Here is a 71,855-nt window from a genome sequence, read left to right on the forward strand (position 1 = left end):
AATCTCATCAAGATTGACTTCAATTCCTCGGTGCGTGATCATATAGCCTAGGAACTTTCTTGAGCCAACTCCGAAAGAACACTTAGATGCATTTGAGCACAATTTATGTTCTCGTAACATTGAAAACACTTCCCCTAGATCTACCAAGTATTCCTCAACTTGCTTACTTTTTACCACCATGTCATCAATATACGCTTCCACATTCCTCCCAATTTGTGACTCAAACATGCGTGTGACCATTCTTTGATATGTGGATTTTGCATTCTTAAGGCCAAAGGGCATCACCTGATAGTGATAGTTGCCAGTGGGAGCTCAGAAAGTAGTCTTCTCTTGGTCGGGTAGTGCTAAGGGGATCTAATGGTACCCCTAGAAAGCGTCTAAGAAACTCATCCGAGGATGTCCAATAGTTGCATCCACCAGCTGATCAATCCTAGGGATAGGGAAAGGATGCTTTGGATGGACTTTATTCAGATCTGTGAAGTCTACACACACTCGCCATTTCCCGTTCTTCTTCATTATTACTATAGTATTGGCCAGTCACTCAGGGTAAAAGATTTCCTTGATTGCTCCAGCTTATTTGAGCTTGTTTATCTTTACCTTTACTACCTCTACATGCTCTTTAGACGAACGCCGAGGTGGCTGTCTCCGTGGCACCGCTCACATTCAACTAGTGACAAATAAACTCGGGATTAATCCTAGGGACATCATAAGTACTCCAAGCAAAAACGTCAATATTATCCTCCAAAAACTTCACCAATGCTGCTTTCTCCAAGGGTGGCAACTGTGACCCCACTTGAAAATACTTCTCTTCATCCTAACCGATCAAAATCCTTTCCAACTCTTTGGATAATGTCCCCTGTGACTCGGTATCCAGTCTAACTTCAAAACCTATTAATTGATATAGGACTTGTTCCTTTTCCACCACAGTTCGATCCATGAGAGGCTGGGTAATGGCTGCCACCAGACATTGCCTAGCCATGGCTTGACTTCCCATTAACTCTCCTACTCTCTCCTGGGTGGGATACTTGACCTTGAGATGCAAAGTTGATGACACTGCCCCCATAGCATATAACCACGATCTGGCTAGAATGGTCGTGTAAGGGGAGTAGGCTTTAACTACAATGAAGTTGACTTGCACTTCTTTATCCCTAGCCCGCACTGGTAGCCTAATGATCCCTCGCGGGGTTACCAACCTCCCATCAAAACCAACCAATGGTGAATCATATTTCTCCAAATCCTCGGGCTTAAGTTTCAATCCCTTAAACAAATCTAGGTAAATAATCTCTGCTCCACTTCCTTGGTCTACCAGGACCCTTTTCACATCATATCCCCCTTATCTGAATGGTTACCACCAAGTCATCATCATGTGGTTGGAATGTCCCCTCCTTATCTTCTTCTGAAAAACCTAAAGTGGGCACGGCCACCATTCTGGCCTTTTTGCGATCCTGACTCCTGTCTTCTAAGTCAGGACCCGAAACCACAAACATAATCCTCGAGCAAGTTCCAGCGTCACCCCTGGGTTTAGCAAAAATGACGTTAATTGTGCCCAGGGCTGGCTGAGGAGCTTCGTCCCTCTGATACCTAGCTCCGGGTTGCTCAAAACGACCATCTGGTTGATGCAAGAATTGTCCCAACTTCCCTGCCTTCATCAGCTGACCTAGATGATCATGTAGGGTCTTACAATATTCAGTGGTATGCCCTTTGTCCTGATGATAGTGGCAATAAAGGCTCTAGTTTCTTTTGGATGGGTCCCCACCCATTCTATTGAGCCACTTGAAATTCGACTCATTTTTTATCTTTTCTAGTATCTGATAGATAGGCTCTCCGAGGATCCCTCTTCTCATGAAAAGCCTTTGCCTTGCCCTTTCCATGGGTTTGATCTTCCTTTACTCGTTTATACTTATCAATAAGATCCATAAGTTGGTGCATACTATGGGCAGGCTTCATTGTTAGTGACTTTCTCAATCCATGCTCCATTGGAAGCCCTACCTTAAAAGTTCTCATTGCCACGTCCTCGAAATCCCCATCTTTTCATTGTACATTTCCCAATATATGTCCGAATAAGTTTTGAGAGTCTTCCCTTCCCTCATTGCCAGAGACAAGAGAGAGTCTAAAGGCTTGGGGACCCTGCTGCACGTTACAAATCTATAACCAAATATCCTTGTCAATTCCCCAAAGGACTATATTGACCCCTCTCGCAAAGCATCAAACCATTTCATAGCTACGGGCCCGAGGCTAGAGGGGAATACCCTACACATAAGGGCTTCATCGCTAGAATGAACTGCCAGAATCTTTACTAAGTCGGTTATTATGATATCCTCCTCTCCGATTCTCCGAGGAAAAAGCCTTCGCCTTGCCCTTTTCTTGGGTCTGATATTCCTTTACTCGTTTATGCTTATCAATATGATCCATAAGCTGGTGCATACTATAGGCAAACTTCATTATTAGTGACTTTCTCAATCCATGCTTCGTTGGAAGCCCTACCTTAAAAGTTCTCATTGCCACGTCCTCAAAATCCCCATCTATTTCATTATACATTTTCCAATACATGTCCGAATAAGTTTTAAGAGCCTTCCCTTCCCTCATCGCCATAGACAGCAAAGAGTTTAAAGGCTTGGGGACCCTACTGCACATCACAAATCTAGAACCAAATATCCTTGTCAATTCCCCAAAGGACAGTATTGACCCCTCTCACAAAACATCAAACCATTGCATAGCCACGGGCATGAGGCTAGAGGGGAATACCCTACACATAAGGGCTTCATTGCCAGAATGAATTTCCATCTTTTGGCTAAAGTGGTTCACATGCTCCACGGGATCAGTCCTTCCATTGTAGAGGGTGAATGATGGTTATGAAAACTGGTGGGGAAGCCTAGCCTTGTTAATTCTCCTAACAAAGGGCAACTTTGAGATTTGTTGAAGTGCCTTACTCATTGCGCCATTCCCCATTCCATGATGAGATGGCCCTTCCCCACGCTTGAACTTGCCTTTTTCCAGTTTATCTTGGTGTGAATATGCTGAGAAGGACTCACTAGGTGGTGTTCTAGACCTATGGCGATATGAACGATCCCTACTCTCATCTAGTTCGTCACTCGGTGAGGATGATGGACTCCTTCTATCACACTCCTTTCGCTATAGTTTCTTGCACAAGTTATCTATATCAAGTTTCAAATTTTGCGTATCCTGCTCATGTGAAACATGGCTTCCGATCCCTGAATGACTCCTTTCAGTACGCTCCATATGGTATGACTCTACCACAACACTTGGTGTATGATGCCTGTCCCTCATTCGCTCTAGGTTAACAAACTGATCTTCCCTCTGTGAGCCAACATATTCCTCCCTATTCTATTCCAGATTGGCCGTGACTAACTAGAACAAAACACCTAAAACAAGACCTTGTTTCCCACAGATGGCGCCAATTGTAAAGGCACAAAAATCTGGCAACCCAGGCCCACTTAGAATGGTGAGATTGGTGGCACCAAACCCAACCCAAACCAATAGAAATTTATAAAGAGAGTGGGGTGTAACAAGTTGGGCTTCGCCCGAGGATACATATATAGAAGGAGTAGGCGTAAGCCAGAGAATAAATATATGGAAAGCTCTTTACAAACTTGCTCGAGGACAATGTTCTTTGGCAGATGTATACACTGTTCATTTTCTTTCTCTTCAATCACTATTCTACTCTTAATCAAAATTTCCTAGATTTTTCCGGATCCTCCCCATTTGGGAGTTACTTTCCTTTATATACTCCTAGGCTTCTTGCATCCTAGCCCTCCATCTACAATCCTCTCAACTCTCATTAGGCCACTTGTCCCATTAGATTTCTGGTGAAGGTGGTAGAAGGAGCTACTGAGCTGTGGCTCTACTGTTTAGGTCACTTTCTCATTAATGCAGCTAATAAAGCTATTGTCAGCCATTTAATGTAGAGGTGCAAGTGATACTTTACAAGAGACCTCCCAAAATATCTTGTTCCTCCCTTGAGGCACCCCTCTCACCTCTTAGACTTCCAGAAGACGTTTAGTCTTTTCCCATCCCCTTCTCGGGTCATCTCCCTCCTCAGGCTCTCAATGCCTCTACGTGAAGAATGACTGAAGGCTGTAATCGCGCTACCCTTCCTTGGTCCTCGGGTCCCCACACCTACCATTTGATTTTTTTTTAATATGTGAATTTTGATACAAGGTAAGGAAAACAGGATATTCAAATTATTAATCTGCTTAAAAAAATCATAATTTATGCTTCATTGAGGCGTGGTTAAAAATTGACACAGAATATTAAGTATTGTGTGAATCATTCAATCTAGATTAGCATAGATTAATACACTCTAAAAAGATGATTAATAGTTTAATACTAGTCATACCTCACTTCTTGGCCACTACCAAATAAATAATAATAATAATTCAAGACAGTGCAAAATAAGAATTTCATAATCCTAGGCTTAGAATTAGAATATCACAAAGAGCTTACAAGAATCTTAGAACAAGTAGTTTTTAGTTAGTACAACTAGTAAAGTATTTTGTTGTGAAATAAAAAACTTAACTAATAGCAAACAATATAAGTTAAAATTCTCTATAAAAAAAAATCTTAGCACAATAATGTCTAATTAAACTAAGAAAATGTATAATTATATAACTAATAATAATATCAAACATATTAAAATTTTAATTTTATTTTTTAAGAATCAAAATATGTAAACACTAGTATTAAGTCCACTAGTGAGTAAGTCTAATCTCACAAAGTAGTACAGTAATTAATATATACTTTTGGGGAGACCATCTTGGAAACTCACGAATTATGACTTTACAGAGCATTGCTCTGCAGAGCAAACGCGTAGAATTAGAGAAACACAATGCTAATGCCAAGTGGTTGCTGATTGACTTTTCCATGGCGCATGGGCACTTTTGTAATTTCAATTTGATTTCACATTTCTAATCCTCTCCTCTACTTTTCTTTTTTTTCTTTTTTTTTTCTAATAAAGAAGTGATATATATATATATATATATATATATATATATATATATATATATATATTAGACAGTTAGAAAAAGATTATATATATATATATATATATATATATATATATATATATAACAAGTGCTAACTACAAGACTCTTTTTTCATCAAAAAAAAAATCTTACAAGACTCTTAACAATAAAAGACTATTTAATAAACTATTTTTTGTTGTTGATGAAATCGAAACATTTTGAAAACTCTATATACATTTTTGTTGATGAAAATGGAAATCTCTATATTTAAGATACGACCTTAAAAGGAATTTAAGTCCACCACTCAAATGTCCTTAAATGGACCAGCTTTTTAAAAAATAAATTAACTAAATTAGTAAAAAAATTTATTATCTTTTCTTAAAAAGAAAAAGAAAAAGGTCAGTTGTTATGCATGGGCCCACTTATTACAAAAAATGAATTGATGGTATGATTCATATATACGAAAGAAAACGTTTTAGGAGTCCACACTAACAGCAAGCTGTAGTGGGGCCTTGGTTGGGGGCTGGCCTGTCCTTTTGGGCAGAGCAGGGGCAGATTCGGACATGGGTTGGTTGCGTATATAAAGAGCTCCCCGCTCTTCCTCATTCACAAAACCAACGATAAAATAATAGTAATAAAAAAAATCCACTGGTCTTTGAGAAACTACTACTTCAGAAGGTAAGCAAATCTCCACCCTCTGTTTCAAATTTCTGATTCCAATTCTAAAAAAAAACATTAGCTTAATTTTTGAAACCCCCCTCCCCAAAAAACACGTTTATGTAAGTTTTTTGTTTGTGATCTGAAATGGGTCTTATCTTTAATTTCTGTGCTCATCAGATCTATTGCCATTTTCGCTTTCCGTATTTGATTTTAAGATTTCTTAGGATTGTTTTCTGATTGACACTTAATATAAATCGAGCTAATTGGTTATGAATCTGGTGCAATTTTTGTAACTAATAATTCAATGTTGTTAAAGTTGTTATTATTGATGGTCTTGATCTGTCACTTGCATTTCTATTCTATATTTCTAAGCAGCAAATTGATGTTGATCCTGTATTTGGGTCAGATCTGATTTGGCTTACCTTTCATCCTTATTATATTCCTGCATTGTTCGTTAAGTTAGAAGACGTTATTTCACTGTCATGAGCTGTTTATTCTCTTTGCTCCAGTCAGCCCGAAAATCCAGTTTTCAGCTTTAAGATTCTGGCAAATTTTGTGTCTGCAAGGTTTTATTTATTTATTTTTAACCACTTTTAAGCACAGTGTCCCCTTTTAATCTTGTTATGAGATCATATAAAAACCACATGTTTGGAAAATCAAAATTCATAACAATAATAGGGTGGCTAAATTTTCCACTGGCTACCAACCTACCGCAACCCTCCATTGTTTTTTACCAGGCTTGGAACCAGTTTTGAACAAAAGATGTGGCATTTTCCTCCATTCCTTTCATATTTCACATGGGGGTGTGATCTTATTCTCTAGTGGTGGGTGAATTCTAAAAAATTATTTCTTAGTTGTACTTTTTTGTCCAGTAGGTTGATTGCAATTTGGTCATCTGGATATGAGTCTTCCTGTTTCTTATATTCATGAGCCTAATCTTGTTCAGGGGTTAAAGTTGAAAAGGAAAATGGTGAAGATCTGTTGCATTGGTGCTGGATATGTTGGGGGCCCAACAATGGCTATTATTGCACTCAAGTGCCCATCTATCGAAGTGGCTGTTGTGGATATCTCCGTATCTCGGATCACAGCCTGGAACAGCGACCAGCTCCCCATCTATGAGCCAGGACTTGACGGTGTTGTGAAGCAATGCCGAGGCAAGAACCTATTCTTCAGCACCGATGTGGAGAAACATGTCTCAGAGGCTGACATAGTTTTTGTCTCTGTCAACACCCCAACCAAAACTCGGGGCCTGGGGGCAGGCAAGGCTGCAGATCTGACATATTGGGAGAGTGCAGCTCGCATGATCGCTGACGTGTCAAAATCTAACAAAATTGTTGTTGAGAAATCTACAGTCCCTGTCAAAACTGCTGAGGCAATTGAGAAAATTCTGACCCACAACAGCAAGGGAATCCAATTTCAAATTCTCTCAAACCCAGAATTCCTTGCTGAGGGAACTGCAATTGAAGATCTTCTTAAACCAGACCGAGTCCTAATTGGAGGCCGGGAAACCCCAGAAGGCCAGAAGGCCATCCAAGCATTGAAGGATGTCTATGCTCAATGGGTCCCTGAAGAACGTATACTAACCACCAATCTCTGGTCTGCAGAACTCTCAAAGCTTGCTGCCAATGCCTTCTTGGCCCAGAGAATATCCTCTGTTAATGCAATGTCAGCCCTCTGCGAGGCTACTGGGGCAAATGTTACACAAGTATCATATGCTGTTGGTAAGGACTCAAGGATTGGACCTAAGTTCCTCAATGCTAGTGTTGGTTTTGGTGGATCCTGCTTCCAGAAGGATATTTTGAATCTTGTTTACATCTGTGAGTGCAATGGCCTTCCTGAGGTGGCCGAGTACTGGAAACAAGTCATCAAGATCAATGATTACCAAAAGAACCGCTTTGTGAATCGTGTTGTTGCCTCCATGTTTAACACAGTTTCAAATAAGAAGATTGCTGTTTTGGGATTTGCTTTCAAGAAAGATACTGGTGACACAAGAGAGACCCCAGCCATTGATGTGTGCAAGGGGCTATTGGGAGACAAGGCCCGGCTGAGCATATACGACCCACAGGTCACTGAAGACCAGATTCAGAGGGACCTTACAATGGACAAGTTTACTTGGGATCATCCTATTCACCTCCAGCCAATGAGCCCCTCCACTGTGAAGCAAGTGAGCGTGGTTTGGGAAGCTTATGAGGCAACAAAGGATGCCCATGGTATCTGCATTCTGACTGAGTGGGATGAGTTCAAGACGCTTGATTACAAGAGGATATATGATAACATGCAGAAGCCAGCTTTTGTATTTGATGGCAGGAACGTTGTTGATGTGGAAAAGCTGCGTGAGATTGGTTTTATTGTGTTCTCAATTGGTAAGCCCCTGGATCCATGGCTAAAAGACATGCCCGCTGTGGCATAGAAGAAATGCATTGGAGTGGCTTATGCCTGGAGCCAAGGAATTATAGTTGAAGACCACGAGTTTGATTCTTTACAATTTTTTGATGATTTCCATTGTTTCTTACTTTCACACGGCAGTAAGAGTATTTGTATAATTCTGGTGAAAGTAAGAGCCTCTATGTTCTGCTTTACATTGTATTCCAAGTTGAACTTCATTGATCATTTATTTGGTTTGATCTGCTATTATAATTAGAATGTTTTTGAAAGCATTTATCTCAAATGCATATCAGGGGTGAGTTTAAACTTATTACTTTCTTGGTTCATCTTTTCTCTTTGGAAACTGATGGATTTGACAGGCTTGTATCTCTTAAGTTTTCATGAGGAAGGGGAATGCATTTATGAGGAAGATGTTAGAGTTTGCCTTTGGTGACTTCAAATTCAGAATGTTGAACCAGATGAGCAGTTTATTTATTTAGCAAGACCAACCTACTTTAATTTTCTTTCAAGTTTCAACTCATCTGAGCCACCAGAACTTGGCTCGAAGTTACTAGGATATGGCGCTGGATCTCACTCTTCCAATATAATTATAATTGACTTTTTCCAATTTTTTGTTTCCTACTTCTCTCTGGCATAAAATTTCAATGTTTTGTGTGGTAAAAGAACCGTTTACGATACCAACAATAAATTACATAACACAAATACAGTACGCAAAGCCAACTTTTATTATATTCCATTACGATTTTTCATTCTAACATCAAACTTATATTATGATATAAGATAGAATCTGCAATTTATTTATTTTTTGTTAATTATTAATTTTGATTTTTAATTGTAATTTTCTGAATTTTAGTTTTATGATTTTTGAGAGAGAATTTCAATCTATGGCGTTGACTCCTGATAATAGTTTTTTATTTTCAGACCAATACACCAATCAGCTTTTGGTGTAGGCGGGGATTGAACACCAGATTTCTTATTCAAGCATCAGAGACTTTACTAGTTGAGCTAACTGGAACTCACAGTTTTACGATTTTTATTTGCCTGATTTTAGGTGTTTTTAGTGCATTTTAGGTCATTTAGATTCTTATAATAATTAGATATTAATTAGGATTTATTTTAGAATATATTTACGGAATGTTAGTTTTATGAAGTTTTCAAAGGAACAATTCATATTCAGTTTAATAAAAATATTTTGTCTCTATTTTCGGGTGGATTCTAGACTATCTCTTCTCATAAATTTAAGAAACTTTTGTGGATTCGAGGGTATTTCTTGAAATAGATGTGTTTTGCTTCTTGTTACTTTTCCACTCATCATATTAGATTTCATGAAACTAGTAAGTAGTACTTTTCTTACCATGTTTTCCTTCTTTCTCTTTTGAAATAGATTGATATTTCAAGTACAAGGAATACAAAAGTGTGTATTCCACTCATCATATTAGATTTCATGAAACTAGTAAGTAGTACTTTTCTTACCATGTTTTCCTTCTTTCTCTTTTGAAATAGATTGATATTTCAAGTACAAGGAATACAAAAGTGTGTATATACACCACGTCACATATAGCACATATATCATGTTTAGCAAATGTTGACCCTTGATTGAGACTTAAATTCAAGACCATTAATTGTCCTTAATTTTAAGTCCAATCAAGAGATTCTTTCTAGGTAAATGTTAATGGGTTTTTTTAGAGTGACAAATGTTAACAATTACTAGCATGTTACTCCGTGCAAACGTATGGATGCATTTAAAATTAAACAAAATTTTTATTATAAACATAGGAGGAAATCACATTTTCGTCTCTACATTTTCATACGATTCCTACTTTGGTCCCTAGATTTTATTTTTACTACTTTTAGTCCCTATCCTGAAAAACACTTCTCATTTTGGTCCTTATCGTTACATTAGAGACGGAAAATGCACATGTAGCAAATAACAGAATTAAAAAATATTAAAATAATGTCCACGTGTCACTGCAAGCTCCACGTGGCCCTCACATGACATTCTTTCTAAACCAAAAAACCCCAAATCAGCAAGCACAATCGCTAACCTCTTACCCAGATAGCTTTAGAGTGATTGTAGCTTTGGTTCCTATCTCGAAGCAGCTCCGTGTTTGTGAAAGGCAGATTGCGAAGGTTCTATTCTCTCTCTCTCTCTCTCTCTCTCGTTATGTCTCATTCTCTCTCTCTTATGAATGCTATTTTTAAGTGCTGGGTAATCGGTTTGCATCTCAATCTCAGATTTTTGGTTTTTAGAATTTGGGAATTTTGAGATGTTGTGTTTTGTTCTTGCTTTGGAATTTCAGTCTAAGGCACTAGGTTCTATCTTTATGTCTCTCTCTCTCTCTCGTTGTTCTCTAACTTACCCAGAAATTTGGACACCCATAGAACCTTCTTCCAAGGTTCTTAGATGTCCACGAAACAACCAAAATGGGTTTCTCAGAGCAGAAGCAATGGGTTGGGCCCATTTTCCTCAAGCTTTCACTCGATGACATCATGCTTGATTCCATGAGAGCAGTTGAGTTGAAGATGTTTTTAGGCTGTGTTGTGAGGGAGGAGCTGAGGTTGTGAGGGAGGAGGTGAGTTTGTGGCGAGGAGCTTAATTTGGGGGTTAGGGATTTCTGAATTTGGCGAGAAGCTAATTCAGGTATTTAAATGGGCAGATGATTATGAAATCACGTGAGGGCCACGTGACCTCCTACAGGCGGGAATGAGACTAACTAAGGGCAGAAAAGCTACGTGGAGCTTGTAGTGTCATGTGGACATTATTTTAATATTTTTTAATTCTACCGTTTGCCACGTGTGCATTTTCTGTCTCTGATGTAACGACATGGACCAAAACGGGAAGCGTTTTTCAGGATAGGGACTAAACGCCGTAAAAATAAAATTTAGGGACCAAAGTGGAAATTGTCTGAAAATGTAGGGATGAAAATGTAATTTCTGCATCATATTAGATTTCATGGAACTAGTAAGTAGTACTTTTCTTACCATGTTTTCCTTCTCTCTTTTGAAATAGAATGATATTTCTAAGTACAAGGAATACAAAAGTGTGTATATACACCACGTCACATATAACACATATATCATGTTTAGCAAATGTTGACCCTTGATTGAGACTTAAATTCAAGAACATTAATTGTCCTTAATTTTAAGTCCAATCAAGAGATTCTTTCTAGGTAAATGTTAACGGTTTTTTTAGAGTGACAAATGTTAACAGTTACTAGCATGTAACTCCATACAAATGTATGGATGCATTTAAAATTAAACAAAATTTTTTATTATAAATATATAAATAATTAGTCAATTTTTTTTTAAGCATGTAACGCATGTATTCATGCATACATATAAATACATTTAAAATTAAATACAATTTTTATCATAAAATATAGATAATTGGTCAAATTATTTTTTTAAAGTAAACGTAATTAGTTACGTATTAAAATTCTTACCTAAATTTAATACTACTTATGATCAATTTTTTTTCTAATTTTTAATAAAATAGAACGTGTGGTGATTTTTGTTATGTGGCAATTTTTATTTTATTATTTATTTTATTTTATAGTTCATTTATATAGATTCTTAGTATTTTGCACTCATTAACTCACTTGACACAAAGATTAAAAAACTTAAGTAGACACATGGCACAAGCTTAAATGGATAATTATGATGTAGTTCCCACATAAATTTAAATACATGACGCAAAATTAGATTATAATTTCAAAATTCAATTCAATTTTCTCTAAGGTTTACCTATTAATAATATATATATATATATATATAGATAGATAGATAGATGACTTATAAATTTGAATTTTTTTAGTTATATGATTATGTTTTTTATGGTTTATTATATTGGACTCCTCGTTTTCTACACTAAATTAACTAATTTGGCACAAAAATTTAAAAATTTAGATTAGATGGGACACGGTGGCGTAAAATTAAACTCTAATTGAAATTCAATTTTTACACTAAATTAACTCACTTGGCACAAAATTCTAAAATTTATATTAGATGAGACACATGAAGCAAAATTAGACTTTAATTGAATTTGAATTTGAAATTTAATTGGATTTTCTCTTTACTTTACCTATTATTATTAGGCTTGTTCAGGATCTGACCGGCACCGAACCGATCTGACCGTTTCCAAGCCTCTTCGTAGGTATTTGGTGTGGTGAGCGGTGGCTATATAGGCAAACCAAAGATGACCGGTGCGGTGAGCGGTGGCTATTTTGCACTCCGACGAGAAACCGCACCGCACTGGTATACACACACACACACACTATGATTTAAGATATATGTATCAATGTAAAGAGAAGAAAATTGAAAGTTGAAAGCTAAACATGAAAACTGAAAGCAAGGTAGAAGAAGAAGAAGAAGAAGAAGAAGAAGAAGAAGAAGAAGAAGAAGAAGAAGGAAACGATGCTGGGTAAGTTAAGAAAAAACAGTTAGGTTTTTTTTTTTTTTAATATATAATCTGCCACTAAAATGACGTCGTTTTAGTGCATGATATTAAATTTTAATACCAGCTCCAAAACGACGTTGTTTTATCATCAGATTAAAAAAACAAAAAACAAAAAACAAAAAACTATTGTAAGCTACTAACGACGATGTTTTAATTTTAAACCCTAGGATTATTTACCCGTCTCCTCTCTTTCTCTCCCTCAATCTCGTCAGTCTCCCTCTCTCTCCCAGACTCCCAGTCCCAGCAAAATCTTCAGTTCTTCACAGCTCCTTTCTCTCTCTCGCCTCAACTTCCGTAAGTTTCTAGTGATATTCTGACTTTAGAGTTCAGATCTGCTTCTCCTTACAAATGCAATGCTTTCTACTAGGTTTGTTTATGTAGTTTATTTTCAATGGTGTTTGTTCGATCTTTTATGGGTTTGGTTTAGTTTTTTGTGATTGGAAATGGGTTATGTTTGAGAAAATATTGTGAATTTGCTTGTAGTTTTTTTTTTTTTTTTTTGTTTTTTTTTTTGTTTATAGAATATTTGGGTTTTTTTTTTTAAATTTATTTTTTATTTTTAATGAGCATGATTTGGTTTGGGGTTATTAATTGCATTGTGTTTGGTACCTGAAAAAATTAGAAATTAAATGAACTAGCTGCACCGAACCGGTATCTTGCACCGCACCTTGTGTAGACCGGTTCCCAACCCTCCACAAATGAGGTGTGGTTAGGGATGAGGAAAAACCTCCCCTATAGGTGCAGTGCAAAAAAGCCTTATAAAACCGGCCGCACCGCACCGTGTACAACCTTGATTATTATATATATCGATTTGTATAGTTTTGTGTATTCAAAATTTATAATAAAAAATTAATTTATTGTGGGTTTCTTATTTTAATAATCAACACAAATATTGAAAGGAAAAAGTTTGGCTCCAAACTAATTTGGAACTATTTTGCTCTAACATATGACATGGCGATTGAAGAAACCATTCATGTATAATTTTACTCACATGACTTTTTAATAGGTCATGTGATTTTTTTAAATAATATACATGAATAGTCTTGTAAATTGTTAAGTGAGTATTAGGTGAGTAGTCAACAACTGGTTGCTAGCACTCTCCTACAATTAGGAATGGCAACGAATAGGGTTTGGGGTGGGTTTCTTTATGCCCGAACCCACCCTGCAGGGCCGCCTCCATTGCTCGAATCGGGCACGTTTAATAAACTGGTTTTTTTAACCCCCAACCCGCCTTGTTGGCCCTTTGCGGGTCCTGTCTAGCCATGTCAGATTTGGGCCCAATCCGCGACCCAAATCGTGGCCCAATAAGAAAAATTAGGACTAAATTGAAGCCTATACTATGGACCATACAATATATATATATATATATATATATATAGAGAGAGAGAGAGAGAGAGAGAGAGAGAGAGAGAGAGAGAGAGAGAGAGAGGTTCAAGTTACACCTGGTGTAACTTTTTTAAAGTTACATATTTTTTAAACCATTGGATTTAAGTAGATCCAACGGTTAAAAAAAACTATAATTATAACAAATATTTTGATTAGAATCCAATTAATTACCCTCACTTATTACCTTCTAAACCTATCTCTAAACCCAAAAAAGTTTGACTTTTAACTCTCTCTCTCTCTCATTTACGTTTATCTCTCTCTCCGTTTCTCTCTCTACGTTTCTTTTTCCGTTTTAACATCTCCAATTTTGGCAAGAATTGAGTAATCTTCCCCACATCAACCTGAATTTCTTGTTTCTTGGATTCAACCATGTCAATTTTAGGTACTCTTGCAACATTACTAGGCGCAGCAGGTTCACTTGGAGAATCATTGTCCTGATTTATGCCACCCATGTTCTCTGTAAACATCAAAACTAAATACATTACCGATTGATTGCAAATGCCACCATAGAAAGATAAATTTTCTTGAAATCCTTTTTTTTTTAAATTCTTTTTTTTTTCTATGTAGAATTTTGGATTTATTAAAACCGTATATAGGGGACCTTTTGAAACAAAATATATGATGACCAACTATTGCAGCTAAAGAAATTCAGTAGTACCAGCTAATTTGACTATATATTTTTTTTTTTGTAACTTGAACCTATATATGAGATAGGTTCAAGTTACACTTGGTGTAACTTTTTTAGAGATACACATTTTTTAAACCATTGGATTTAAGTAGATCCAATGGTTAAAAAAAGACAATAATTATTACAAATATTTTGATTAGAATCCAATTAATTACCCTCATTTAATTAGATTCTAATCAGAAATTGGTAGAGATGGAAGCATTGGCAGCCACACGGGCAGTAGAATTTGCTGCAGAAATTGGTCTTGATAGGATTATTTTTGAAGGTGATTCCAGTATTGTCATCAGAGGCTTAACGGATCAGGTGCCAAGCTTTGCTCCTTTCGGCTTTCTCATAAAAGAGGCACATGACTTAGCTAATCGGCTTAATCATGTAAAATTTCAGCATGTTGGTAGAGAAGGAAATAGTGTAGCTCATAACCTTGCTAGGCATGCACGACATGTCACAGGTTTTTCTGTTTGGATGGAGGATGTTCCGTCCTTTTGTTTTGAAATGTATCAGGCAGATTTGCCTTCAACTTAATAAAAAATCTCAGTCTTGTTTCTCAATAAATAAATAAATAAATAATGATTTAAAAAATGTGTAATTTGAACTTATCTCATATATATATATGTATATATATATATATATATGTGTGTGTGTGTGTGTATATATATATATATATATATATATATATATATATATGTATATATATATATATATATGTGTGTGTGTGTGTGTATATATATATATATATTTGCCCAGATTCAAGCCCTATACTGTGGCTCAAATGCCAAATCAGTCCAAATCATAGGACCATTACAAACCTATTAATAATAAATCAATAAATCACCTATTAATTATAAATCAATAAATCATAGTTAAGATCATAAATCAATAAATCACCTTGCTTTTTTTTAAGGGGAAATGAATCTCCTAGCTAAGATCACCATTTAATCATAAATCAATAAATCATAGCTAAGATCACCTGTTAAACATAAAAATAAAAGCTACAAAATAAATCCCAAGAGAGAAAAAAAAAATCTCACGAGTCCAAATCTAAGACTATTACAACAAGTTTAAAAAGCTACAAAATAAATCCCACAAGTTTAGGATAATTACAAACCAACAAGTTAATCTAACAAGTCCAACAAGTCCAAGAAATTAGAAAGCTACAAAACAAATCCCTCAAGTTTGGGATAATTACAAACCAACAAGTCAAAGAAATTAAAAAGCTACTAAATTAATCCAACAAGTCTAATCCTCCACAACTGTGATGCAACTTCCATCCTCTTCATTAGGCTCCACATCATCGAGAATTGTTTGAATTGTACAATTTCCTAGTATAGTTGAAGAACCAACAAGAACAATGAATTAAAAAATGGACTAAACTTCATCAAATTATAACTAGCAAGTATAAAAATATAATTTTAGTTTCATTTGATAAATTCTAATTATACAATTTCTAACCTCTCCATAACCCAAACCTAATAACACAAATTAGAAACCAAGAAATAAATAAATAAACACAATTTCTTCCACTGCATTCACAACAAACACAAACAAGATCATTCAAACCACAGAAACCCTGTTGCATAGTGATCACTTCCTCTGCAAATTTGTAAGACAAACTCAAAAAATCAGCCACAAACCAACTAGCTCTAACATTTCTCAAAGACTGACTTGAGAATGAGTGAGACATCAACAACCCTAAACATTACAATGAACTACAAACCAACTACAAACACAAATTAAAAAACATAAACAGCAAGATTACCCATTAAGACAGAATCTGTGTTTCTCAAAATTAAAAAGATTCAAGATCCAAATGCCGATATTGTCTTCAAAATCACCTATCAATATTACCCAACCCAAAATTACCCAGCAATAGAATCAAGATTACCAAAGCATCAAGTGCTAGCTTTTTATAAGCCCTCTCAATAACTTTTTCCTCAATAGTATACTATTCCATAAATCATATACAATCACAAAGATGATTAAAAATTATTACATCTAGCTTCTAATATGTTATTTAAAAAAACACAAATCCAAACCTCCATGCAGAATTGGAAAACTTGAACTTCTTTCTTTTGACCAATCCTATGAGCACGGTCCTGTGCTTGCAAATCAACTTGGGGATTCCTGAGAAAACCACAAACATCAACAAAACACAAATAGCAAGATTAAAAAAATATTCAAAATCAGAATTTGTGTTCTGAACTTCCGACTTATGAAATTAAAAGCAAAAATAAAATAAAATCCATAGCCTGATTGATTTAAACCTAACCCATCAGCAATCCAAATGCAATTTAAAACAATAAACATGTTCATCAAAAAAAAATATCCAAAGATTTCTTCAACAAGTAACGATTTCATAAAAAACAATAAACATGTTCAACAAGTAATGATTAACGAACTCAAAATTATTAAAGAAAAAAAAGTAACAGTGAGTGAGCCATGAGCAACAAACCTGTGATGAATCAGTGAGGTGGTGACACAGTGATGTGCATTGATAATAGCTTAATTTTGTATATTTATATCATTATTAGAAAACATTATCATCCTTATTTTGAGTTAATTCATGCATTTTATATTTGGTTTTGGAATAATGCTGAATAATTAATTTTGTGCTTAATTGAATTTTATTGCATGAATTTAACTTTTGTAGGAGAATTGAATTAAATAAGTGGATTTGTGTAAAAAGAAAGCTAATGGACTTTACTTTTACAAGGGCCATTATGAAGTTAAAGAAGACCAACCCAATTAAATTAAATCCAGTTGGAGCAAGGAATCAAATAAAATTTGCATCAAATCCAAGTCCAATTCGGATTAGGATTCCAGCCTGCACATCGGTTAGTATTTTTGACATAACTTTTGCCTCAGATGTCCAATTGAGATGATTCAAGTTGGGCTAGAAAGTTAACTTAAAGGGCTACAGTTTTGTGGTTTACCAAAATTCCGATTCTGACGTTAAATGGGCCAAAATCTTTGGTTAAGTGAAGCCTAAAAATCTGGAATTTTCTCCAAACAAGAATTCAGCTTGTAATAGGATTCCTTGACCTATTTAAAGGCTCTTTAGGGCAAAATTCAAGGAGGCTAGTGCTAGGGCTGGGATAAAAAATAGAAAATCGGAGCAAGAGGTAGTGCCGCATGTGGCTTTCTCTATAGCTTTTCTCCATGATAGCATTATGACTATTTCTTTCTCTATTTTATTTGTCTAGTTTAGTATTTTAATCTTGTGCTTTATTTCAATTACCATGAGTAGCTATATTTATAATTAGGGTTGAGGATGAAACCTTGTTAAGGATTATCAGTAATATTTATGTGATTTGATTTTTCTCACAATATTTTCCATTAACGATTTTAATTGTTCTTGTTTCATATCAATTACTAAGATAAGATTCTAGATATGAGTTCAATCATGTTTTTCTCATGATTTAGGATTTGTCTTAATTCATTGAAACATGTTCAACAAGTAAGGATTAATGAATCCAAAGTTATTTTTACAAAAAAGTAACAGTGAGTGAGCCATGAGCAACGAACTTGTGACGAATCGATGAGGTAGTGACAGAGCTTGAGGGCTAGTGGTGAGAGTGAGTGAGGGTGAGACTTGAGAGCGAGTGAGAGTGGGTGAGGAGAGTGAGGGGCGATGGGCGGCTGCTGTGCTGTGAAATGAGAGGAGAGTGAGGGGAGATGGGGGGCGGCTAAGTAAATTGAGGGTAAAGAAATTAGGGTTATATATATATGTTTTTTGGTAATTTTGTTTTAAATGGGTCGGGTCTGGGTCAAGGTTTGGGGCGAGTATCACTAAGACTCGCACCTAACCTGAACCCGCTTCAGGTTTTATTTTAAAAACCTAAACCCGACCCTACTGTTTTGTTGGTCAGGTAAAACCACACCCATTAGAGTTGGGTTGGGTCGGGTCGGGTACCCGCAGGTCGGGAAAAAATTGTCATTCCTACCTTCAATAACACATTTAGAACTGTGGAAGAGGCATCCTCTTTCGTCCACGACTAACTTTTGTGGGATGCATACAATTGTTAGCTGTTTTTCCCAAATTTTGCGACATTAATACAATTTCACCATATCTTATTAAACTTCCTTTCACATTTGTTTATCTAGCATCTCTCTCTCTCTCTCTCTCTCTCTCTAATATACAAAACCACCCTTAAGATTCATGCTAATGTCAAGTGCTACCAAGACTTTTGAAAATTATACAATTTGCACCCTAAGCAATAACGGCACTTGACACCTTTTGAAAGTTTCATGTTTTTCTAAATTCTTTGTTTCCTTCCAACTAGTGGTGGAGCTAGGAATTTTGAATTGAGGGGGCCAAACTATGGTATTCATAAATCGGTCTAGATAAATTCAAAACACATACATACACAATTAGACTAACAAGAACTTGTTGTTTTCCTAATTTCTATTTCTAATGAACATAATATTTCTAAACTCTAATGAGTATACACAAATTGTCTATTTTACTCTAAACATGTACGAAAAAGAATCCAAAAAGAAAAATAATTAAATTTTAAACATAATGAAGCCAAGAGCCTTGTAAATCAATTGGTTGGCATTTTTTGGTGTTTTTAATGGAAACATCTAGGATTTAAATTCCCTAGTTATACGCATGAGAGAGGATTTGAGTAATAATTGATAAATAAATAGTAGCCAAAGATGGAGAAGGCAACAAGAAGAGTGAGGGGATTATCAAACAATATTACGTGATGTTTGTGCTTAGGAAGCAAATTAAATGCTTTTGAAAATTTTTGATACTATCTGACTTAGCCTAAATTTTATGGGTAGTTTTTGTTGGAAAAATAGTATTGAGTGAATAAGAAATTGAAGTTTAATTTGTTCACTTGAAGATGTTATTTAAAGTGATAAAAATATTGAGTCCCACATAGAAAAGGAAAGAGATAATATATGATTTTATATGCTCATGGGCCGGACATTGGGTTGGGCTTTGGTATATGTGGACTGGGTCCTCTTTTCCAAATAATATTTTTTATTATTTTATTTTTTGAGTCACTCAGTCTGTGCACAACATTTTTTCTTTGAACAGTGTATCTGTTCACTAACGTATATAAATTCATAGTCCCTCATTCATGAAAACAAACTTTTAGAAAAACTCTCACAAAGAGAAAATTTTTTGTGCATTCATTTGAGTCAAAGAGAGAGAAAGAGACATAGAGTAGTTCGCAGAGCATGGACCTTGTGTGCTTCTTCTCATTGCTGTAGATCATTTTATCCTGGGAGGCAAACGTCCATGAATCTCAAAGCACCACAGATTGTGTGAGGGACGAAATCTACTTTAAGAAGATTGTGTCAAACACAAGACTTGATATGAATCATTCATCCTTCATGCATTTGGTCTGTAAATTCTTAATTATTTGCAGATTTCTTCTTATATATACAATATCTTTTTATTGCTTTTGCCTATTATATCTATTTGTGATATTGCTTATATTTAGATCTGTATATTGTTTCTTTTTGTTAATCACAAAAGTAAATTGTTGAAATATACTCAACAATTTTAAAGCAGATTTTGTTTTTCTTAATTTATTTTTGTGATGATTGGAAAAGTTTTTGCGTGTATCTGAATTAATTGTTGGTGCTTGCGTTTAATTCTGTAAGAGAATTTTTTGAATATGACTTGGATTTATGATTCTGATATGGTGTTTATAAATTTTCATTATTTGCCCAATATGATGTTTTGTGTTTTGGCGTAATACGGTTCAATCATCTTGTTACGTTTAACTTTGTTAACTGTATTGGATGTTACTGATTTTAAGAATCAGTGTAACTATTGATTTCAATGCAACTTAATCGTCTTGGGCATATCGACTTTATATTTTGGACTTTGGATCATAATAATTGTGAAAGTACTTTCGTTGACATTGTTTGATCACGAAAATTGTGCCCTTTGGTATATCAAGCATCCAAATAGTTTCATGGCTAATTTGGATTTGTTGGTTTGTAATATAAATCAAAGTTAGTAATTTACATATATTACTTTAACCTTTTATGGATGTGATGAACTGGATTGGCCATCATTTGTATTCACTCTTTTATATAATAGTTTATTAGCAATATTTATTTGCTGACTCACTTAATGTTATATTATGCTTTTAATGAACGTATGTGATTATGATCATTGATAACATTGAGTGGAATTGAAATAGTTTTGCAAAACGGTGATGTGTGGAGTGAATGGTGCAATCCATTTGGACAAAACAAAAGAGGAATGAAAGAAGTTAAGAGCATGTCAGTACTCCTATGCTAATATCAAGGTTATATGTAAATGGAAATTAAAATGTCTTCAATGCTAATAACAAAACTTTGGTCGTTTATGTGCAATAGTGTATGGGTTTGATGAATAAAGAAAATTCGGTCAATATAATAGAGTCAAATTTTTTTGAATATATTTTATTAAACTCAATTTTGGCGTGGCTGCCACTTTTGTTATTGGTTAGCCTTTTTATTAATTCATCAAGGGAATCATTAATTGATAATTAAAATAGCATTATAAGAGCTATTTGTGATAATTTCAAAAGTGAGGATATAAGCCCAATATTTGATAGTGTTAAACTTGAAAAAGAGAGACAAATTACACACTAATGGGACTGTAACTATGAGGTTTCGCTCTTTGTTAGATACTGTATCTTTCACCCCTAAGCTAGAGGTGTTATTTATTTATAAAGTTTAAGAGACAATTTTATGTATTGATATAGATGACACATGATTATTGTATTTGAGCACATATAATATTATTTAATTACATACACGTTCATATATTTTGAGCATGTGTGAACTTGATTGGATATTAATGTGTTTAATCCGAATGTATGTTTTGTAATATTTCTTTGAATCAAATATATGTTACATGCCTTAGTTGACATATTTGAGTTGTCTAAAATTTGGAATGCACAAGAGTCTGTTATGAGTGCTTATTAAGTAAGCAAGGATGAGGCATTAGAGATATTCATTCATTATAATAATGAAGTTGAGAAATAACTCAATGATTGTAATAAGTTCTTGATTATCGTAGAACTTGTGGGGAGAAGCTATTATTTTCACCAATTATTTGTTCATTGAGATGCTTTAAAAGAAACCACTAAGACACCTTGTGAATTATGGAAAGAGTGATTGCCTTTCTATAAATTCTTTGAATGTGGGGGTGTTTGGTGAAGGTGGTGGCTCCTATTCCTAAATGAGAAAGAACCATTGATTGTGTTCTCGTTGGTTATAGTCATAACAGTAGTGCATAGTGCTTTCTAATTTATAAATCTATTATTCTTATATGCATGAAAATCATTTAGAATATATTTCAAGTGTTAAACTCTCTTAAAAGAAGGTTTGAGTCTATGTTTAGTATCTCTCATAATCAAGAGTTGATGGAAGAGCAGTTGAGCCTAAGTGTAGTAAAAGGACAAACGTTATAGTCGTTTGGTCTAAATTTTCTAATTTAAATGTTAGAAGATGAACTTAAAGCCTCAAAGAAGTGATATCTTGAGAGATGCCTTCTTGAAAAAAAGATTGTCAATAATGCAATAAATCCATCTTGGAAATCTATGCATAATAATTGGTGGATCTAGCAGCTAAGAATTTGAGAGTTGGTGGAATTATTGACTATTACAAGGCAAGACTAGTTGTAGAAGGCTACAAACAAAAGGAAGATGTGAGTTTTCTTGATGTACAATAAACCAAAGGGGTTTATGATTATTGTACAAGGAAACAAAGTGCGTAGGCTTGTTAAATCTTTGTATAGATTGAAGCAAGTTTCATTGCAATGACATGAGAAATATGACAATGAGATGATGTCAAATGAGTTTAGGTTTAATGTGGCTAGTGTGTTATGTGAAATATATCACAAGAAGCTATGTCATTGTGAGATATGCTCATGTATATAGCAGTAATAAAAGCTACCGAGATGATGTTGACCATTAAGTTCAACTCGAAAGATATAGGTATTGTAGATGTGATACTAGAAATAAAATTTTCTAATACATTTGAAGGACTTGTCTTGTTTCAATCACATGAGAGATGTAACGACAGTCTAATGAGAACACCTTGTGTGAAGAGCATGTGTGTTTTTGGGAAGTCTTTATAAACCTAAACAAATATGCATTGTTGGATACTTGTGCCTCCTATTTGTATATATTAGTAGGGCACAGAGTTATGGTAGGTCTCGACATATTTGTTGGAGACATAATACGATGAGGCAGTCGCTCTCAAATGGAAGTGATTCCAGATTATAAAACGGATCCGTAATCAATTTTTTGAGTGGAGAGCAAGTAAACTACTTATTAAGGGGAATGAGGCTAAAGCCTATGACCTAAAGTTTCCGTGATAGTAACCCCACCTAGTTGACTAGAGATCCCAATATCTAGGTTTTCAAAGGGACAACAAAATTGTGGAAATTAGTTTTTATCACTATGGAGATAACATCTCCCACCCATTCCTATGATGAAACGTTTTGAGGAAGAGGAAGACACATTGGTGCACAACACTAAAAAGTTCAAGCATAACCATATCTCAGGAGGGGAGAATGAGAGTGCTCCAGCCATAAAATAGGGAAGCTACAAGGATAAATTGGTGGGGGCAATCCCTAGAGCTTTCAAGCAATCTTTTGGCATTGGTGACATGATGCATGAGGACTTAGAATTAGATGCAGAAGAAGATAAGCCCCAAGAGGGAAGTACCAGGGTGCTATTCTCGAAAGAGGAAAAAACACGTATGAGAGCGCCATGGCAACATGCTCTCATCATCAAGCCTTTTGGCAAAAAGGTGGACTTTTCCTTCCTTGACGCCAAAATCTGTAACATGTGGGCTTCCTCAGGTAGAATGGACTGCATTGACTTGGGATTAGATTATTTCCTTGTAAACTTTGAGCAACTAGCAGACATGGATAACATCCTGAAGAGGGACCCTTGGTTTATTGGGCAACAATTCTAAGTTATAAGGCAATGGGAGCCGGAGTTGAAAGCTTCATCTGCAACTTTCACTTCAGTGGCAGTGTGGATAAGATTGCCAAAACTACCTATCGAATTTTATGAACCTTCAGCTCTGTTGAAGATTGGAAAGGCGATTGGCCCTATTCTAAGAATTAATGCTAACACAATCAATGGGGTGAGAGGCCGCTTCGCTCGCCTGTGTGTGCAAGTGAACTTGGATAAACCCTTGATTAGAATGATTTATATCGGCAAGCTAGAGCAATGCGTACAATATGAGGGTATCAATGGTCCTTATTTCTCTTGCGGAAGGATTGGACATAAGAGGGAGTCTTGCCCCCTACTACATTAGAGAATCGACCCAAGAAATGGGAATGGAGTAGAGCCATGACTCTGAAAACACTGGTAACACTATTCCTATGGACAAAGGGGTGGAAGGGAAAAATGAAGTTTATGGGGAATGGATGGTGGTCTCTAGACGCAAATCTTTCAACAAGACCAAAACCAAGCTCTTGGGATCAGAGATGAGTGACTCGGCCGAGTCATCCCAAGTACCGAGTTCCAACTCGGATTCTAGAACGTTGGGCCATGATAAGAAAGAGGGCAAGAGAAAAGCTAGTCACCTATTGCCTAGAGAAACGCTTAGGGAGGCTCATTAGACCTCCAGGTTAAGTAGAGGAAAACTGGGGGCAACAAAGAGTGTTGGAGACGTTGAAGCTAGCGGGAATGCTAAGTAGAAAGTTAACAACTTGGTTCAATCCCAAAGAGTAGAGGTGGGTCCCAAGCAACTAAAGGAATCTTTTTCCTTTGGAGTGGGCTCGGGCTTCCTAAGTACAAGTGGGTTGAGTTCTACCCCCTTTCTTTTATTAAGCCTAACCAACCCTCACATAAAACCAAAAGGGAAAGACATAGAATCATCCAGTAGAAGCATAAACTCTAGTTGAGATGGAGAATGGGGAAAATTGGGCAATTTGCTACAAAGGGAAAATCATCCCAATAAGGGACGAGACAATCAAGTGGATAAGGCAGGATCCAACAGAGATTTGGGGATGGTTCAAGTTGGATTTGATGCTAGCTTGGAAAAACTTGTTTCCCCTCACGGAGACAAGTAGGAGACTGGGGTGGCTTCCGATGAAAGATGAAGCATAAGTGACCACACCGAATCCTTGGTGAAGGTTCTTGGCAGACAGACCAGCGGTGCCAGTCCCTCCAGTGATTAGCTCGGGATTGTCAGCAACAGAATCAAGGGTGCCAACTTCAGAAAGATCTCTGGCGGAGGCAGAAGTCGAATGGATGCAATCGACAATCACGAAGAGGAAGATACTCCAGACCAGGCCAATCAAATGCTTGATGATGGAGAATTTGCACAGGGTAAAGTTGATGCTATTTACAGAGCCATAGATCAATATGACCATGCTCATCAAAGCTTCGCAGAGCATCATGGGGGTAATCAAGCACTCGATCACCTTGCTTTGTGGGATTCTGGAGTCGAGGATGGAGCTTCATAAGGCATGGAGGTTGAGAGACACTAAAGAGGGCTCCTCTCTGTCCCATTTTGATTCTGCCATGTGCCCAAATAAAATCATGAATATTTTGGTCTGGAACTGTAGGGGGCAATGAAGCCCCAGTTTTGGCAAACAATCATGGATCTTGTAGCTTGGCACTCACCAATCCTTATGGTGATTACTGAGACTAGACTTTCTGGTGCAAAAGTAGACAAAATTATTGAGGGTATGCCTTTTAATGGTGCTGCAGTCGTGGACACTATTGGTTTTGCTAGAGGCATTTGGATGCTTTGGAGATCGGACCTGGTCCAGGTGGATGTTCTTGCAGCAATGGAGTAGGAAATTCACGTGCTCATTCGGGTAAGATCTCAAACCTTTAATTGGATCATTAGTGCTATCTATACTAGTCCTAGGTTTGCTAAAAGATGTGTGTTGTGGGACAACTTAAAAATGTTAGCTTCCCTCCATAACCTTCCATGGGACATTATGGGGGATTTTAACGAAGTTATTTTAGAAGAGGAAAAATCAGGTGGCAATCCCATTAGTCGACGAAGGGTTAGAGCCATTCTTGAGTGCATGGATTCTTGCTAGATGATGGACTTGGGGTTTTCTAGACCAAAGTTTGCATGGTCAAATAAAAGAGAATTAGGGAATCTGATTCAATGAAAACTGGATAGATGTTGGGTGAATTCGGATCGGAGGGCTTATTTCACAGAAGCTAATGTCACTCACTTGGCTAGAATTAATTCGGATCACTGCCCCCTACTGCTGAACCTTAACCCAGACACTGGGCCTACTTCTAATAGGCCTTTCAGGTTTCAGTCAATTTGGCTGAGTCACATGGACTTCCTTGCTATGGTCAGAGAAGCTTGGATGGGTTTGGAAGATAACTTGGAAGGTGCCATCTCTAGATTTATTATGAGAGCTCAGAAATGGAATAGAGAAATTTTTGGTAATGTGTTTGCAAGAAAAAAAGAAGCTTTTGAACTGACTCCTTGGTAAACAGAAAGCACTAGCTAATAGACCCAGCTCCTTCCTAATTAACTTACAAGATCAAATTTCTGAAGAGTACAACTAAGTCTTACAACTTAAGGAGGAAATTTGGGCCATGAAAGCCAGAACCAATTGGGTTGTTTTTAGGGAGAGGAACACTGCCTTCTTCCATTAGTCTACACTTGCTAGAAGAAATAGAAATAGAATCACCAACATTCAAGATGAGAATGGTAATTGGATTCACAATATGGAAGGAATTAAGGAATTATTTTTATCCAGCTTCAAAAAGCTCTATCAATCTGAGCAAAGCTTCTGGCCCCTTGAACACCATTGGAGTTCAGATTGGTGTGCAAGCTTGAATGAAGAAGAAGCTAACTCTTTAGCGCACATCCCCTCGGATGAGGAAATTTGGAGAGCCTTGAAGTCCATGAAACCCTATGAGGCCCCTGGTGTTGATGGGCTGCATGCAGGGTTTTTTTAGACATTTTGGCTCTTGGTTGGTGAGTCAGTAAAAAAAGAAATAAGAGACATTTTTGGAGGGCATGAGGTTCCTGCTTTCCTGAATCAGACTCTTATTGTTCTCATTCCTAAGCAACTGGGCCTTGAATCTGTGGGGCACTTTAGACCCATTAGTTTGTGTAACACGGTGTATAAAATAGTTTCAAAAATCCTTGTTTAAAGGCTTAGACCCCTCTTACCCTCCCTCATCTCGCCCATGCAAGCAACCTTCCTTGAAGGGAGAAGAAGCTCTAATAATGTGATTATAGCTCAAGAAATCATTTATTCCCTTAAGGTTAGGAAATGGAAAGATGGCTACATGATAGTTAAAATAGATCTTGAAAAAGTTTATGACCACCTTGAATGGAGCTTTATCAAGATGGTCCTTGAGCACTTTGTCCTCCCTACTAATATTGTCAAATTGATTATGAGTTGTGTTTCATCAACTTTAACATCAATTTTGATCAATGGTAGCAAAATGGACCCCTTCTAGCCCTCACGTGGTATAAGACAAGGCGACCCATTGTCCCCCTATCTATTCATACTCTGCATGGAGTTTTTAGGTGCTCAGATTTTGAATTTGTGTGAGCAGAAAAGATGGGATACAATTAAAGCCTCTAGAAATGACTGTAGCTTCTCTCAAGTCTTCTTCGCAAACGACCTGTTGTTATTTGCCAAGGAAAATTCCAAAAAATGTGAGGCAATTATTGAAGTGCTTGACAACTTCTGCAATCTAGCTAGGCAGAAGGTGAGCAAGAATAAATCCTGCATTCTATTCTCCTCAAATGTTGCTAGAAGAAGGAAGGGATTATGTAATAAGATGGGGATTAGTGAAAGTATGGATTTGGATAGGTACCTTGGTTTTCTTCTCCTTCATCAAGGCAAGAACGGCAATGCCTTCAATTTTGTAGCTGAAAAGATCCAAGCAAAACTTGCAGGATGGAAGTCTAAACTTTTATCTAGAGTGGGAAGGTTGGTGCTCATCAAGACAGCAGCAGCACCTATAGTGGATTACTACATGCAATGTCATCCTCTCCCCATCAAATTCTGTAATGCAATTGACAAGAAAGTGAGAGACATTCTTTGGGGGTCCACGGAAGAAAAGAGAAAGATGCACATGGTCAATTGGCAAATAGTCACACAACCAAAGGATTTGGGAGGGCTGGGTTTATTCCAAACAAGGCATAGAATCAAGCTATGTTGGCTAAACTCTACTGGAGGCTGGCTATAGAGCATGAGGCCCTCTGGGCTAAGATGCTCATTGCCAAATACCTTTCCACAAGACGATCAACGGAAGAAGGTAGAAAGCTGTCATGCTCAAGAATATGGGCTACCTACAAATTAGGAGGGCCAGTGTATGTCAAAGGGCTTAGGTGGACTGTTAACAATGGCAGATTAATAAACTTTTAGAAGGACTTTTGGTTGCCTTGTGGTCCTATCCGAAAGCTTATTGAAAAGCCTTTAACTCGGGTTGAAGAGCAGTTGACTGTGTAACAATGCGTGGATACAAGACTTAATGGGAATGAGCTCAACATCTCCTTTAAACTTTTGGATCAGGTAATAATCTTAATTAATGCCACACCTTTCTTGCTGAACCAAAACTCTAATGATTCTCTCACTTAGGACTTCTCTAAGGATGGCTTCTTTTCCCTCAAGTCGGCATATCTTCTAGCAAGAGGCTCAAACCCTTTGAACCTAGATACTCCTTCCATGGCGTGGATATGGAAAACTGAAATACACCCACGGGTTCAATTTTTCATTTGGCTGTGCTTACACAACAGCCTGCCCATTGGAGAAGTTCTAGGTTCAAGAGGTTTAAACCTTAATCCAATATGTACTGTGTGCCATTTGGATAATGAATCTATGGACCATTTGTTGCATGGGTGTAACATAGCTCAAAAGCTTTCGCGAAGACTCAAAATCCCTTAAGGACTCTTGTACTCTTTTGACCAACCAGTTGAGAATTGGATGGAGACTAACTGTAACTCTGAGGATTTTTTAGCCATCTGGGCATCCTGTGGAAGATTGTCTTTCCTATGGGACATTGGCATCTGTGGCTCGCTCGAAACAATTTCCTTTTCAGATTTGGAGTTGTTGATAGAACGATCCATACGAAGTGCATCAGAGATAGTGTTGAGTTTTTCTCCATCAGGGCTAAGATAAGGTGCAACAAAATGAAGAAAGTGATCCAAGTGGCTTGGGAAAAACCTCCTACGGGCTGGATGAAGCTCAACTCCGACGGGTCTGCCTTGGGAAACCCGGGGAAGGCAGGAGGATGGGGTTTAATTCGTGATCCCCAGAGAAATTGGGTCAAAGGATATGCAAGGTCTCTCGGCCACACAAGCAGTTCCATAGCTGAGCTATGGGCTTTCAAAGATGGTCTTGACATTGCCAAAGAGCTTGGAATTGACAACCTGATTGTGGAGATGGATGCCTTGAGCATTGTCATGCTAATGAATAATAATTCGACAAATTTATTAATGGAACCTTTGCTATCTGATTGTAGGAACTTGCTGGATGCCATCCCCAACAAGAGGATAGTCCACACTTTTCGTGAAGCAAACCAGCGCACTGATGCGCTGGCAAGATTTGGGAGGAGCTCCATTTCTAATTTTGTTGTTTTTTTACATCCACCGCCTGTGGTGGCTAGCCTTCTAGTTGCTGATAAGGAGGCTTTTTTATGTAATAGACTTGTTTCTTCTTAGTTAATGCTATGATCATGGTTTACCGAAAAAAAGAAAAAAAAAACAATTTTCAAATGACAAACCAACAAGTCAACAACGGCCGTTTGGCGTTTGCAAAGCTAAAAATAACATGCAGGCGCCAAAAAGACTATTAACTTTGTTCCACGTGGCAAACAAATTACAACTTTTCCTGCTCTATCCCTGAGCACTCGGTATCCCAAAGCGTCTAAATCCTGTAATTGTGAAAAGATTCGTGTTTGTTTTTGTAAATTCATGTTCTCATTTTCAGAACATCGTCGGATCACCGAACTCAACAATAAATTTGTCCCGACCATGAGCTCTTCAAACCTGTTTTTATTTTTTATTTTTTGGTTCCAAATTTTCGATCCAAAATCTCTGCTATTCCTTCGGGTCCCTCAATTGAATCTTAAAATCGGGTCTTTCTGTGTTCGGTTCGCTCTTTTATCTACGGATTGATCCCAGTTTTACACCTCGCCGTGCCCTAATTTTGACTCTAGGGTTTGGGATTTTTTCACAATTACGGGTAAATTTTTTGATTTCACCGTAAGGTTTTGTTCGATCTATAAATCTCAGTTGCTGAAGATCCAAAATTCATATTGTGAAAATTTGAGCATTTCTTTGGATTTCTCAAAAAAGTTTCATTTTTCATTTTTAATTATTTGTATGAACTCTGTATTTCTTATATTTCGATTGCTTGTAAATCAGTGTTAAACTAGGATCTAGTAGGGTTTTAGAAGATTTGAGGGTTCTATAAGATTGCTGCATTGTTCACGTTTCGTTCGGTTGTTTTTTCAACAATTTTGCAAGTTACACCAGCTCCTGTAGCTCAGGTATAAAATTATGCTTTCTTTAGTTGATGATACTATTTTCATCTGTGTTCTCTTATGAAGTTGAGCTTTTTAGTCTATAGGAAGGAGTTTATTTGAGGCTTAAATTTTGTGGGATACATAATCATTCTTGCAATTATCATTGGAATGCTATTTAAGCTAGAGCTCATTAGCCAAGTTACAAGGTATGGAAAAGGATATCTAGAGTCAAGAAAGGAATGAAACATTGTAAACCACAAAGTGGCATTTGTTCCCTTGCATGAATCTGAAAAATTATCCTGTTTTTAATTATTTATTTTAGCTTATGTTGGGCTAATTAATATTGTTAGTGGGGGTATTAGGATTAGCCGGTCGATAGAAACGATGATGCAAGTAGATGGTGAAATTTGATTTCGTAAAATATCTGTTACTCCAAATTGAATATCAGATCTTGCTGTCTTTTAAGTTTATTCTTTTGCCGATGGTTCTTGGAGTTGGACCAAAGTGCATTCACTTCCCCAATAGGTATGGGGGTGGAGAGTGAGGTCTCGTGTTCATACCCATTTAGGTATGGTAGTCATGATTTACCTATAAAATAATAAGAAAACGTTTCTTTGTTCCTCTTTCAAAGAAAATGCTTCACATTAAACTTAAGAATGTCTATGACCTCTACTTGTATTATGTATCCACTCTTTTAAAGTATAACCAACTCTGACGTGCAGGGCAAAATGATACACAAACGGCCCCTTGTTGGTGAGGATTCTTATGTAGTTGCTTCCAAGCAACCAAGACAACTGGAACATTCTAGTCAGTGTGCTTGTACTATTAACATTGTCCCTTCCAACAATGCTCCTGAGAAGCCCCAAACTTCAGGTAGGATAGTGTTGCTATTCTTATATAACATTGCTTGAGATTCTTGGTAAGAAAATTGATATATCTTGTGTCATCCTACTAGTTGGCTTGCTATAAATAATATTTTTATTTTATTTTTTTTGCATAGAATGACTTGGCCAAAACATTGACACAGAGATTGGCCATATTGGATGGAATTTCAAATTAGGTTTATAGACATCACTTGGGCTGTTCAGCATTTTCCTTCTCACCTTCCAGAAGATTTGATTTGACTTATTTAGAATGGAAGCACGCTGCAAGCTTTTCTTTTTCCCATGTACATCTTTTTCAGTCAAACAACAGGATGTGACTTTGAATGCTTTTTTCAGCTGATTGGTTTAAAAAATTCATTAAAAATCATTTAAACTGACCATTGACTTGCTCTGAGCCTGTTACAATGATTTTCTTGTCACTTGCATGTGTTTAAATTAGTCACATTAGGACTAGTGCTATCATATCTTTAGATTTCCAATTCAATTTTATACCTGACCTAATTCCCATATGACGATGGTGAAGGCGAGGACGATTTTATTAAATGTCAAGATGAAGGAGGGCTTGTAAATGACGCAATCACTGAAGTCTCAAATGAGACCACGGTATTAGAAAACGGTGCTTCTGGCAGCATTTCCCAATTTTTGTGGGTAAATGGAAGTATCATAGGAGCTGATGTTATGTCAGAGGCAGCAGCTCATTTATCATTTTTTCCAGAATTTTTTGAAGATGAACACCAACTAAAATCTTTATATCAGTCTGATGAGATCTATTCATCCCTCTTCAATTGTCCTACGCAAAAGCTCGTTTCTGTTGGACCAGAGCATCAGGCTTTCGTTCCAGAATGGGGCCTACAGGGTCTTAAGAACTCTTCAGACCATCTGGATAACTCGGATCCTCTGCTTGGTCTTGTACACAAATCAGGTGGAGGCCTCCTGATTGATAATGCTAGTGAGGAGATACTGATGGGTACTCGTGTCATTCCAATGCCTGACCTTGAAGCATCTGCAAATTCTTGCTACAGAAACAGGGGAACCAGAAGTGACTGTAGTTGCCTTGATGAGGGTTCCGTCAGATGTGTGAGACAACATGTAATGGAAGCAAGAGAGAAAATAAGGGAAAATCTTGGGCAGGAAATATTTGAAGAGCTGGGTTTCTGTGAGATGGGAGAAGAGGTTGCAAAGAAATGGACTGAAGAGGAAGAACAAGCCTTCCAAGAGGTTGTTCTTTCTAACCCTGCATCATTGGGGAAGAACTTTTGGGACTATCTCTTGGCAGTTTTCCCTTTTCGAACAAAGAACGACATTGTGAGTTATTATTTCAATGTCTTTATGCTTCGGAAACGCGCTGAGCAGAATAGACTTGATCCACTAAACGTTGATAGTGACAATGATGAGTGGCAAAAAAGTGAACTTGGACTGGCGGATGAAGATGAAGACTCTGTGGTAGAGTCTCCACTTGATCAAGATGCCACTGCAAATCATCAGGAAGATCATGTAGAGGATTGCCTTGATGATATTGAGGTTGAAGAGGAGATAGATGCTTGTAACAATGGTGCTAACATCATTATTCATAGGGTTGGAACAGATGAAGATGATGGGGGAGATATAGATGATATTTCAGGAACACATGTTAGTACTTTCTATGGTGATTGTCATGTTGATATTGGTTTAGAGCTCTGTGGTAAAATTCACGGCAGTAATGGTGAGGATTATGATATTCAAGATGACTCCTGCACATCATATGAGTGTCAGCGTGACAGGGTTGATAGCTGTGGTACACTTGATGGGGAGACTGATGCAAGAGAGTCTGGTGGAGAAATGAAACACTCAATGATACATCTTGTTGAATGTCAAGAAGTTTAATGCATCCCAGGATATTTTTATGAAACATTCCAGGATATGTTTATGAGCCTTGCGATGGTGAAGCTTGGATAATAACAGACAGGGTGGGGGAAATTTTTACCAATTTGCGGTTTGATTGAATTGCTTCATACGAATAAAGGGGTTTCATGTTCAGAGTCTTGCAACAAGGATGGCAAGGCCAACTATCAGCTACAGCTGATTTGTTTCCTCCAGTTCTCTTGGTCCTCTTATGAGTGTAAGTAATCTTTGGGGCATTGATCATTCCAGGCCTTTCAGATGGCAGATGATATTAAACAAGATTTGCATGGTTGTAGATCATCTGCCTTTTAAGGACGCTGGTTAATATAGTTTTCCTTGTAAGATCTCTTACACATTGGAAGATGTGAAGCATATAAAGTATTTTCTCAAGAGGTAGCTGCTCTCCATGAGCGTGTCAAAGTAAGACTCATGGAATTTTGCCTTTTGAGTTTGTGGGTTGCTAAACCCTTATCTGCAAAACACAAATCGTGTTTCCCCCTTTCAGGATCAGCTTGGGATGGGCATATCTAGTTTTGCTAAACTCCATTTCAGAAGACGAAGGCTTCCAACCACACTCCCCCACCCCCCCAAAAAAAAAAATTGATTCCTGTCGAATTGAGGTGTAGTTTGTTATGGAAACTTTTACTATTAATGTTTTATTATTATTTATTTGTTAGTAATTGTGGCTCTTCCTATTTACCTCTTGTATTTATGTTTGTTTGAGGCGTTGAGCGGTGTTATACCAAAGTGGATGTGGGCTCAGACCTTAATTCTTTGCCTAATAAATATGAGCTATTTTTTTTTGCCCGATTTTGATTTTTTCTCTCCATAAACACTTTGCAATGTTTGGGTGTTTGGGATATGCAAATGTGTTTGTGTATCCATGCATATATCAATGACTAACCAAATTACCACTGGGTAAAAGTTAGTAATTAGCTTAAAATTGATATAAGCTGCAATTTGAGGTGTAGACTGGCACGCTTTCAATATGGAAAGAACTTTACTTTATTTTTCTATCATATCTTATAGTTTGAATTAAAAAGCAAAAAAACGACTTGAAAAAAATATAGTAAAAAGGAGTAGGAGAATGTGCGACTCGTGTAGGTTGTTAGTGTGTGTTATATACCTAAGTTGTACATAGTAATTTTAATCACTACAAATCTTTAGTAATTTCAAATCCAAAATCCAAATTCTTAGAAATCTAACCAAATTAGAACTCTAACTTACTTCACCAAAAATCAAAATGTGTCAAATCATCATTGACAATTAATTTTTCTAAACGACTCAAGTCTTCCATCTTATTATAAGTTACTAATCTCAACACATGGTATCCAATATCCCATGCAGCAACACCAACATGGCTCTCTCTCTCTCTCTCTCTCTCTCAAAATACCAAAATCAAAATTAGAAATTGTATTTCAACTTTCCTTCACCATTCATTGTGTTATCTAGGGTGCTGTTACATTATACACTCTTACCGTAATAAACAAGGTTGTTGGCTTAATTTCTAACATCTTAAAGAGGTTAAAGATTTAAACTTTATCAAGCTCAAAATAAAATAAAATAAAATTGCATTAATGATCGCTTGCCACACGGTTTTGCTTGATACCAAAAAGAAACAAGATCATTAGTAATCTTTCATTCAAACATAATTTATGTAGGAAATCTAGAAATCATCAACATCTCTAACCCCAACCCAAAAAGAGGAGAGGTTAGAGGAAGCTTCAGATCAGAACGATGTCTAACCCCAAAGCCAAAATTATGACTACCCATAATGATAATTTGCCCAAAAATTTAAACTAATAAAAAAGTCATAACAAACCATACTTATTCAAGATGATAAAAAATAAAAAATTTAAATGTTATTCCAACACACAAAACCTCCACAAGCATTGCTTTCCCAACTATTAACATTAACAAAATCATTCCCCAGACCCATAGGCATATTCATTGGCTGCATCAGAGATGTTCTTGGCATTCTAAACTCTTCGATTCTGGCCCCCACTTTCCTTCGCACCTCTTGCAAAGCCTTCATATATTGCTCCATCTCCTCCAACCCCATATTCTCATCAAATGGCTCATCCCACCAGAACCCAACATTAGTGTTCTTCATCTTCTTATTCATCTCCTCCATCTCCGCTAAGTGCATCTTTTCCTTTTCCAACTCCTTCTGAAGCTGATCATATTGCCTGTTGAACTCATCCACAGGCACGAGTTCTTGGGACGAGGATGATGAGTCTGACATGCTCTTCCCAGCGAGGTAGCGTTCAAGGATGGTTTCAACATTAGGGTGGCCAAAGCTGTACATGTTCTTCTTCTGAGAGAACACAAATACAGCAACTTCAGCACCACACAAAACACAAAGCTCGCTCGCTTTCTTGAACAGCCCAGTACGGCGTTTTGAGAAGGTTACTTGTTGCTTGCCTCGGTCGTCTAATTCCTTGATTTCTATCCTTTGTCGCCCTATGCTTTTCTTGCCTTTAGTCATGACCCTTTTCTCTAGAACCATGGCTGCTAGTACTACAACTGAACAAATATAGTCAAACAAAAATGCCCAGAAGAAGGAGGATATGGTTTATAACAAATATGAAAGTGGGATTATATTTATAATTGGATACTACTTTGTTTAAGGACCAAGTATCTATAATTTTGCTTATAGTAACAGAGGATCCTTGACTTTCTACACATATTTTCTTCTTTCTAACTAAGAGACTAAAGAGACTGAAAAATATAGTAAAACAAAAATACCAAGAATAAGTAAGAGATTCACACACACACACACAAAAGAGGAATATGGTATAAAACAAATATAAATGTGGGATTATTTTTTTATAATGGGATATTCCTTTGTTTAAGGACCAAATTCCTATAATTTTGGTTGTAGACTATCCTTGATTTTCTAGATCTGTTTTATTCTCTTGCACGAAGATAAAAAATTATCATAATTAGAGTAGTTTTTTTGAGAGGGCATAATTAGAGTAGTTGACGATCAATTTTTGAAATTGGCAAAATTTTCTTAATATTCATTCCTTTTTTGATTTTGATTTTTTTTTCCCGATATGGTCTTGTTGGGCCTGGCCCTTTCTAGGCCCTAGGCTTGTGGAATTTACACCTTCCATTTGGTCTGTATTTTAAGGCAAAGGTCCCTCTGCCTTGCTGCTATGACTAAAGATTATTTAGGGGGGAGAGAGAGAGCGACAAGGGGTGACAATCTCAATAAAATGTGGGAAAAATTAACAGATGCCTTAGAGTAACCACATCAGCTCTTTTAAAAATTTCATCTATTTTACACAAAAAATCTACATTTTCTATTTTACACTATCACTTTTACAAAATACCTACATCAGTTTATCTATTCTAACTCATCTTTTAATTAAATAATCAACTTTATCAAATTTTTTATTATTTCTCTTTTAACTACCTATATACATACCCGCCTCATTCTCTCTCTACCCATCTGAAATTGCTCTCTCTCTCTCTCTCTCTCTCTCTCTCTCTCTCTCTGTACCCATTTTCCAAACCACAGCTCCGACGAGCTCCGACCAACAATCCACCACAGCTCCAACGAGCTCCGATCTGACAATCCACCACAGCTCCGAGCCACGAGCTCCGATCCGACGATCCACTACAGCTCCGACGAGCTTCGATCCGACGATCCACCACAGCTCCGAGCCACGAGCTCCGATCCGACGATCCACCAAAGATCCGAGCCACGAGCTCCGATCTGAGCTCCGATCCACCATCCACAGCTCCGATCCGAGCTCCGACTCACAATCCACACTCCGATCCACCATCCACACTCCGATCCGAGCTCCGATCCACCATCCACAACTCCGATCCAAGTTCCGACCCACGATCCACACTCCGATCCATCATCCACACTCCGATCCAAGCTCCGATCCACCATCCACAGCTCCGATCCGAGCTCCGACCCACGATCCACACTCCGATCCACCATCAACACTCCGACCCGAGCTCCGATCCACCATCCACAATCCACGAGCTCCGTGTTTGTGTATCTCTGTCTTTTTTTTTTTTAGCAAGTGTATCTGTGTGGATGTGTTTGTGCGTGGGGATGAGCAGTTAACTGAGAGAAGAGAGAGAAAAAAACGAGCGAACTGGAAATTATTAAAAAATTGGATAACCGAGCTACAGTACCCGTGTAAATTTACACGGTACTATAGCAATTTGAAGGAGCATGTAAAATATAGACAGTTATGCATGAGCTGATGTGGGCTGTTTTTGATAAAAAAATGTGTAAATTTAAGCATTTTTTTTATTATACACACTTATACAAGAGCTGATGTGGTTGCTCTAAAGGCCATTGATTTAGAAAATATGAATTTTTTTTTACAATTTTTTATATTTTTCATAAAAGTTTTATTAAAATTTTTCAAAAATAATTAATTAACAAATGCCCTAAGTACACCCATTAATTGGACTCATAAAATATAAAAATTTTCATATTCCATGGCATAAATGGAAAAAGAACCGTACAACATATGTTAAGTGTGAGATGGTTTGTCATATTTGTATGTGTAGTAACTACACAATCACCTTCAGTTAAAATGCCATCTTTTGTGCATTATCTGCTTGTTTAGATGGTTACCAATCTTGTCTCTTCAACCTGACAATCAATAAACATTCTTCCCACTTAGCACGGTAGCCACATCAATATTTTATAATCAATGCATATAGATTAAATACAGGAAAAGGAAGTCCAAAACTTGCATTTCCCAAAATACAGTTCTATTCTACTGTTCAACTATTTGAAAAAACAAAATTGAGATACGAAAATAGGTTATTCTTGGAAAAATCAATGACAGTATTTCTGCTTTATTTTGAAGTGGAAGCAAGCTGCAATGCAAAGGAAAGAATATTACTAAACTGTCAAAAAAAAGGGAGGACAAATTCTATGGAGTATCAAGGTTCCAAAAGAGAATGGATGAACAACTATGGGGATTTATCAGAAACAAAAAGAGATATAAAGGTAGTACAAAAAGTTCCAATCTAAGCTATAAGCAGCAAAGCATAGGAAAGCTTCACCTATACATGGGTCATACCAAATCAGCAGTGATAACTAGAAAGTTAATCGTGGCCATGGATGGGAATATCTTTTCTCAGTTAGGAATTAGACCCCCCATTAGCTCATGCTTCTGATCACTTTCAACCCACAATGACTTAAATCCAACATCAACATTAGTATCTTCCTCAAGAATAATTGGGAGATCAATACCAACTATATTAAGGATATCAGAAATCTCTTCCTTTATTACTACGGTCTCTTCAGATATGACCTCATAATTTTTGATTAAATGAGCTCTCTTGTGACCACCCAAAGCTTGACCTGATGCAAAAACCTTAAAGCAGATATGGCACTTGTGCTCTTTTCTCTCCTTGAACTCATAACTTTTCAGAGACACTCTACTTATCTTCTGCTCCTCAGAGTTCTCCCTACATTCAAGATTAACAACCTCAAAATTAGCCTCAGTTTCAGGAACAATATTACTCTGGCTGCTCGTTTTGCAGTTCCAAATTTCCAATACAGGGCAATTTTCAGTTCTGTGTATTGACTGGTGGCCTCCAAGTGCCTGGTATGAGTGGAAATTCTTGTTGCAGGTCTTGCACTTGTATTCACTATTCTCCCAAGAATGATTTGATTTACTTAGGATTGCAGAATCATCAGAAGTACATTTCTTCTTACAAGACTTTCCCCTCAGGTGAGAACCACAAGCAGCAAGCTTGGCTTTCTTGTTCAAACCAAAATTCCTGGATCCTGAATTGGCTGAATCCAAACCATAGTCTTCTGTAAAATCCTCTTCTAATTCTACTTCAGTGGGCTTGTTTGTCATCTCATTACAGATATTCTTCTCCGTCTTATCATTGTATGATGCTAATCCAAACACATCCTCCATTTTAGGCATTTTACATTCACCATTCCTATAAAACTTTTCGAGTGGAACTTCCAGTTCAATCTTTTCATCATCACTTCCAAACCCTAAATCATTTTCAGTGGAGACAATCTTAGAATCTGAAACATAAGAACCAAACTCCTCCACCCTTGGTTTCTTCATCTTTAAAGACTCATTGAATTCACAAGCAAAAATTCCACCCCCATCATCACTGACAACTCGCTTATTTTGTTCCAATGATTTAGCCTCATAAGTGACAGAATCATTATCCGAGAACTCAGTAACCAAATTAAATCCACCCCAATTGCCTATACCCCTTGACAGCATCATCAAGCAGATAGCTACCTCTTCTACATCTTGCTCAATATCAGTACAGGATACGGATTCATTCAAACCAGAAACAAAAGAATTAGGAGTAGTCTTGTACCTCATTCTGTTTGATCTCTTTCTCCGCACCAAACCCTGGATCTCACTGTTGGATTGATTCTCCATTTCTGTCTTACGGCTTGAACTAGTCCATGATTCATCACAGACCACAACTCTTTCAGAGTGACTTTTCCTGTGCCTGTGGGTAGTGAGAGCTTTCAATGACCCAAACCCTTTGCCACATTCTTCACAGTAAATTCCACTTCTCTCTCTCCCGGAGTGATGCCTCATATGACCAAACAGAGCTCTTAAAGACTCAAACCCTCTGCCACACACTCTACAGACAACTTCTTGCCCTGAAGTATCATGGTTAGAGCCTGAAAACTTCAAAGACATCTTGGGTTTTTCTCTTAGGCCATACCTAGTATGCCTACCAATACCATTTTCAATATCCATGTTGCTCTTGCACAACTTTTTCTGTCCTTTGGTGGGATTGTGGTTCGTATGGCTATGACACCTCATGTGACCTCCCAAGACTCTTCCATTCATAAAACTCTTGTTGCAGAGCTTGCACACATGCCTCTGTTCTTGGTCTTGGCCCATGATATTATCAACCAAGCCAATGTAACTGGACAAAGAAACCCAAACAAAAGCTAAAAACTTTTCCAAGAAAGCTCACGTTCTAGAAAAAAAACGAAAGAAAGTTCAACAAACAAAGGAGTCACGCAACACCTAGATGAGAAAAGACCAAGGTTAACAAGAAGATCATGAGGATTCTTGTTTTTTGATGTGTTTGGGAGATACACCTTCGAGGTCCTTATGGAAAAAAAACAAGATCTGAGCCTCCTGAAAAATCTTGCCTTTTGAAGTCTCTCTCTCTTGGGAGCAAGAAATATGTAGACAAATGTGTGGAAATGAAAAGGGATCCTTGGTAGTTTGGCAGTAATGGGTGCGAATTTGGACGAAGAAAAGTATAAAAGAGAGAGTAGAGGGATCACTTTTCCTCTCTAAATTTTTGTTCTCTCTCTATATTTGGAAGGATAAATCTTGCATGGAAAGCAAACTAGCAAAGCAACAATCTTGGGTGGTGTTCCGATGCTACATGCCATTTACTCTACCTGACTCGGGCATTTCAGCAATTATCAGAAAAACAAAAGAAGTTGATTTATTGCTGTTGGTGATTGTTCATTTTTTGCTACATATTGGTGAGCTGTGGTTAACATGTTATTCTCATGTGCAAAATGCATCTCACTCATGGTTACTCTGCCACTTTGTTTTTATTAAATGTGTGGACAATTTTTAGCATATAGAGCACAACATTTTGTCCTTATGAACTGGCAAGGCAATTGGGTGGGACGGGTTCAGATTTTGGGTACCTCATTTCCAACCCTATCCTCTTTTTGGAGTGGGAAAAACTCGCGCCTGGCAAGAATGGGACAAGTTGGGTTTGAAGGTATTTTACTAACCTTAAAAACTTTGTTTTATATTTTTTCTAGAAAATAATATATTTTATTTAATTTATATATTAAGTCATGCATTATGCAGACATAATACTAATTATATCCTATAATTTTTAAGCCTTGCAAGGAACTAATTCCCAATATATATTTTTCCTTCTATAACACAAACATATTAATTTGTTTAATTACCAAGTTCATTGGAATTTTTTTTTTTTTTTAAGAAACAACTTCATCATAGATTATATATATTATAGTTACAATCGGAAAGATATGATTTAAACACTAAACTTTTTTGTTAGAAATACCAAAAGGAGCTAGTTGAGCAACAAGGCTCTTGACCTATCATAATAATAGTATAATACTATTAACCAAGTTTACCAAAGATACAATTGGAAAACAATTTTTGTGTTTTGCTTTTTCTATTTCTATTTTTTTTAGCTTTGAAATTAAATTTTTTTTTTTAATATAGATATAATAATTCGAAGGAGGGGTTAAAAAAAAACAAACCTTAACCATATGTCCTATTTAGAATTAGGATCCAAAGTGGTTTATGAAATTATACCCACACAAAAAAAAAAAAAAAAAAAAGCACAAGAAAATTTCACAATATTTTCATGACATTCTTCTCTAAGTTGTGGTAAAGTTGTGGTAGGACTTGCATAATCTTATTTCTTTTTATCATTATTATTTATGGTATGAAAGGAAAATGCTGAAAGGAATGTAAGTTTTACTATATGAAATTTATAAATTGATGTGATAATGAATGAAATTAGTGGATTAAATCATAATTTTTCCTAAAAAAAAAATTTCATAATTGAATTACTATTTTATGATTAATGACATTCAATTTATAAGTAGTAAAACCCTTGTAGTACTTGCAACAGTACTCTTTGTGAAAATATTTTTTTATTTATTTTTTATTTATAACTTTTGATAACTACTTAAGTAGTTATCAAATAAACTTGTGAGTAAAAGAAGATTTCTCTGAGGTTTTAGAGAACTCTACCTTAATATTTTTTGAGGGGGAACTCTACCATAATATAATATACTTGTTTGTCAAGTAAAGGCTTGACGGCACAAACCAAAACCAGAGAAAAAACCCCTCATCAAAATCAAAGAAAAACCATGAATCCCTTGAAACAAATCTCCCTCAAGAACATCAAATCCCTGAGCCTTGTCGAACCCCTCAAACTCATCAACCTCTCCAAACCGAAACCATCAATAACTCAACAAGTCCGCAACTTGGGCACTAGCCGCAGCGACCCTCACAAGATCAAGCCCCCACGCAACTTGCTGGGCATCCACTTCGTCCCTCAAAAACGAGCCTACGTAGTGGAACGCTTCGGTAAGTTCATACAGATTCTTCAGCCAGGACTTAACTTCTTGATCCCTCTCATTGACAAAATCGCTTACGCTCATTCTCTCAAAGAGCAAGCCATTCCCATCTCTGACCAGACCGCCACCACCGTCGATAATGTCCCCATCGTCATTGACGGCGTGCTTTACATCAAGATCATCGACCCTTTCCTAGCCTCATATGGGATAGAAAATCCTATATTTGCTGTGACACAGCTCGCACAGACCACCATGCGCAGCGAGCTCGGGAAGATCACGCTTGATAAGACCTTTGAAGAGCGTGACAGGTTGAATAAGAACATATTGGGGGCTATTAACAACCATCCTTTGAAAACTCACTGGGGCTTGGAGTGTCTTCGTTACGAGATCAAAGATGTTACCCCTCCTGAAGGGGTTAAGGTGGCCATGCAGTTGCAAGCTGAGGCTGAGCGCAGAAAGCGCGCACAGATTCTGGAAGCTGAGGGGTATTACTAATCTAGACTCTGATAAATTACTAATAAGATCTTTCTATTTGGAAAATTTTGCGATTCTTTGAAAATGAAGTTTTGTTTATTTTAAAAGGGCAGAAGATTTTTTATTTGGTAAAAAGATGAAACAAAATTCCATATAAAGACTTTATTTTTTCAGAAAAATTGGTGTCTTTATGAGTGTCGGAAAATTGTGAATTTAATTATTTAATCAATATTGTTACAGGTTAAGGGAGTCGAGTACGAATGTGGCACATGGGAAGAGGAGTGCGGTGGTACTGGAGTCAGAGGGCGCAAAGATAAACCAGGTGAACAGGGCAAGGGGAGAGGCGGAGGCAATACTCGCAGCTGCCAATGCCACAGCAAAGGGGATTCTTGAGGTGTCGAAGGCAATTACGGGGAAGTGTGGGGTTGAGGCGTCGAGCTTGAGAATTGCAGAGCAGTATATCGAGGCGTACAGCGAGATTGCCAAGGAAAGTACCACCACCTTGGTTCCAAGCAAGGTTGGGGATCCGGCAGCCATGGTGGCTCAGGCTCTCAATATTTACAAGAGTTTGAATGGGAGCACTGGGTCTAAAATAATGACTGCAGCTCGGTAAAGATATGAGAATGCAGAGGTCTGTCTGACTGTAATTGGTGCAGGTGACATGATTTAGTACCAGTAGAATTATGTAGGATTCTAAAACTCTTATATGCATATACACCCATCTTCTCTAGGAAATCTCATTCAGAATGATGCTGCAGATCAGGACCTAATGCTTTTTATCGGATTTGTTTGATCTCATTTATCAACTTTACTCTCCAATATTATATGCTCATATTACTGTCCTGTAAAAGGAAACATGCTATTTCATTACGAGAGATTGCATTAATTAAGTTTGATTAGTTCACTACCTAGTATCTGACACAAGCTCTGAGAGAAGCTCTTGGAAAGGTACTTGATTCTGGACATCTAATGTTCACGGGCAGAAGTAAATTAGAGTAATAAGCCATGCCAGACAAATTGCAAACATGGATCATGCAATGGCTTGAAAGAAACATTTCATTTGCAAATTCAGTTAATTCTTTCTTATAAACGACCAGTTATTATGATCATCATGATTCTTTGATGCATATATCTCCAAAGTATAACCTACTAGTAATTATTAATTGGACTTCCTTAGAAGCTGATTGCACATACAACTTGAAGCTTATAAAATGGCTGAGTAATCAGTAAGTTCTGATTATATTTGAAGGATATAACAGTGTCCTGAAAACATCTTTCACCTGGATGGCTTTAAAAATGACGTTGTCTGCCTGTTTAACTGATCAGTAAGATTCTAAGTAGTTAGCATGCATATACGCACATCTGTATATTGCTTTAGCGGAGAGCTTTCATCATCTGAATCTTATCTGTTTCACTTTCATCCATCATTAACAGTAACAATTCAGGTAGCATAAGTCAGATTATGTTCACTGCATTATCCTGAGTTCTGACTAATAACTACAAACATCTATTGGTTTTAACTTTTAATAGTATGGCGCACCCACCACACATCTAGAGATGCATCATTTTTGTTTAAAGAAAAAACTTAGAGACAAATAGACTGGAAACTAGACCTATCGCATAACCAATGAGAAATCATGATAATTGAGTCAACAATGCCTTCATATCGTATAAATGGTAATCTATTAGTTCACCATTTTATGTGTCTGTAGACTATGCACGCATGCATATATGGTAGTGGTAGAAGTGAGTGAAGAAAGAAAAAATAAATGTGGACATGCAATTAACTGCGACAACAAGCTTTTATCCTCTAGGCAATGCAGTTTTTTACCAGCACAAACCTAAGGACAAATATCTACATTTGTGAATTTGTATGTGCTTCCTAACAACTAATAGCTGAATTAAACTGCCTCACCTAAAAAACTTCTTCTTTAGACTGCTTAACATACACATGAATCTACTAAGCTAATTCTCTATGTTGATAAGAAGTAACCAAACCTAGATTTACTGAGACTTATCATTCGGAATAAAAAAAAAAGTAAAACCTCAGAAGAACAGATCCGGGATTTTCTCCTGTATCTTTGTACTCAATATTTGTTATGGCCACAATGTCATCCTCTTCCTGATATTCAGGCTTCACACAGCGAACAGGCACTGTGACAGACTACACAGTACCCAGGTCTGCATCCGTGGAGACATTAAAGTGGACATTATTATGTGAGCCTTTCTCCACAAAATCAGATAGGGCCCCCACAATATTGCTGGCAGTCTTCCCTTTTGCCTCATCGCTAACAGCACATCGATCTGAGAAGAGGATCATCTTCAAGCGTTGCTTGGCTATTCTTGCATTAGAGTTCCTTCTTGAAGGGAAAAGTATCTTCCATGCCAGGTTTAAAAGTTCAATAAAACTCATAAAAATCAATGGCACTCATTTTTAAACTTCTAGAACCAATGACCCTCACTTGAAACCTAAGAGACCAAAAGTGCTCACTTATTAGACTTCAGGAATCAACATTATATTTTGATCGACTGGCATTGCTTGCAATGGCAAGTAGTATTAGTGACAGCATCTCAATGTTGCTTGTGTTGGCGGTGGTGATGAATCAACCACATGAATGTGTTAACATTAAACTGCCATGAAAACATTGGTAAGGACATCAACGACCTTAAGTAAGATGGGAAGGGTATAAGATGCGAGAACAGAGCATATAAAAAGTTCAATATCCAAACCCTCCTTTCCTTGAGTCTTGACTCACATTCTTCCCATGAACCAATTTTCAGGACAAACAATCTGATTTCAGAAATTGGCTTTAACCAAACATTCAGTGAACTAATATGTAATCGGAAGACCCAGATGTGAGTATCAAGGCAATAAAATTTAAATAATCTCAAAGAAGCTAGCCAGGTTGGTTTCTAAGAAGACGTTTTTGAAAACTAAATATAATTTTAAAAGAAAATAATAAAATAAAATCTGCATACTCTATTTCAACCCGGAATTATACAAATACTTACTCATAGCCCCAATAACATCAACCAAACATTAAAAAACAAAAACAAAACACTTTTTGCGAACCCAGTATATTTCACTGACTTGTTCCCTTTATACTTAGATTTTTTACAATAAGAAGCAAACACTGAGGTAGAACAAGAAGTAAAGGTTTTATAGCTGAGTGAGCACATCACATGTGGAGGAAAAGAATAAAACCTTGGATGGTGGAAGGGAGGTTTGAGAGGAGACGAGCCCATTGTTGCAAAGACCCTCAGCGCCCCAGCAACTGCCATTTCGGTTTTATTCCTTTGGTTTTGAGTTTTCTCAAATGCTAGAGCTGAGCTTGAAATTATGCTACTGTAATGTTGATGAGGAGGGAATAGAAAGAAGGTCGAGGGTATCCGTATCATGATGAATTTGGAAAGGGACTGAGGGTAGTCTGGACTTAAGGAAATTTGTGGCAACAACTAGACCTGATCCATGGTTTTACTCTATAGATTGTAAAATAAAATTCAGCAGCAAAGTTAGTTATTGAGGCGACAACTCCAACTTTACAACTTTCGTACTCAGCGCAACATAAAACTATGTAGAGCAATTTGCTCTGGAATTCATATACAAGAAGTGTCATTAGGTGAAGGTGTCAACAATTACATTATGAAGAGATCTCCTTTAAACAATTTGGAGTGTATGCAATGAATACTATATGATATGGAGCATAAAACAATTGAAGAGGCGACAAAAACCAAGTTTTACTTCTAAAATTTTTGGGTCAATATGAATTTTCAACAAGCTAATGAGGATCAGTCATATATACTCAGGAGATACATCCTCAAGAAAGTCCCTTAATAAGGATCAGTCAAGTACGCCTTCAATTCTCATTAATTGTGCACAAGCCAAAATGGTAAATAAGATAATTTATTCTTATATTCCATCATATGCTGAATATCAATTCAAAGAAAATGATTTTCCAAGCGAAACCTTTCAATTGTTTTGAGCATGATGGCCAAATACAAAAGCTATGTAAAATGGAATGGACAGAAGAATCGAATGGGGTAGGTGTATTTGAAGGAGAACCATTTGTGGCTGGAGTGGGTGAGGTTTCAACATACACAGCAGCTCTCATTCCATGATAGGCATAGCAGTAGCCTCCACTGGATAGGAAGTAATATGGCCTTGCCTCTGTGAGTTGTAACACATCCCGACCAACCCTTGTAATGTTGTTAATGAAGCCTTGCTCATTTGCACTTCTCATAACTTATCTTCTTCACCTCCAGAACACTATATATATAGTAGTACTTGTCAAATACGAAATCTTGTAATGAAACATGGTTCAGAAATAAACCCAAAGTCAGGTTGACAGCTATATGTGTGTGTGTGTGTATCTGTAATGCATTCTTTGTAGTTGGTAATGCTGCAACATTACCAGTAATTCAAACACTAGAGTCATTAGTGAACAACTCCAACCCACAGATTTAGTGCAAATCAATTTCCTCTTCTATGGGAAACTGCATATGATAGTCTTCCATTCCTATCTCAGCCACCATGACAAGAACAGCTTAGGACCGCTGAAGGGGCTCTTTTACAAGTGTTTTATATTGACTTTGTTCTAAAACTACCAAAAATGGAGCGGAGAATGTTTATTTGGTATATAACCCTGAAAATATTGTTTCACACCCGTTGACGTACACTTCGTACATAGAACATTCATAAGTTCACAAGTTATATTGACATTTTTCATTAATATCCACATTTAAAACTTGAAATAAGTGATGCATATAAACTAACAAATGTATGAGAATCAATGTCCATAGAACCCATCAAAATAAGCTCTAAAAGCCCCAAATAGACCGACGTTTTTTTGGGGGGAGGGGGGCTTAGACTCTTAAGCACAAGTTGTAGCATTTTTAGGTGGATTTTGTTGGGAATATTACACAAAGTAATAATGGAAGAATAAGGTTAACACAAAAGATAAATATAAAATAGATAATTGGGAGGCACTATATCGTTTTTCTTAGACAATATTTGTCCCCCATACTATTGTTGCTAAAGGGTTATTGTAAATTTGTTCTAAAGATACAACCAAAATGTTGGGTTCTACAGTTAGCAATTCTGAAAAATGAGCACAGAATTTCTTGAATATAAGTCTCTATTTATACCCATAGGGTTATGTTTCTTCAAAAGGCATGTATGGAGAGTTAAAATGTTTCATAAAACCGTTAACAAGGCTTGAAACCTCTTCAACCTTTCTGAGCAGTCACTAGAAAATTCTACAGAAAATCTTGTTTCATGATTTTCGATCGGAAAAAAATTCTACAGAAAATTCTATTTCATAATTTTCGATCGATCAAGTGCTATTTTTGATTGGTCGAACATGAATTGAACAACGATTGAGATATCCAGAAATTCCAGGATTATTTTCTTACCATTTTCGATCGATCGAGCCAAAAACTTCGACCAATCGAAAATGCTGTATTTTGAATTTTCACTTAGAAAATTCTAGAACTTGAATTTCACTTTATGAAATAATATTTTCCAAACTCAAACATCATTATTACAACATATTCATGTATATACCTATATATACAATAGATTATATATATATATATATATATATTATTTTTGATTTGATAGTTAGGGTGGAGGGAATTGAACTCCTAGATATCTCCATTGAAATATTAAGAGATGCTAATTGAGCTACACAGCTCTTGATATACCCCCACATATTAAAAAGTATTACATACAACTATCAATGAAAAAACATTAATGACTTGCCAAATTAGTCATATGACTCATTAAATAATAAATATATATAGTCTTATAAATTGTCACATAATAAATTAGAAGTGTGTGTAGTTTTAGTCACGTGACTCATTAAATATCAACTATGAATAATCTTATAAATTGCCACATAATAAGTTTGAAAGAAATTCTTCCAAATTAGTTTGGAGCAAGACTTTATTAAGGTGAAAAGGAATACCAAGATTCAAATAGTAAAAACGGCCAAACACCAAAAGAAAAAAAAAATCATAATCATAAAAACTTCTTTGGTTTAATTACAGTAATATTAAATAAGAAGATGAAGGAAGAGTCATTCCACACTCGCTGATGAAGAAAGTGGAGAATGGAAAGCTCATTTGATTCTGGAAATTTTTCCTAGATCATGAAGTTGACTCCATTTTGAGTATCCCCTTAAGCACAACACTACCAGCGGACAAACTGGTATGGACAACAACTGCATGAGAAATTTAGTGTGAAAAGTGCATATTACTTAGCTAGAGAAGGAAGCATGAAAGGTGGAGAGAGTTCAGACCCTTCAGGGATGAAAAGATTCCGGAAGAAAATTTGGAAAGCACAAGTCCCAAATAAGGTTATGGAGAGTGTGTCAAAATATTATTCCAACGAAGATGAACCTTTTTCACAGTAAAGTCATCGACGATCCCACATGTGAGGAATGTAGCTCTGGGCCCGAAAGTGAAACTGTTATGCATGTATTGTGCGAATGCAAAAAGGTATGGAGCTATGGCATGCTGTGTCATGTGATTGAAGGGCAAGGAGAGTTTATAGATATCCTTAAGAAAATTGTGATGAATCCAAGTATTGATTCCAACTCGATTGATGTCATATTGATGATTGCCTGGGGCGTATGGAAAAATAGAAATCAGGTGCGACATGGGATGGGGGAATGAAACAAACACCTGCAGAGATGTGTATGAAAGCATTAAGTCTTTTAATGGAATATCAAGCTGCCCAGAAGAGTACTCTAGACAGTAGACAGTAGAGAGAGTGGACCTTTAGAAAATAGTAAGTGGGTTCCACCTCCACCTGAATGGTAAACCTTACAAATTGATAGATCATAAGAGCATTCACAGCAGTGGTGGCATATTGCTATATTGCTATATTTTAGCTTCTCAACCATTAAAATGTGTGCTCCAGCAGTGGAGCTATAGCAAAAAAATTTTTGCTTCCAGCTACAGTACACATCTAAAGATAGATGTGTACTGTAGCTCAAAGGTAAAAAAAAAAATATTATTTTAATAAATTTCTCTCTCTTCAATCCTTTAAAAAATATTTTTTCTTCCTTTCTTTTTCGTTGTCTCTGGCTTCTCTTCTTTCATCATTTTTCCTTCTCTCCCTCGTATTTTTTTTTTCTGGTTTATTTTTCCTTCTCTCTCTCTGGTTTTTTTTTTTTTTTTTCTCTCCCTCGTATACTCTCTGCTTCGCCGCCGATAAGTTCTGAACCGTCGAGCTTCGCCGGCGATAAGGTCTAGATCGTCGAGCCTCGCCGCCGATAACTTTTGGATCGTCGAGCTTCGCCGCCGATAACTTCTGGATCGTCGAGCCTCGCCGCCAATAACTTCTGGATCGTCGAGCTTCGCCGCCGATAACTTCTGGATCGTCGATCTTCATCGCCGACCCATCTCTCCCAGTCCTCCATTTCACCGCCGATCCTCATTCTCATCGCCCACGTCACTGTCTCATGCCGCCGACCCATCTCGCCCAGTCCTCCATCTCACCGTTGATCTCCATCGGCACCGCCTTCATCGGATTCAAGAACGCCGCGGATTTCGTGGCGTGGCTATGGCTGGATTTGTGATTTGTGTGGGTTTGTTGGTGTGATTTGTGATTTGTGTGATTTGTGCTGATGGTTTTTTTCTGTGATCTTGGTTGGTTGGCAGTGGTGGTGGATCGGATTGTGGAGTTTTTTTGTTTTGTGTTTGTATTATTTTATTGTAATAGAAATATTATTTTATTGTAATGTTTATATTATTTTATTGTGTTGAAAGTTAAAATAGATGCACTGCTGCAGCATGTTTTGTAAAGTGTATAGGTAAAATAGATAAAGTAACTTTTTGTATAGCTAAATTGCTAAAATTTTAGATCCACTGCTGTGGATGCTCTAAGATTCATAACCAACGCTATTAGTTAAAAAAAGAAAATTAATAAATTAAAATCCTATCGTGTTTATAAAAAATAAATATATATTATAATATATTCATCGAAATATAAATTTTTTAAATAGCATTGAAATATTATAAGTATGACAACATTAAGAAGTATGAAGTATGTGGTAGCACACATAGATAGAATTACAAAATGATGGTATATAAAATCATGATCCAACAAATGGTAATATATATGGTATTATTATACTGCTAGTTGCAGACTCACGCGATACGTAAGGTTGTAACATTAGATTATAACTAGGGGTGGCAAAATTTGACACGACCCGTAAACCCGACACGACACGACACGAAATTAGCAGGTTATGGGTTGAGGCTTAACGAGTTCGTGTCATATTCGAGTTGACACGGCTAACCCGTTTAATAAATGGGTTGGGTTAGTGTTGAACACATAGAACCCGTTTGACCCGTCTGATCCGTTTAATTAAATGATATTTTGCCAATATACCCTTCAAACTCTTGGTATATAAACTTATTAGTTGTTGTGATTTATTTTCTTTGACATATTGTGATTAATTATTTGTGATATTGTGATATGTTTTAATTTTGAATGATTCTTTGTGATGCAGTTACTCATTAGTTCTGAATTTTATATTAAAAATATTTATTTGTTTGTTTTTTCATTAATTATTATTTTTCATTTTGATAAAAGCTGATAAACAGGTTGACACGACTAACTCGTTTAATAAATGGGTCGTGTTAGGGTTGAGGAATCTTGACCTGTTTAATAAACATGTCGGGTTAGTGTTGACCTATGTAGTCGAATACTCATGACTTGACATAACACGAACCCGACACGTGAACTCGAATTGCCACCCCTAATTATAACAAATTTTGTAGCTAAAGTTTGTTCCTTCTTTTTGTAGGTTTTCTTTCAAGTTTGGCTCAAAAATTCATTTTTTTTCTTCATATTTGGGTTGAAATGGGCTAAATTCTTTAGTTTTGAGTTAAAAAATACAAAGAAATTAATAAAATAGACATTAGAAATTAGAAATTAGAAATATGAGCCCTAAAAATTCAATAAAAATGATAAATATTCAAAAGTCTTATTTGGTCCACATTAGTTCTATTGGTCCATTCTGTTCTCTTCGGTCCAACTTGGTCATATTCAGTCCATTCAGTCCTATTCAATCCATTCTATCCACTAAAGTTCTATTCGGTCCAATTCGGCTTATTCGGCCTTATTCAGTCCATGCCAGTCCATTCGGTCTACGTTGGTCTTATTCGGTCCACATAGGTCTTATTTGTCCACATCGGTGAGGTGATATGCGCAAAATCCTGCCTAATTCAAGGGAGCTGGCCTTTGACAAGAGTTCAATAACATAGTGAGAATCCTAGAAATCTGCTACCACCCCCACCCCACCCCACCTTGAAGTATTTGTTGGGTACAACCTGTCAAAAGGAGTAGAAGGACCCAATTATCATACCGCAAGTACAATTCTACAATTAGCCTCAAAAGTGGTTTAATTTGGATAGCCCTATTCAAATGAACTTAAACATAGGGAGTGGACCATTGGTGATTGGCTAAATTTTAGTGACCAAAAAATGCAAAAGCAAGAAAAAGAGAAATAGGTTCTTTTAAAGAAAACTAAGATCGCTCTTAAAAAAAAAAAAAAAAAAAAAAAAAAACTAAGATTGCTCTTATCATGACCAAGACTTCAATCGATTCTTAGTGTAGGCAAGGATTGAGCCTCATATCTCTTATTCAAGCATCATAAATTTTACCAGTTGAGCTAACTACAACTCCCAAAATTTGTCTAATCTTATTAACTATTAAGTGGCGCTATGGGACCAAGATGGTTTGGACTTTTTTCATAAATAATACTTGGTACAAGTCTTGGTAATAGACAATTAAAAAGGATTTTAAATACCTTATCATTATAGAATGTGAAACATGAGTGAGCTTTCTAGAAACTCAGTGCGCTTCGGTGAAGAAGAAGCTGAATTGAAGAGAAGTACCAAGAAGGTGAAAGAGCACCATCCATCCACCAATGTGCCTAGCTTCGGGGAAGGCACTTTCAAAGACAAAATCCTTGGAGATATCCTAGGTGTGTATGCCCAAGCCTTTAATATCCATAATTGTACCTTTGAGGATGTCTGTGATGATCCAGACTTGGACACGGAGATGGTCGAAATTTTTGAAGGAATCATTTCTGTTAAGCTTTCTAACATTACCATCTCCCATATCTATAGGAAATGGACTCATGCTCTCATTGTTAAGGTCTTTGGAAAAATAGTGGGTTTCCATTATCTCTACTCAAAAATCATGGCCTCCTAGAAGCCTTCGGGTAGGCTTGAATGTATTGATCTTAGTAGGGGGTTTTTCCTTATTCATCTTGGTCTTGCAACAGATTTTGATTTTGTTCTCAAAGGAGGCCCATGGTTCATCGGAGATCGATTCCTCTCCATTCGACCATGGGAACCTGACTTTAACCCTGCTACAACCAACTGCTCCTCTGTCACAGTTTGGGCCAGGTTCCCTGATTTACCTATTGAGTATTATGATCCTTTAGCCCTCATTAAGATAGGTCGTGCTATTGGACCTGTGTTGCAAGTAGACACCCACACTGCCTCGGAATCAAGAGGCCGGTTTACTTGCATTTGTGTCCAAGTGAATTTGGACTCTCCTCTGACCAGAACTATTGTCATAGGTAAACACTTTCAACCTGTCCTATATAAAGGGCTTAGCACCCTCTGCTTCTCTTGTGGGTGCATTGGAAGTCAAAAGGAAGTTTGTCTTTATCTTGTTAGTGAGCCTGAGAATAAGAAGACCTACCCCCCCCCCCCCACCCTCTCCCCCTTTAGCCCATGATCCGTCCTCGGCGGACGTTAATGGTCCTTGGACCCTCGTCTCCAAGAGGAAAGCCAAGCCCAGTAATAGCTCCACTAGACCAAACAGTAAAGCCCATAGTCCAGTTTATAGGGAACATACCCTATTGCCCTAAAACCCTTAACCCATCAACCTTTTAATGCATGTCACTCCCCACGTAAGCCTAAGGAAGGCAAAAGAAAAAACTCCACCACTCCTTTTGCTGAGATAGCTGAAGCTTCGGTACTGCAACCCATGACCCTTCTGTCCCCGAAGGGATGTGATGTTAACCCTGTTGAAAATTTAGACACCCCTTCTGTTTCCCCACTCATTTCTACTAACCCTACCTCACCTACGTTTACCTTTGGAGATAAACTTCAAACCCAGCCCTACACTCCCCCAACATCTCCAAACCAGCACCAACCACCTGTCAAGCTCAAACATGTCCTACAACAAGAATCCCACAAACACAAAGGGAAAGGAAAAACCATCATCCAGTCAAGAACCTCAGGAGTGGGGAATTTCTTACAAGAACAAGATCATCAAACTAGAAAGAATCACCATCAACGAAATCAAAGCAACCCCAACCCACATTATTGGATGGTTCGAGGAAGATCTCATGAAAGCTTGGAAATACATATTCCCACTGACCCCGACTAGCATGGAGCTAGGATTCCTTCCTCTCACGGACCCAGTGTGGTTGAACTAGGAAAACCCATGGTGGAACTTCCTGTCAAACATCCTCTCAAGGAAAGAGAGCAATATTCTAGGGTGGAGAAGGCTTCCATCAATATTCAGGGAGCTAGTCTTGGGAGACTTAAACCAACCCGACACACTTCAGCAGCGAAGGATGCTGGTGGACCAACCTATAACTACCTTAATCATGGGGAACAAGGAGGGACGAAAGATCATCCAAATTTTCTACCTAATACAGATGTTCAGTCTTGTGATCAGTCAATGCGAGCGCCATTTGGGAGTGATGGAACATGTACTGGTTCTCAAACAGGGTACGGGTTATACCATGAAGGTCCTAAAGGATCTGGGATGGACCATGATGGATCAAATGCGGGCTTTATCGCCAATTGATGAATGCCCCTCTCCGGATATGCATTTATCAATGAATATTATTTTATGGAATTACCGAGGGGACTTAACCCCGATTTTCACCAATCAGTGGAAAACATCATTAGTTGTCATTCTCCTTCGATGATGATCATCACTGAAACTAGAATAGGCGAAGCTAGGGCCAAAGAAATCACTGACCACCTCCCCTTTGATGGTGCTGTCCACGTTGATACGGTGGGTTATACTGGTGGTATTTGGATTTCGTGGCTCTCGGATGTTGTTGAGATCTTTGTTCTTGCTGCCACGGAGCAAGAAATCCATGTTGTTGTGAAGGTACACTCTTCCCACCTTTCTTGGCTTATTTCTGCTGTATATGCTAGCCCTAGATACAGAGAAAGAAAAATTCTATGGGATAATCTTGATTTCCTAGCTACTTTACACCATTTACCTTGGCTGTTGCTTGGGGACTATAATGAAATTCTGTCTTCAGAGGATAAACTTGGTGGAAGACCCATTAACCTTTATAGAGCTATTAAGCTCTAGGAATGCCTGAATGCTTGTGACATGGTTGATTTAGGTTTTCATGGGACTCGGTTCACGTGGGCAAATAAAAGAGATTTCCTTTATCTAATCCAAGAACGTATTGATAGATGCTTTGCCAACCCTAGTTGGAAAGCCCTTTACCCTGAAGCCTTTGTCCAACACCTCACTAGACTTCACTCGGACCATTGCCCTGTACTTTTGTCCCTGAAACCCCCTCCCTCCCACCCCCTCACTAGGCCTTTCAAATTTCAACTGATGTGGCTCTCACACCCTCTCTTTAATAACCTTGTTCAATGCTCATGGAACAACTCCCTGCCTCTTGAGGCCAATATTCTCCATTTTACAGATGCTGCGAAGGTTTGGAATAAGGAGGTTTTTGGTAACATCTTCCATAGAAAGGCTAAGCTTAAGGCTAGGATTAAAGGAACTTAGTCTACCCTGCCTTCTAATCCTAATCAATTCTTGATTAACCTTGAAAGACAGTTGACTGTGGAATATAGTCAAGTCCTTAATCTGGAGGACGAATACTAGAGCACTAAATCTAGATATAATTGGATCATCCAAGGGGATAGAAACACCGCTTTTTTCGATACCTCTACTTTGGTGAGGAGGGGTAGGAATAAGATTATTTGCATCAAAGATAATCTTGGGAATTGGGTTGAGGATCCTGGAGCTATTGCAGATGTTATTAGAGATGGTTTCTCCAAACTCTTCTCCACTGAACGTGATAGATTTGATAGGATTTGCTAGTATTTACCCAATTGGACTTCCTGTCTCACCCAGGATGCCACTAATTTCCTATCCTTCCCCATCTCTAACCTTGATATTAAGGCTGCCCTTTGGTCCATCAAACCTTCCAAAGCCCCTGGACCGAATGGTTTACATGCAGGATTCTTCCAACATAGCTGGGCCACAGTGGGAAATTCTGTTTGTAAAATTGTTCAAGAAGTTTTCTAATCTGGTAGCATACTTGCTTACTTGAACCATACTCTTGTAGTGCTCATTCCCAAATGCCAAAGCCCTAAAGGTATCAATAACTTCAGACCCATTAGCCTCTGTAACACTACCTATAAAATTATCACAAAGCTCATTGTTATAAAGACTAAACCTTTCCTCGATCAGATTATATCACCCCTCCAATCTGCCTTTGTCACTGGGAGAAGAGGAATGGATAACATGATAATTTTCCAGGAATTAGTTCACACCTTAGGCCTAAAAAAAGTTAATGTTGTCTACATGGCTATTAAGATTGATCTTGAAAAGGCCTATGATAGGTTGGACTGGAATTTTGTTAGAGATATGCTCACCCTTTTTAAAATTCCCCCTCTTCTCTTGAAGCTCATTCTTAGCTGCATCTCCACTACCTCTATATCTGTTCTCCTTAATGGTGGGAAGTTGGACCCTTTCCTCCCCTCTAGAGGCATTAGGAAAGGTGACCCCTTATCACCTTACCTCTTCATCATGTGCATGGAAATGCTTACCTATATGATCCATGATAAATGCTCCTCCAACCTATGGGATCCCCTTAAAGTGACTAGAGGAGGCACTGAGTTCTCCCACCTGAGCTATACTGATGATCATGTTCTGTTTGCCAAAGCAGACCTTAAGAATAGTCAAAGCATCAAGGATGTTCTTGAATCCTTTTGTTCTGTCTCTGTCCTTAAAGTCAATCTGTCAAAATCTAAAATCTTGTTTTCCCCAAATGTGAACCCTGAAACTCGTGAGTCTCTCTGTCAGGTCATTGGCTTTAATTCCACCACAAATTTGGGGAAGTATTTAGGATTCCCTCTCAAACATCCAGGTTCAAATGGGCATGATTTTGATTTCATTGTAGATAGAGTCCAAAAGAAGCTCACGGGATGGAAAACAAACTTGTTATCCATGGCTGACAGGTTGGTGTTAGCCACCTCTGTAACCTCTGCTATACCCAATTATATCATGCAAGGAACCCTCTTACCTTGTAGAATCCATAATGCCCTTGATAAGGTTAACAGGAACTTCATCTAGGGCTCTACTGATGAGAAAAAGAAGCTACACCTCGTTAATTGGCAACAGGTCACTAGAACTAAAAATGAGGGTGGGCTAGGTGTGAAGGCTGCCAAGCAAAGGAATCTTACCTTAACAACCAAACTCTGCTGGAGATTTAAAAATAGCAAAGGTGTTCTTTAGGCTGAGTGTTTAAGGAAAAAATATTGGGGGGATGGTGATCCTAGGAAGCAGGGCTACTCTAGAACCTGGTCTGCCATTACAAAGAGTGAAAAACTATGTGACCAAGGCTCTCATTGGATTATTGGCAATAACAGTATCTTATCCTTTTGGTATGACAAATGGTCTAAACTTGGTTCCCTTCGATCATTGATTCAAGGACCCCTCACCCTCGAGGAAAATGGATTAATGGTCAAGGATGCCATTAGAAACGGGCAATGGGACATCCCATTTCGTTCCTTTGTAATACCTACACATCTGCTTCTTCCCTTCAAAGCCATTCCCATCAGGAAAGCCTCGTGTTCTTCTGACATGCTGTGTTGGGATGGAAATGCTAAAGGCAACTTTGATTCCAACCATGCCTATAAGCTAGCCTTAGATGAAGATAGACCCCATTGTGACTTTCAAGGCAAGTGGCTGTGGAAACTCCACACTTTGCCAAAAATTCATATTTCCTATGGAAATGCCTTCATAATAGCCTCCCTAGGACCCTATCAATGCTACACTCCATCACAGATGCATAACTCACAATTCTTGCTGCCTCGCATGCCCCAACACAGAGGAGACTTGCTCACATGTCCTTAGGGACTGCTTGTACACATAATTTTTTCACTACACCCTTTGATCAATGGCTGCAACTAAATGCCACTGACCACAACCCTATGCCCTCCAAACCTTACACCTGGGGTACCTTCTTCCTCTTTGCAATTTGAAAGCTTTGGCTCCAAAGAAATAAAAGGACTTTCCAACAGTCCCAACCAAACCCCCATCTGTTTGAAGAAGTCAACTTTATGGCAACTGAATTTTCTTGCATTGCTATGAAGTCCCCTAACACCAACCCGCAAACCTCTGTCACAGTCATCTGGAGAACCCCTCAACCCCACTGGCACTAACTTAACTCTGATGGCTCGGCCTTAGGCTGCCCGGGTCTTGCAGGGGGTGGACTTATTAGAGATCACCATGGTAGATGGGTTAAAGGTTTCTGCAGGGCTATTGGGTGGGCAAATAGCCTACACGCTGAGCTGTGGGCAGTCAGGGATGGGCTGTCCCTTTGTATTCAACTCCAATTGACAGATGTTGAGATTGAACTAGATGCTAATGCAATAGTAGACATCCTGAAGAGTAGCAAGGCCTACTTTGCTGACTATGCCCCTTTGGTTGACGATTGCAGGAACTTGATGCACCAAATCCCCAGGTGGAAGCTGAAACACTGCTTTATAGCAAATGCTTGTGCCGACCAGCTTGCTAGAATGGCACTTCACCTTCAACAGCCTTTTGTTTTGTTAGACTCTCCGCCTGTGGAGGTGTCTTCGCTTTTATTTTATGACCTCTACGGTCTAGGACATAACAGATTTTGTACTAACACTGGCCTCCAGGCTATGTAGTTTCCGGCTTTTGGCTTAATATATCCCGATTATCAAAAAAAAAAAAAAAAGGATTTTATATAAAACATCAATATCAGTTCACATTTTCTCATAAAGATTAACGAGAGTGTCATTAGGAGAATATGTGTACATGAGCACATGATGAAAGTGACAAAACAAGTACATATAGCGGCGGCACATGGTTAAAGCTTGCTTCATATCAAAAAATTTAAATAAATAAATAAGAAAAACTCAGAAGCAGGACCGCAATTTACGCAGTTGAATTCTCCAATAAATAAAATCTCAAACAATAAAACCATATCTTAATGTTGCACTTGCAGATTGCAGTCCAGTCAACATATTTGAAATTCAAACATCATGTACTCACTCACTCACTCACACCACCTTCCCCCAATTTTAGGTCAGCTACCAATCCATCCCATCCCATCCCATGAAGAAAACCAACACACATCATAAATTAAAATTACCCCCCAAAGAAAAGAAAAAAAGGTGAAATGCAACTCGATTCCTTTCCTTTCTACAAATTGGTTTAAGGAATGTCTCAAGTATAATTGAATGCCCTCATTAAAATGCTGAATTTTTGAAGATCAACAATGCTACCAGTACCAGAGGAATGCATCCCACACTGCACCAATGGCCAAAACCATTGGCAAAACAATCATGCCTCTTGAAGTCAAAGTAGGAGAGCTGCTTTTTTCATTCAATGGGGTTGATGTGGGAGGAGGTGGTAGGTTTTCCACATGTATAGCTAGCTTCATGCCACCATAGCAGAACCCCTTGCCACTAATGATATAGTAATTTCGCGTCACATTCAGTGGAACCACATCCCTTCCAGCTCCTGTAGTCCAATTGTGAAGAAAATTATCAGAATTGCATGTCTCATAGTCCGTCTTGTTCACCTCTAGCACATTCATCTGGTTCCTATCATACACAAAAACTGGGGAAAACAACAATGAGTTACTCAGCAGCGTAAATATTAACCTTCAAATTAAGTAAATAACAGTGATATTACATGGCTGTGCTTAAATATTAGAAAGAAATTACTAAAACATTCTCCAAACAAGCAAACCACGTATTTAAGAGAAATAATATATGAAATGTTTAAACTTTAACAATTCAATTATGAGCATTAACTCTAAACATTCTCTGTTGACATTAGCTAGGGTTAGCATCATCAGCAGATTACAATAAGTGCTTCTTTTATATGTTCTTAATGAACTTGGCATTGCCCTATCAAAAGCATGAATGAGTGATACTGACTCCCACTTGATGCTAATCTATACTTTCTGCAAGGTACTCACATTTCACATACAAACTCCTCCTTTTAGAGCTTTACAAAATTACAATTAAGATAAACTCTCAAATGAAATAGTTTGCTTGTGCCAAATGTCATAAAATAGATAGGAGGGTCTAACTCAGCTGAAAGCATAATGACTACTAGAATGTAGAAACAACATTATGTATGTGGTATGGTATTGATGTAGAGTCCAATCAAATATGTTCACTAATTTATGATCTTCCAGTGATTAATAAACTACAGTAGCTTTGTTCCCTTAGCAAAGATCAGGTTCAGTGTGATGCACAGATTGTCCCAAAAACTTAAAAGTGGCTAAGAATCTGATCAGTAATGAGTATCTCAAGCTAACCAACTAACACTCCCCTTGTACAAACCAAGAACGTTGTTTGAAGAGTTCAAAAATCACGTCGGAGAGCCTCATCATCTAAGATGCTTAAGTTATAAGAAATCTGGCCAAACAATATGCATTTCAAGCCAACAATGACCAACAAGGTTGAAGGTCTTGAAATGTCATCAAGCAAAATTGAGGCTCAAGTTGGCACTGTATGTTAGACTCAATCCTACACAGCAAAACTTTAAATAAAAGGAGCAAGATAGTTCAAGTTAAAGGCAACAGTGAAAGATATGTCTAGAGAAAGAAGAGATTTGTACCATTATTTATCAATAAAGCTAGCTAACTACAGCGCAAAAGAATAAAGACAAGCACTTTATACTTGGCACAAACAGAAGCCCAAGAAAGTTCAAGAAAGTGGCAAATCTACATAAAGTAATCCTAAAATAAAGAACAATTAAATCCTTAAATCTGAGCCAGCCCGGACAGTCATGACCAAAACAATGAAGAAATCAAAATTCAAAATACTTCTTCAATTCGTTTCTTTCTTCAACAACATAACAATCCAGTGAAACATTATAATTAACAAACAGTTCAATCACCAGTTCACCACCCACTTTTAGTTGCTGAAAAAGCAAAGCAAATTTTTTTTCTTTTTGGTCTATTTCCGAGCAAACAAAAGACTCAGCTCAACCAAGCAGAGAGTAGTGTCAGGGAAATTTTTTTGATTTCTCAGGTCTGCTGTCTGCATTAACCACATTTTTTTTTCCTTTATCTTTTCCTCTTTCCATTTTCTTGCATCTTCAAGCAGGCAAAGTGGGCCATAAGTGTAAGTTTCACAAATTATCAACAACAATTGAAAGATCTGAGATAATCTGATATGTGCAAACGGTTTACACAAAAAGATAAGCATTTCAACAAAATCAGAGGAAAGAACTCTCCAGTCTCCATAAAGCAGAAATTTTATCTTAAGACAGAAGGCAAAATAAGTAGCAAAAACAAGGAAAAAGCGCATAATCTCCACAACCCAATTTAGATCTATCTCATTTTAGCTGCAACTTGAAACTAAACCTGACTAAAACGTGAAAGAACATGAATTTTGCTATGAACTACTTACAGAGAAAGGTGTACTACAAGTACAGAGAGTAGATCTGTGAGCTTCAGCACATGCATGCACACACGCATTGAGATTGTGAGAGAGAGAGAGAGAGAGAGAGAGTGCTTACAGAGCCAGTCACCATTGTAGAAGTGCTTGTCCTGAGCCCAAACAGTGTAATTGACATTAGTGGCCCAACCCATATTCCCTCCCACAGTCCAGCGAGTAGCCAACACTCCAGGCACCATTACCACAAGAAAAGCACACATTATCGCCACCACCATGCTCAAACACCCAGACCCACTTCTTCTTCTCACTACCTCCATTCTCTCTATATCTCTCTCTCTCCAAAGAAGCTCTGTTTTGTTTTGTTTTGGGTTTGGCTTGTTTCAGTGTTTGCTTGTTGTCAAGTAGTAACTTGTTTCACTTCGTGGGCTACTACCCAACTACCATTGGTTATTGATCTTTGAAAATCTACACCTTTAATTAATAGTATTTTATTTATTTATTTATTTTGATAGGAGTATTTTATTTATTTATTCATTAGTAAAAGCTTTAGCTTAACAAGCGTTGGTAAAGGTCCATTAATTAAGGCTGACTGTTATTATATTATATAGATTATAGGGAATTCTACATCCAGACAAACTTCACCATGTGCGTGGCAATGGGAATATGGGACACCTTTTACTATTGGTTTGATTTTTTTTTTTACATTACAAATTCTTCTTTTTCTTTGGATTTTCACCTTCTCTTTAATTTAATATTATTTTATTTATTATTAGAATAACTACAAATTTCTTTTTTAAATTCCACTTAGAAAAATAGGTGTCAATATCTGTACTGAGTGTAATCCTTTACCAGAGGCAGAGGTACTAATTTAAATTGGAGATAGACAATTTGCATTGTGTTGTTTTGGTTTTTTGGAAAACAATTTGTGTTGTATTGTTACTTGTTAGTAATTGTAGGCGTATCATAATGACATTGGTACCTAAGCGAATATTGTAGGAATTTAATGAAATTTTTATATATAAAAATTACACGGAAATTTACAATCTAATTGGCATAGATTGTGGTCTAATAAGTTTGTCTCTTAATTTGATACAAACTCATGCCTACGGAAACCCTACCCCCATTAGTCGTTATGATTGTGGTGGAGGTGGACACCACACACCATTAAAAGCTCAAACACTTGTCTCTCTTTTCTCTCCAACCCCCTAATTGTAGACCCTCTTTTCTCTCCAACCCCCTAATTGTAGACCATCTGAGGCACTTGCGATTTCCCCATGCTCCATTTATTTTGAAATAAAATATTTTCAAATCTAAAATTTATTATTTAATAATAGACATGGCAAAACAAACGGATCGGGTCGGGTCAATCGGGTTGTATATCAGAACAGGTTATTTTAAGTGGGGTAAAAATAGGTTTAGGTCAATTTGTTGCGGATCGAGTTGGATCGGATTGACCCATATTTTTTACATGAATTTTTTTTTTTTTTATAAAGAAAACAACTTTTATTTGTCATTTGGAAAATCATGCAACAAATTACTTGATGTAAAATGCATTACTTTGAATTCACCACTTAGATCAAGAATGAACTTAGTTAAATTTATTAATACTTGTTCAATAATTTTAAAATTATACAAATCCTAACATTGCTAACTAAAACAAAATAACACAAAGATAAGTAATACAAATACACAAGTTTTATTTCTACACAATATCAACATTCTAAAATATAAAACAAAATTACAAATGACTTATTGAATAACTCAATTGACAAAGAATAAAAACATATAAGAAATTTACAATCTTGAAAATTAATTTTATAATTTATTATTAATTGTGGTTGGCACTCTATTTCAATTTGAGAATATACATTAAAGTTTGATTGTTTACGTATTTATACATGGTCTCTTTTATCAATATCATATCATTATTAAGCAACACACACTTTAGAAAATATCATAATATATTTTGAAAAGCTATTTATTTTGGACGTAAATTGTTAAAAAAATAGGTCTAAGCATTCATAATTTATGTTAATTTGATACTTTGGCTTCACTATTTTCACATTTTTAAATGCTTCTCACACATGTCTACAATTTTAAATCTATGTTTTTTACTCTATTGTAACTAAATTATTTTGGCATGTACTTTGCTATTTGATATCTAAAAATATTTACTCATTACAGGATGCTCAACTATTCATCTTTCAATTCATTTGCATGTAGTTATGTAAATGTCTCAATTGTTTCCTTAAAACTCACAACAAACAATTAACCCAATATTGTCTTTATTTTATTTGATTTTTTACCAAAAAAAAAGTTTTAAAAAATGGTTTGGATCACGGGTTTTGCAGGTCGGGTTGACCTGCAAAAAACATGGGTTGGATCACAGGTCAACCCATTTTTGCTTCGGGTAAAAAAAAATTCAAGTTCAGGTTGGGTCGGGTTAGAAAATTCTAACCCATTTTGCCATGTCTACTTGTTAATATAAATAACTTAATCCAATTTTGTTCAGCTTGTAAATTTGATGTCTAGGACAGTTTCACTGTAATCCAAATAAAAATATAACAATGCTTAAATCACTAATTCAAAACATTTAACCCCAAGGTTGGCCTAATGAATAATGATTCTTAAGACCTCATGAGATCCATGAGGTCTTAAGTTTGAAATATCTAGTCAACAACTTGGGACCACCCTCAAAGAATTTCTTTCTATAATACTCAGCGAAATAGTCAAGCACTCAAAGAACCTTGGATGCTCTTGTTCTCATGATAATAGTAATAATAAATTAATCATCTTGAGTGTTTTTGATCCTCGACTAAACTCAATCCAAATTATCCAAGAAAATCAGGCTAATATGGACTTTGCTACCTGCCTAATTGAGATTCTTTCCTTCTTTTAGGACTGCTATGAACTTCCTTCCCTCATTTTCAGTTCTTCCAAGGTTTCTTCAATGAGAGTGAAGGGAAGTAGCTAAAGGGGGCTGGAAGGTACGACTTGCGTCCTGACTCGACGGATGGTGACTTGAAGTATGAGGGAGGAGTAAAGACTCAAGACAGATGAATAGATATGACAAACAAGGGGATGGATTGGATTTCATTTATTGGCCTACTTGATAGCTATAATTTATCACAATTAAACCCTGTCATCATCTTCCATACACCCCTTTACTCGAAATGTTGCCATTTAAACAAAGACTTGCCTCTTAACTTCAAATCATTGTGTTTCTTGATAGACAAAAAATACAAATTACTTTTATATATATATATATATATATATATAGATATACACACACACACACACAAGGAATGCCAATCTGTATATAATAATTAATTTATCACGACTATGTTTCTTGAGAAACGTTTGGCTTTTTGTTTATCACTCTTTACTGTGCCACGTAGTTAAATAAGTTACTATCATGTTTACATTTAAAAACTCCCAAAAAAATGTGCCTTTTCATTTGGTGGTTTATGCGAAATGTTTTGATTTTCTTAGTACCATTGTTGTTCATTTGTCTGTATTAATTTAGAGACACAAGGTTTTGTCTCTTGGGTAGTAGTTACAAAATATAAAACAACTCACTTCTCTCTTTCTTTCTCTATACTCTCTGCTCTTTCTCTCTCCTTCTCTCTAAGATCTATTTCCTATGGACAACTTTCAATCAATTTCTCCAAATTAGTGTTTCTCTATTTGCTGAACAATCTCAAAACAAGGACTTCTCTTGCCAAGTTCCAATCTCAGAAGCCTAATCCTTAATTCACTCCAGTTGCGACATGTCTTACTAAAACAAACTATTTAGTCTCATTCAACTCGAAGCAACATGTTTCTTAGATAAAATACATCTTTTGGTAAATAGATGTATCTCTTCCCAAAAGACATGAAATATTTTAGAAATATTGGGACTCATCATTCATTTAGTACATAAGTTAAATTATCCCTTTCTCGTTGTTGATGATTCCTACCCCAACGGAATTACCATCCGCACTATAGAATCCAATAGTGGTATCATAGCAAGGTTCTTGATGCAATTCTTTAATAAGAATGTATCAGTCATGGTTTCCTAATGGAAAAATCGTGTGACTATTAAGGATTAGGTTATCTTATGGCAGAGAGAGAAAATAGTACAATGGTGGCTTGTTATCAGAATTTCATAGTGATATAATTCTGTCATGAGGTGGTGACATTCAAAAGCCAAGTTACACCGGTTTAGATCAAGGCAATAACTAGTGATTGTATGAACAAACAAGGAGAATTCACAGCGATGAGGAAGAAGAAAGATGAAAGAATGTGTCATTTTGTGCTAAACAATTGAGATGTGAATATGTTGTTTATTCTAAAGTTAAATCATACCTTCAAATCAGAACATATATTGTCAACCATAAGGGAATGCATATTGTTCTTTCTTTGTGCTATGGTATCATTGACGGAATAAGGAGGTGAGCATGACTTGAGATGACCCAAGTAATATAGCTACATGCATTATTTTAGATGTTTAAAGCATGGATATTGCCACCAAAATTTTCTTTTAAACCAAGATTTATCATTTGTATAATGAGTTCCAATCTTGCAATTCCTTCACCATTTTAGGAATAATACTTCTTGATGATACACAAAAATCATCAGTGAGTTGATCATCCACAAATGCTCTAATAGGAGTACCTGAAGAACAAAAAGGTAAAGAACCTATAGAGAGCACTGGTGAGATGCCAACTAAAGACTCTCTGAAAGTTAAGTAAGGGATAGAAGAATCTCCAAGAACTCAGGGATGCGAGAGCTAGGAGAATTTCACGTACCTTATAGAAGTGAGAGCTCAGTGTTGATATAGTGGTGTAGAGCTAAATGAAATCCCTTGAATATAGGGGATTTCCTTGTAGAGAAGATTGCAGAGTTAAGACTCTGAGACCCTAGGGCTTTTCTCCCCATACTCAGAAGATATGAATGTGTAGCAGGGTCTTAGGGCGTGGTGCGAAAGTTATTTCCACGTTGGGGTTCATGAGTGGACAACACGTAAGTGCTTCGTAGGTCTCAACATGTGCGACCGTCGATATGCATAACCATCCGTCTAGTTTATGCTAGCCATCTGTCAATACGCATAACTGTCTGTCAAGCATGATGTTCATCTGCCAGGCACCCTCAACCCTTATGTCGTGCTACACTCCCAAGTATTCATTGGTCTTTATGAGCGCGCCAACCGTCGAGACCAATCGTGTGGTGCCCGATGGGTCATTTATGAAGTGGTCGGCTGTTCGGGAAGGTTGTACCATCGGGTTTTTGCAGAGGTGGAATAAGGTATTCACCAACGAGTAATTAGGCGAGGTATTTCCATCCGATGGGTTGAAGAGTTAGATGATTTTTATGTTGAAAAATATCATTATCAGCTACCCCCTACTCCATGGCTTGTTGGCGTTGTTGATGGACCTTGGAGTATAATGAGTATTTATGGTTATTAATGATCATTTCCTGGGGTTCTTGCCATTAAATAGGGTATGAATGCCTTTAAATGATGCTGATGACACGTGGTGGCTGTTGATTAGTTGATGGGAAAAGTCGCGTCACTTTGTTTCCCATGCCCCATTTGCTTTATAAATAGCTCGATGCCCTTCCTAACCTTTTTGGTTTATTCATTTTACTTCGTGTTCATCGGAGCTTTTGTTCAAGCGTCCATCACTAGGAGCTATTTGTCACCAAGCAATGCAATTCATCGGTTCGACCAGTACTTCGTCGACCTCTAAGTACGTTCTCTTCAAATCCCTATATTTTTTTTTCTACAACTCATTTGGTCGTCGATTTAGTACCTAGTCTCTGTATGAGTGAATGCTTAGTTTTCATTCATCGCTTGTAGGTGAGAGTATGTCAGGTGATAGGGAAGCAACGAGTGATTGTTCATTAATCTGTCTGGACGTGGACGATGATGAGGTTCGTCCTTCTAGTCATGACCCTTTGACGGAATACCTTACGGGCTCCCAAGAGAGAAAGTCGTTGGCCCATTTCTTAGAGGAGGAGGAGGAAGAGGGAGAAGGGGAAGAGGAAGAAGGTGGAGAGGAAGGAGGTGAAGAGAAAGGAAGGGGAGAGGAGGTTGAGGCCCCTAGTTCGCCGAACGACGACTATAGGCCATTTATCCTTTCTAAGATTTGGTTAGTGAATGACTTCCTCTCTAAAATTTTAGACGAAGTGCTTGGCAGGCTCCGTCCCCGTTTCCAAATTCCGAACGATATACCTCTAATGATGGCTGGAAAAGCAAAAAGTGTTATTCAGGACGAACTGCAAACATTGGCTTTAACGAATCTGTCTTTATTGTAGGGTTGAGGTTGCCTCTCACCGAGCTGCATTATTGGTTGGCGGACCATTTAGGTGTTTCTGTCAGCCAAACTTAATGCATGGAGGATCTTTCTCGGGGTTGAGGTGTTGTGGCAGAAAATGAATGGAGGTTGTCAGCGCTTTACCCTAAACAAGTTTTTCTACTGTTATAAACCTTAACAGATTGGAGCCTTGAAGGGATATTACAATTTTATTGTTTGCAAGCCGTCATTAAAATTAGTGTCCGGCGTTCTTGATTCTTGATTCTAATTGTGATTGGAAAAGTAGGTATTTCTTTGTTTAGGGCTCAAACTAGGTGTAGGCTCAATAAGTGGGACGACATAGGGGAGGAATACGACAACACGTGGGCTATTTTGGATGAGTTTGGTGAGTCATCTGTCGTAGTTTGATTCACCGGTACTCATTTCTTTATATTGATTCTATGTGCTTTCTATTTTAGCCCAGGTGTGCCCAATGATTAACAAAGAAGAAGAAGACTTGTTACAACACATCCTCGCTATCCCTCTCGAGGAGAGGAATTGGAAGAAGTTGGTCACGCTTGACAGCTTGCACACATTTTGTGGCGAACCAATCCCAATGGACAAAGCAAGAAGATTGGACGCCCAAGCCCATTTGCCTAAGTTTACTTTCACTCGTCCCTTGTCTATCTTGGTCTGTCCATGCCAAATTGGTTCATTGATTCCAACCTGACTTGTTAGTTGGTTTTGTCATTTCAGAGATGGACTTAGGGAAAAAGAAGGCCCTAGAGGTAAAAAGGGTGCCAGCCCTTCAACTTAAGTCCAGTATTCTGTCTACCCCTTCAGACAAGGTAGGGCAGAAAAGGAGGAACTTAGGCGACGAAAAGCGCCCACTGAAGACCTCCGGTGGGTGCTGGCATAGCTCCCTCGCAAAAGACCCCCAACCTCTCTCACCATGGTGTGGGTAAAGGCCTGATGACTTCCCAGGGCCTCATCTCCCCCTCAACCATTGACTCCAAAACTGTTGCCCCCACGCTCGTCCCCTTACTTGTAAGGAACAAGCAGTTTGCTATCACGACAGTCCAATCCCTTGTCAGAGATGTGGACCTTGACGAATGCTCTAAGCATGAGACAGAGCCTTTGAGGGATGCTAGCCTCTTCGACTTGACGAGGGTAAGCCCATTGTCTCACACATTTACTTCTCTTTTGTCTATACTGTGTGATTAACCGTCCCTTTATTTCTCAGGCTTCAGTAAGGATGCGGGCACTGCAAATTAGGTGTGTTGCTTAGGAGGCGATGGTTAGGCACCTGAGGACCCATCTAGCTGCCGACAGTGGAAAGATGAAGGAATATAAAGAGGCCATAAACGCCTTCAGTGAGCTGATCGTCCATAAACACTCCAATGGGGGTACCTAAAGAACAAAAGGGTAGATAACCTAAAGAGAGCACCCGTGGGATGTCGACCAAAGACCTTCCGAAGGTTAAGTTAGTGATAGAAGAATCTCCAAGAACTTAGGGATGCGAGAGCTAGGATAATTTCACATACCTCGAGGAATTAAGGGCTCAGTGTTTATATAGTGGTGTAGAGCTGACTGAGATCCCTTGAATATAAGGGTTTTCCTTGTAGAGAAGATTGCGAAGTTAAGGCTCCAAGATCCTAGGGCTTTTCTCCCCATACTGGGAAAATATGAACGTTTAATAGGATCTTAGGGCGTGATACGCAAGTTATTTCCATGTAGGGGTTCATAAGTGGACAACATGTAAAAGCTTTGTGGGACCCAACGTGTTCGACCGTTGGTATGCATAACTGTCCGTCTGGTTTATGCTAGCCATATGTTGGTACGCATAACCATCCCTCAGGCAAGCTATTCATCCATCAGGCACCCTCAACCCCTATGTCATGCTAAACTCCCAAGCTATCCTTTGGTCTTTATGTGCGTGCCAATTGTCAAGACCAATTGTGTGGTGCTCAATGGGTCTTTTGTGAAGTGGTTAGTTGTTGGGGAAGGTTGTGCCGTCAGGTGTTTGCAGAGGTGGAATGAGGTATCCACCAACGAGTCATCAGGTGAGGTATTTCCATCCCGACTGGTTGAAGAGTTAGATTATTTTTATGTCAAAAAATATCCTTATCACTTGTTAATAGTAATAGAAAATAGAAATAACATAAACTTCAACTAATAATTCTCCATTGACTTCTCCCATAACTATTGAAATTCTAAAATTAGAAGAAAAGAGTTCCAATTCAAATGCTTCGCAAATGTCGCAAGACAACTACATCAAAAACTTATTACTAATTATATACATGCTGGTATTTTATAAATGTTGTGATGTTAATACCTATTATTGTAATATACCTATAATTGTAATAGTAGACAACAAACATATAAATTAACTTACAGATTTTACATGTTTGAACATGACTAACCCATCAAAATAACGCCGTGCACTGCGCAGGTTAGCGACTAGTTACTTCTAAATTAAGAAAACTCAAGTAACCAATTCAAAGAAGAATTGGAATAAATTCCAACTGCACCCATTTTGGAAATTTATATCATTTGAAGTAAAAATTCACATCACCCTATCTGCTTGTTTTACATGACAAATTCACTATTAATGCATCTTAGAGCCTCTTACATACAATAATTACAAAGACAATCATTGAAAACCACTATCCGAAAAGAGTTTCTGATTCTCCATCTCATCATATATGGTAGACGATACTAAAAACAAAATATATATATCATAAATAGTGGGAGAGAGTGACTGGAATACCATTCAATCCAATCTTCTAAGCAGGTACTCAACTTGAACTTCCTTTGTCAATGGCATGATCCAGTCCCCATATAGATCAGCAACCAAGCTTGGCTCTATTTTGTAAACCGGTTCAGCTTCATCTCCCTCTACACTCATTGTCACCTCTTGGGCATAAGTTTTCGCCTTCATTTCTACTCTCTTTCTAATTGCCTCTTCAACTTCTGGGAATGTCAGCATATCCATCAGTGTTTGACTGTCCTGCAAAATCCAACACAACGGCCCCAAAAAAATAAAACAAAAACAAAGAAACTATAATGGAAAGATTCAGAAATGCAAATCACACCCAAAAAATCGCACAGGAGAAGTATAGTAGGAATGCATCTACGAAAGGTTATGTACCTGTACCCTAATGGCAGCTTCATATGCATCTGGAGAGGCTTGAAATTTTGCCTCCGCTACATATTTACCGTAATGGATTCTCTTAGACAGAGCCTGCAATCATAACAAGTATGCATCAATGCACAGTAAGAGAGTGAGAGAGAGAGAGATCTTGTTCCCCTTCTTTTGACAAGAGTACTGTTCATAGGGATGCAATAATGCCACAAATTGCTGTGTTTGAAAACTGCACTAACAGATATGCTTTGGAGTTTACCTACAGTTAATATGCTATTAACATGACATCTACACAACATAGTGCAAACAATTACATCTGTCAAGAGAGAATCTTTTATGCAATTAGTCAATAGATATTAAAATTTTAGTCAAAATATATTTAAGTTGTGTGAAAAATGAGTTGGTTGGGCTTATCCACCATCATCATAAAAAAGTTTCCATAATTAATTCACCCACACACCAGATGTATTAAAGTTGCATATTTTTCAAACTTATATATTGCTGTAAATGAGACAAGGGAGGTAGATAACAGGTTAATATATAGAGATTTATTTATTTCGTTACATAAAATGGAATTTCCAGGACTAATACATGATTTTCTTTTATCTTCAAAAGTGCAAGGAATGAATATGTGGAGGATGCTTAAGGAAGAAAGCTTTCACCAGATAGTGAATGCAATACCTCAAACACAGCATGTGGTTACTAAACCCGGTATACAGTATATGTTATGATCCTAGTGTCTCACATGAATTAAGTATAAATTTAACAATGTGTTTATAAGCTCTTGGGCACCCTCCTTTTGCAAGCCGGTTTTCAATAATGAGTTCTACCCATGGGTTCCTAACATTTGGTATCAACGCCAACCACCACCCTGAGTAATTGGGTGTAGCTCATTGAGCATGGGATCAAATAAAGTTGAGGCTTTGTGATTGGATCTCGACCTAGAGGCTAGATTAAAATAACTGATAGATGAGTGGAGCTACGAAAAGAGAAAAGGCTACCATTGGAGTCAGTGTCACTTGAGTGAGTTGTCGTGGACGTCAGCTATGAAGTGTGGTAGTATATTATGATCCTAATGTCCTGCGTAGATTAAGTATAAGCTTAACCATGTGTTTATAAGCTTTTCAAGAGTGAGTTCTACCCACGGGTAAGCTTTCTTTTACATTTTGAATCCAAACCAGATTAAACCAGCCAACACCAATGTCATCTCACTTACTTGGGTTACAGGAAACTCATCCAAGGCAGGCAAGATGGATCCTACTGTAAGAAATGAAGACTTTTGAATTTTGCCAAGATGAATTATTATGTTAAAGAATAAAGACCTTACACTTAGTATTTCCAACAGAGATTTGAAATTTTTTATTTCCTAACGAATCTACTGAAATAAAGAAATTGACCCTAGTCTAACGGCTTAAGCATTTGGCAAAAGTGACAAT

The 71,855-nt window shown here is 37.3% G+C and overlaps 7 protein-coding genes across 10 annotated transcripts in view; 3 read left to right on the forward strand and 4 right to left on the reverse strand.

Moving 5' to 3' along the window:
• The first annotated feature begins 5,522 nt into the window (after positions 1-5,522).
• LOC142616833 (UDP-glucose 6-dehydrogenase 1) lies at positions 5,523-8,337 on the forward strand. Of its 2 annotated transcripts, none has more exons than XM_075789602.1 (2): positions 5,523-5,660; positions 6,589-8,337. In XM_075789602.1, the coding sequence occupies exon 2, from the start codon at positions 6,610-6,612 to the stop codon at positions 8,050-8,052; it is 1,443 nt and encodes a 480-aa protein (XP_075645717.1). In that variant the 5' UTR covers positions 5,523-5,660; positions 6,589-6,609; the 3' UTR covers positions 8,053-8,337. The 2 variants fall into 2 exon arrangements, with proteins under 2 accessions (XP_075645717.1, XP_075645723.1); XM_075789608.1 differs by lacking the exon at positions 5,523-5,660 and adding an exon at positions 6,361-6,466.
• Positions 8,338-29,356: 21,019 nt separating this feature from the next.
• Positions 29,357-33,431, forward strand: LOC142622129 (uncharacterized). 3 transcript variants are annotated; one of them, XM_075795561.1, is made up of 4 exons: positions 29,357-29,714; positions 29,897-30,021; positions 30,720-30,870; positions 31,405-33,431. In XM_075795561.1, the coding sequence occupies exons 3-4, from the start codon at positions 30,726-30,728 to the stop codon at positions 32,742-32,744; spliced, it is 1,485 nt and encodes a 494-aa protein (XP_075651676.1). In that variant the 5' UTR covers positions 29,357-29,714; positions 29,897-30,021; positions 30,720-30,725; the 3' UTR covers positions 32,745-33,431. The 3 variants fall into 3 exon arrangements, with proteins under 3 accessions (XP_075651676.1, XP_075651675.1, XP_075651678.1); XM_075795560.1 differs by having other exon boundaries at positions 29,357-30,021; XM_075795563.1 differs by lacking the exon at positions 29,897-30,021.
• A 1,137-nt stretch (positions 33,432-34,568) lies between these two features.
• On the reverse strand, positions 34,569-35,376 carry LOC142636787 (agamous-like MADS-box protein AGL61). Its single transcript, XM_075811088.1, has one exon. It carries the CDS (start codon positions 35,269-35,271, stop codon positions 34,618-34,620), a length of 654 nt encoding a protein of 217 aa, XP_075667203.1. The 5' UTR covers positions 35,272-35,376; the 3' UTR covers positions 34,569-34,617.
• A 2,307-nt stretch (positions 35,377-37,683) lies between these two features.
• LOC142622946 (uncharacterized) lies at positions 37,684-39,622 on the reverse strand. The gene has a single exon (XM_075796516.1). The coding sequence runs from the start codon at positions 39,587-39,589 to the stop codon at positions 37,883-37,885; it is 1,707 nt and encodes a 568-aa protein (XP_075652631.1). The 5' UTR covers positions 39,590-39,622; the 3' UTR covers positions 37,684-37,882.
• A 1,886-nt stretch (positions 39,623-41,508) lies between these two features.
• On the forward strand, positions 41,509-43,157 carry LOC142622241 (uncharacterized). The gene is made up of 2 exons (XM_075795686.1): positions 41,509-42,320; positions 42,550-43,157. Exons 1-2 carry the CDS (start codon positions 41,626-41,628, stop codon positions 42,920-42,922), a joined length of 1,068 nt encoding a protein of 355 aa, XP_075651801.1. The 5' UTR covers positions 41,509-41,625; the 3' UTR covers positions 42,923-43,157.
• Positions 43,158-58,506: 15,349 nt separating this feature from the next.
• LOC142637836 (early nodulin-like protein 17) lies at positions 58,507-61,448 on the reverse strand. Its single transcript, XM_075811795.1, has 2 exons — positions 61,121-61,448; positions 58,507-59,203 (listed from the first exon to the last, which is right to left on the reverse strand). The coding sequence occupies exons 1-2, from the start codon at positions 61,314-61,316 to the stop codon at positions 58,863-58,865; spliced, it is 537 nt and encodes a 178-aa protein (XP_075667910.1). The 5' UTR covers positions 61,317-61,448; the 3' UTR covers positions 58,507-58,862.
• An 8,327-nt stretch (positions 61,449-69,775) lies between these two features.
• The window catches only part of LOC142621521 (chorismate mutase 1, chloroplastic), a 5,361-nt gene continuing 3,281 nt past the window's right edge, over positions 69,776-71,855 (reverse strand). Inside the window, exons 5-6 of the mRNA XM_075794791.1 lie at positions 70,426-70,518; positions 69,776-70,284 (exon numbers count right to left, since the gene is read on the reverse strand). Of these exons, the coding sequence (XP_075650906.1) occupies positions 70,048-70,284; positions 70,426-70,518 (330 nt within the window). The 3' untranslated portion in view covers positions 69,776-70,047. The remainder of the gene's footprint in view (positions 70,285-70,425; positions 70,519-71,855) is intronic.

The sequence above is a fragment of the Castanea sativa genome, chromosome 1, assembly GCF_040712315.1.
Source record: "Castanea sativa cultivar Marrone di Chiusa Pesio chromosome 1, ASM4071231v1".
Classification (NCBI taxonomy): domain Eukaryota; kingdom Viridiplantae; phylum Streptophyta; class Magnoliopsida; order Fagales; family Fagaceae; genus Castanea; species Castanea sativa.

Bases quoted from the DNA above. Each gene is read 5' to 3' on its own strand.
- LOC142616833 (XM_075789602.1), top strand. From the start codon at position 6,610: ATGGTGAAGATCTGTTGCATTGGTGCTGGATATGTTGGGGGCCCAACA.
- LOC142622946 (XM_075796516.1), bottom strand. From the start codon at position 39,589: ATGAATGGAAGAGTCTTGGGAGGTCACATGAGGTGTCATAGCCATACG.
- LOC142622241 (XM_075795686.1), top strand. From the start codon at position 41,626: ATGAATCCCTTGAAACAAATCTCCCTCAAGAACATCAAATCCCTGAGC. The intron at 42,321-42,549 runs GTATTACTAATC...ATATTGTTACAG, and splicing joins CAGATTCTGGAAGCTGAGGG to GTTAAGGGAGTCGAGTACGA.
- LOC142636787 (XM_075811088.1), bottom strand. From the start codon at position 35,271: ATGGTTCTAGAGAAAAGGGTCATGACTAAAGGCAAGAAAAGCATAGGG.
- LOC142637836 (XM_075811795.1), bottom strand. From the start codon at position 61,316: ATGGAGGTAGTGAGAAGAAGAAGTGGGTCTGGGTGTTTGAGCATGGTG. The intron at 59,204-61,120 runs GTAAGCACTCTC...TGTTTTCCCCAG, and splicing joins CTACAATGGTGACTGGCTCT to TTTTTGTGTATGATAGGAAC.
- LOC142622129 (XM_075795560.1), top strand. From the start codon at position 30,726: ATGATACACAAACGGCCCCTTGTTGGTGAGGATTCTTATGTAGTTGCT. The intron at 30,871-31,404 runs GTAGGATAGTGT...ACGATGGTGAAG, and splicing joins TGAGAAGCCCCAAACTTCAG to GCGAGGACGATTTTATTAAA.